This window comes from Sapajus apella, unplaced genomic scaffold (assembly GCF_009761245.1).
Source record: "Sapajus apella isolate SASKATOON/1434 unplaced genomic scaffold, GSC_monkey_1.0 scaffold4, whole genome shotgun sequence".
In the NCBI taxonomy this organism is placed as follows: Eukaryota; Metazoa; Chordata; class Mammalia; order Primates; family Cebidae; genus Sapajus; species Sapajus apella.
Window position 1 is genome coordinate 46,458,714 of NW_022436944.1, and position 72,089 is coordinate 46,530,802.

The window sequence follows — 72,089 nt, forward strand, 5'->3', positions numbered from 1 at the left end:
AAACCATGAAAAAAAATTTAAAAATAAGTCTGGGCATGGTGGCTCATGCCTGTAATCCCAGCACTTTGGGAGTCTGAGGCAGGTGGATCACGAAGTCAAGAGATGGCGACCATCTTGGCCAACATGGTGAAACCCCATCTTAACTAAAAATACAAAATTTAGCTGGGCATGGTGGCAGGCACCTGTAGTCACAGCTACTTGGGAGGCTGAGGCAGGGTAATCTCTTGAACACTGGAGGCAGAGGTTTCAATGAGCAGAGATTGTGCCACTGCCCTCCAGCCTGGGCTACAGAGTGAGACTCTGTCTCAAATAATAATAATAATAATAATTTAAAAATAATAAAGCAATCTTAAAATTGTGAGAATTACTCATGACATTTTTTATAGTTTGCCCTTGGCAAATTCTCCTTCATCTTCCCTCTTTTATAGATAAACTAACAGGTAGATTTGCCAATAGAGGCCAGACTCAGCCCTCAGGTAGAGGCTTTCGGCAACATTAGAATGGTGGGTAAATTGGAAAGTGTCAGCCAGGAATTTCATATTTAGAAACTCATTTAAGCAGAATGAATATGATGAACCTAAAATAAAGTATCATAAAATAAAGGACAAGAAAGCAATAGATTCCTTTGTTACTAAGATCAGTCAATCTGCACTGGATTTTTCAATTACTTCAATGTCAAGAGCATAATCTTGGAAAGTTACACCAATGTACCTTGACTGGAAGGTGTTAAAAGCTCTTTAGAAATGTTCCCAGGCAGTGTGTTTAAATATTTATGAATAATTTCTATAAATGACTGCTGGCCAGTTATAATAATTAAATGTATTCAGATGTTATAATAATCTTCCCATCGCCAGAAAAAGTGCTGACTGCATAATACCCTGAAACCACCTCTGCTTAGTATGCTGACCTGATTTTTTTCTTCCTGGAAAGATTGACTTTTATTTTTACTTACTTAAAAAAAAAAAAAAAAGCTTTTAATTAAGGTATAACTTCTATACAAGTAAAATGCACAAATCTGTGTGTGTAGGTCAGTAAATTTTTACATATTTATCCATACATATAACCGCCACTCAAATTAGACTATACAGCATTTATAACACCCCAGAAGGTCACATGTTCCCTTTTAAGGCAGTAACTTCATTCCTAAGCTATTATTCTCACTTCTATTACTGTTGAATACCTTTTTCATTTTTTAAACTGATATAAATGGAATCAAACAATAATTCTGTTTTTATGATTGGTTTCTTTCACTCACAATTAACTCTGTGAGAGTCATCTATTTGTTGTATTTGGCAGTGCTTTGTTCCTTTTCATTGCTGTGTAGTATTCCACTGAATGAATGTACCACATTCTCTTTTGACAGATATTTTGGTTGTTTGCAGTTCTTGACTCTTAGGAATTAAACTGCCATTCATGCATGGGTCTTTGTTGAATATAAGCATTCATTTCTTTTGGGTATCAACTCAGGAGTGGAATTGATGGGTCACAATTTTTGTGTCTATTTAGCTTTAGTAGGCACTCAGTTTGCCAAAAGGGGTTGCACCAGTTTAATTTCTCACCTCAAAAACTGGCTCTTTATTATTTTTATTTATTTATTTTGGCAAAGCTAGCTGAGGTTTTATTTTGGACCAAAAAAGCAATTGCATTGTTTCATAGCTGGAGGCATGGGCAAGGGAGGTCCCCAAGCAGTAAACTCCCCCTCGGCTGGACTGAGGGCTAGGGCTGAGCCTCAGGTGACTCTCCTGTTCCCTGTGCTTCCCTGCACAGGGGTCTCTCTCCCAGGTTCTGGGGCAGCCACAGGAGGGGCACGCTGGGAGGGGCTGCCGCAGCTGTCCACTTGGACAGAACGTCAGAGGACCCGGACACCAGCCTCCCATCGCGGGTCTGATCTGCACAACCAGGGCCCTGGTGGAGCTGGAGCGGCTGAAGGAGCTGGAGCTCGCGCCAGAGCCAAAGAGCCAAAGCTGCAGCCCAGACCGTAGCTGAGACGGGGGCTTGTGAGGCTCCCATAGGCCGAGCTCAGACCACCTGCATCGCCGCCGGGGGTCTTCGCATGGATACTCCTGTTCTGCTCTGCATCCAGTGATGCAGGCGGCTCTCCTCGCCTTCCGGCAGCTTCCTGTAGGTGGCGATCTCGATGCCCAGGGCCAGCTTGAGGTTCATCAGCTTCTGGTACTCACGCAGCTGCGCGCGCGTCCTGCTTGGCCCGCTGCAGGGCGGCCTCGGGTTCGGACAGCTTGGCGTTGCCATCCTTATCCGCCAGCTCCCCACACTGCTTGGCATCTGCCATGGCGACCTCCAGGGAAGCCCTCTGGCCTCTGAGGTCCTCAGTCTCAGCCTGGAGCCGCTGATGTTCCGGTTCATCTCGGAGATCTCAGCCTTTGTACTGCAGGTCATCCCTGTGCTTCCCAGACACTGTCTGTATGTCCTCATACTTCATCTGCTGCATGCTCTCCACCTCAGCCCGGCTGTGGCTGGCCATCTCCTCCCACTGCGCCTTGACCTCAGCGATGATGCCATCCATGTCCAGGGAGCGGCTGTTGTCCATGGACAGCACCACACACGTGTCCGAGATCTGGACTGCAGCTCCCGGATCTCCTCTTCATACAGCTGCCTGAGGAAGTCGATCTGTCAGTCAGCCCTTCCAGGCGAGACTCCAGCTCCCCTTTGTTCATGTAAGCTTCATCTGCATCTGTCTTCATGAGGACAAGTTCATTCTGCATTTCTGTAGGCTTGTTGATCTCATCCTCGTACTTACTCTTGAAGTCCTCTACCAGACTTTGCATACTGCCAAGCTCTGCCTCCAGCTTTAGCTTCTCCTGGCCCAGAGTCTCCAGCTGCCGCCTAAGGTTGTTGATGTAGCTCTTGAACACGTTGTCCATGTTGCTCCCAGCTGTCTTCTGCAGGAGGCTCCGCTTGGTCTCCAACATCTCATTCTGCTGCTCCAAGAACCATACCTTGTCTATGAAGGAGGCAAACTTGTTGTTGAGGCTCCTGAACTGCTCCTTCTCCTGGGTATGCACGGCCTGGATGTTGGGGTGCACCTCCAGGTTAAGGGGGCTCAGCAGGCTCTGGTTGACCATGACGGTGGTGATGCCTCCCATGCCGCTGGCCCCACCATAGCCTCCACCCAGGAAGCTGCTGCTGCCCACTCAGGAGAAGCTCAAGGAGCTGATGTAGCTCGTGTAGGAGCAGCTGCTGAAGGCCAGGGCCAAGACAGGCTTTTTAAAATGAGGGAGCATATGTTGTATGTTTTCAAGGTAGATCTTTCTCAACTCTGACTACCTAAGGATGGCTTGTTTAAAGTTATTTAGGCAAGGCATAAATGCTCTAGAAAGGACAGTTTTTCACTTATCTTTTTCATTTTCAAATTCAGCTGTGTGTGTGTGTCCGTCAAGGAATAATGGCCTGTATAGAAAGCAATTTTAATTGCTCCAGACCCAGCAAAACCATTATTAGGTATCCACGTCCTTGGGTAGATTTTCTCTACATTGAACAATATACCAGATCAACTCACTTCTCAGTTTCTCCAACCCAAAATGATACATTTTTTCTTAAATGTTCATTTTAATTTCAAATTGAAAAGTAGATATGTTCCTTGCAGAAATTTCAGAAAACACAAGAAATCACGTGGAAGAGGATTGCCCATAATCTGACGGTGGATATTCTGATTATATGCTTCCAGAATTTATTTACACATGAACAAGTTATAACTATAGTTATATAGTATAGTGACATCCTTATACATGCATCTTGTGAATGTATCCAAGTATTTTCTTAGAAGAAATTCCAAATTTTTAATGTCTAGGTCAAAGGATATGCATGTTCAACTTGAACACATATTACCAAAATGCCTCCACAAAAGCCTATGCTAATGTACAAACCCAGCAATAAATGAGAATACAAAATTCCCAAACTCTCCTGAAGCTGGTTTCAATATTCTTTTTTATTATCATCTAGTTATTGACCTCTGATAATGCCCATTTTAATTAGTACTTATTTAATTACAAGTAAGTTTAAAAGTCCATACCCATTTGCACTTACTACTTTGTAAATTGCTTGCTCACCTTTTTAGCCTATATTTCTTTTGCTATGTGAAATATTTTATATGTAGGAAATCAATTAACATTTTGTGCGCTTTGCTTGTTTTAAACAAATTATTTTTAGTTTTGACGAATTAGTATTTCCATTATTCATTCATCTTTATTTGTATTCTTCAGTAGAATGTTGCGGTTTTTGCTCTGATAGTCTTCATAATTCTTGTTAAATTTAGTCCCTACATATTTTGCATAGTTGTTGCTAATTTGAATTCAATTATTTTTATTATATTACATTACTGTTAGATGCTGATTATTAAAATATTGATGACTGACATATGTGAAATCTACTACTACTAATTTATTTATGTGGTCAGCATTTCGACCAATACTTATTAGTTTATACAGTTTTCAGTTGTCTTGACTTTTTCAGCTAGATAATCAAATTGTATGCAAATAATGACATTTTCTTTATTTTTAATATTTATACTTTCCATTTTTTAATCTTGCTTGACACAGGAAACACTTCTAGAATATGGTTAAACAATATTGGTGAAAAAGGACCGCTTTGTCTTTTTCCTAATTTAATTCATTTTACTATTTGTTTTAGTGCTGCTATTAGATTTGAGTTACAAAGTTTTTTTTAAAAAAACTCATATTAAGAAAATATCTTATTTTTCTATTTTTTAAAGATGTTTACTTTAGAAAATTATTTTTATCAAAACATATTAACATGTATTGATATAATGTTATGAGTCTTTGCAGAAATAGTAAGTTGATTTGTATAACTAGAGCTACTTATACTGAATTTTTCTTGCACTCAAAGCATAATCTCTACTTTGTCACGGAACATTTTTCCTTTCATATCCTCAGGAATTGATTTGTTGATGTTTGCCTGAAAATTTTAGACTTTATATTTATAAGTGAGATTGTTGGTCCATAGTTTTCTCTCTTGGTAATCCTCTTAGATTTTTCTGTCAGTTTTGCTAGGTTGGTAAAATAACTATGATCATCTCCATTATTTTCTGTATGCTGTGAATATTTTCTACAGTAAATGACATTTCTATTTTCTTCCAATAATACTTTTATTGAACAGTATTATATATTAGGTACTGGGGACACCGTCATGAATCATAAAGATACAGTGTATCTTTGAAAAGGACTTACAGGGGCGTCTGTTTCCTGAAAGTTTGAGAGAATTAGTCTGGCCCCCTTTTTGGAATATAGAGAAGGGCATTTTGACAACATTTCTAATTTCTTACATTTTAATGGATATAACTCAGTTTTCTACTTTTATCGTATTCTTCATATTATCTTGGAAAAATATTCACCTCTTGGAAAGTTTGATGCTGTTCTTTAATAGATTAATCTTCATCTGTGATTATGTTCCAGTTCCTAACTTAAGTGTTTCTAAATCCTTTTTTTTTCCTCTGATGTGATTGTTATATAGTATTTATTATTAAACCTGGAGCAAAGAACAAATTACCCTGCTATCACCACATAGTCTGTTTTTGTCACAAAATTGATAATGTGACAAGAGGAATTGTCAAATCTGAGAGGAACTCATGAATACATTGAAGATAATATTTTTCTTAAATAGTGGAAAATCACTATGTTGTGTGACCTTGGGCAAGTAACTTACTTGCCTGGGACTCAATTCTTGAATCTATTTCTTGAGAAGAATATTAATTTCTCAAGACCGGTAGGCATGTTTTCTGAATCTGACCCAGAGACTAGGACAGTGGCTCTGATGTAGCAGGCTTTCAATAACAATTTGTTGAACTGAATTCTCTGCCGGAGGACAAGGAGCTTGATTAGATGACTTGTTGAGGATCGTTCCAATTGTAAGAGCTATCATATTATAAGAACAATTATAATGATGAAAAGAAATTGTCAAAGAATTAACACCATCGCAGAAATATAGAGGCCAGCTAGGGTTTTCCTTTTTATAAACCATCCAGCAGCAATATCACTCATTCCTAATTTAATCATTTACCAGCTACATTCTTGGAACAATATTTAATTCTTTTATTCCGAGCTCAATAAAGCCTATTGTTTTAGTTATCATTTTATAAGGAAAAATGAAATAGTTTGTGTGACTGAAAACCAATAATTCATTTTCACATCACCACTGAGTTGGTGAATTTTCTCTTATCAGTATTTTTTGTTTGTTAATTGTTTTTTCCAAAGTTCAGCTCACAGTGTGTGTTCAAGCGGGTAATTCACATGGTTTTGAAAAGAGATGAAAGAAGAAAAAGATGTCACACTTCAATACATTCACAGTTCCCTACTTAATATAAATTTGAGACTGAACTTGACAAATTATGGAAGTTATTTCTGTGTTATTCTTTCCTAGTAGCACATTGATCCTTGACCATCTTTGTGTTTCTGTTTGTTTTCCCTCATGGAATCTTTTCCTTCACATAGAAGGCTGCATTGCCAAAAGCAATGCCTAGTAGCTCTAGTTTAGGATTTCTATTCATTTTAGCTATGCATGGTAAATATTTTCCCTTACAGTCATCCATAGTAAGTCACTGTATTATCAACACTAGATTTGGGGCAAGATATGGCATAGCAGAATCTCATGTAAATAATCACTCCCTGAAAATTCCAGGAAGGTATAATTATTTGGAAAAACTGTTAAGTACTATTATAATCTTGTAAAGGGCAATGGTCATATTAGATAATAATTCTTAAGCTTCTAAATTGTGGGGATCTTCCAGACTTGTTACATATATGGGAGTTTAAAAAAAAGGTCATCTAATTTAACTCTTATTGGATAATCATGCTTATTTTTAACTGTTGTCTTGATGAATGATCTTAATAGAGTCTCTAAAACTGAATGCACTCCTGCTTTGGATTCAAGACCACTTTACCTTACAATACAGTAGAATGGCTAGTAAGCAACCTGCTAATTGTTTTCATCCAGATTATCTCCCTCTTTAAAATTAAATGAGTTGTCTATTTAAAGTGAAATAAATGCATGTGATTGTTTATATGTCTTTATTGTGCTTAATCAATAAAGACATTCTATAAAACCATTTCTAGAGTATTTTTCTGAAAGCAGAGATAAATAAAAGCATACAATTTTTGGGCTATAGTTAATAAAATTTTATCATATTAGAGATTTTGTTAAATAAGTAGTTTTTAGCTGTTCCTGTCACAAAAAGTAACTATGTGAGATGATAAATATGTTGATCTGCTTTGCTACAGAAACCATTTCAGTATCTATATATATCTCATAACATCATGTTGTAAACCTCAAAAAAACACAATACAATTTATTTAAAAGCAATAATAATAAAAGATATACATTGCTTCATCCCAACTTCAGCTCTGAGCAAAAGTGGTCACAATATCCTGGGGATATGGTGTTAATGAATGAGGCTAAGGAACTCATCCAATGCCAACATGACTTCTAGTGGGATGGATTCACAAAAACATTGGGGTAAAAACTTACTTCAGCTATCAATACATCATTCTATAAAGAAAAGCAGAGGTATGTAACATCTGAGATTTTTTCAGGTTCAGATATTTAGGGATCCATGCATTTGTTTCTGTGAGTTCTCATAAGTGATGATCTTACTTAAGAGTGATTGTTAAGGATAATAAAAGTAAACTATGATCTGAATGACAAGAAGATTTGAGCAAAAGAGCAATAGTTGGATGGTGCATTGGAAATGTATTATCATTTTGTGAGGTTTTGGATTTTTTGGCATTTGTTCAAAATTGATGATGAGAATTATTTATGCATGGCAGTGAACTGAAGAGCCATAAGTCAAAGGAGTTGGTGGACCCCGAGCTTTCTCATTTTCATAATGTGAAGAAGCATGCAAAGTACTCTAAAGCTGAGTTCTTCCACTCACCTTCTTCGAATGTCAATTGATAGACTTCAATGATTTTACTGTGTACCATGGAAAGCAGAAATTTCACATGAAATACTGTCTTCAGAAAGCTCTTTTTGAAGCCCTGACACTCTTCTCTTTCCCCTGAGTAATCCACAATGTGATGACACTTCAGCATGAAAGTGAGTTTTCCATTCCATTGCTTCCTAAATTGAAGCTATTTGATAAATGGCATACATGCCCCACAATGATGTATACCAAGACTATGGTGTTCGACAGAAAGCAATTTTAAAGCTGTTACTTTTGCATTTCATATGCTTATTGTCCAGGTTACCTTGGAAATCGACTAGGATATCACATCATATACATTCTAATACAGGCTTGCATGTACATTTCAGATGGGAAGAAGGTAAGACATTGTGTTCCAGTTATACAAAACGAACAAGCAAACAAACAAAAACCACTTGTCTACCATATGACATCAAATTTCACTACGTCCTTTGGGTTTAGAAATACTTTTATTGGAAATTAATTTCATATATTTAAAAATAGGACAGAATTTAAGCATACACTGATATCTTTCATTAAATGATGATGTATATATGACAGTTTATAGTTTGATATTTGTAGGTGCAAAATTATGTTTTTGCATTACAAGAATGGCAAAAACTGCAATTAGTTTTGCACCAATCTAATATCACTTGGCTATTATCCTTCAAAAATCTAATTTGGAAGACTATCAACTCAAATAAATGATGAAAGGGTACATGAATTTCCGCTTTATAGTAGGACATACTTTTCTTATATTTTTGGGGTTCCACTTGTCAAATTTAACCTTTCCTAGTGCCTTAGAGAAAAACATCCACTCTTGAGAAAACTAATATTAGGTAAGTGATTGGTGATGAAATCTCATAAATGACAGCTAATTGTCATCTATTGACTTCAAAACAGTACATTTATGCTCAAGTAATCTTGTTTGCAAACTTAATATGACTATGTCATTTTCTCATTTCTATTACTTTTTCCAATTATACAATGTAATTATTGTAATAATTCCAAATATTGTAATTTAAATTATCCAATTAATTAAATTCCAATTATTACAAATACAAGACTATTTGTAAAGTGGTAAAGTCAACAGAAAATGCAACCACAGATGTACAATAATTTGTGAATTTGCGGGACTCCATGTCAAACTAAAATATCTTTTTCATTGGTGTTTAGATGCAAAATAAGGCAATTTTTTCTTTTTAAATTCTTTGTTCACTGTTTAACTGGTAGGAAATAGAAAACTCTTAGCTGTGATGGAGGGCATTAGAAAGGACTCTCTACATTCCTCACAGTTTCCTCTTACAATGTAGAAGAGATAACATAATTAAGTAAAAAGTGAATAGACACTGAGACAAAGCATATCTGTGTCCAGTTCTATTTCTGCCATTAGTGGCTGTCTCATCTCAATCAAACAACTTTGGCATCCCTGAGCTTCAGTTCCTGCCTGTATAAAATTGGCATGGACAAACCTTAATAGGTGGAGTTGTTAAGATTTAAAAGCGTGACTGGGAACATTGGCTCATGCCTGTAATCCCAGTACTCTGGAAGGCCAAGGTGGATGGATAGCCTGAGGTCAGGAGCTCAAGACTAGCCTGACCAACAGAATGAAACCCCATCTCTACTAAAAATACAAAAAAATTAGCTGGGTGTGGTGGCAGGGGCCTGTAATCCCAGCTACTCAGGAGGCTGAGGCAGGAGAATCACTTGAACCTGGTTGCAGAGGTTGCAGTGAGCTGAGATCGCACCATTGCACTCCAGTCTGAGCAATAAGAGCAAGACTCCGTCTCAAAAAAAAAAATGTTTTAAAAGTGATTAAATTTATATATTGTGCCTGACTTAGTGAGTGTTCAATAAATATTATTCTTTTTTTCATATTTTCCAATTATTAATACTAGAATTTTCAACAACAGAATTTTTTAAGCATTTTAAGATACCCAGAGTCTTCTAATAGCAAAAAGCTACTGGAAGGGGCAAGAATTTAACTCTAATCAGCTTAGAAATTATTCTTCCTATTTTGAAGCATAATAGCTGTTTACTTAAATGGGTGATTATATGACAGAGGTGAATAGATAAAGCTCTAGCATCATATAATTGACAATTTATTGATATCTTTTCATTATTAAAAAGATATATGTTAATTTTAGGAAAAGATACAGAAGTAGAAAGAATTTCATTTTTAAATTAATTTCAGTTCTGTCATCCACAACCCTTACTGGCACTCTGCTTTATCATGCCATTCTTTTGATTTTTCTTCATTTATATTTCCCTGAAAATTATTTCTCTTCTTTAGAAGTGAGCTTCGAATCAAAGTAAGATTATTTCCCCCTTGGCATACAAAACTTTGGCTAGAGTATAAATTCTGTGCTGAATAATAGTGTGTTAAATCATTGCTATCCTATCTGAGTTAGTGAGATATCGAAATGCTTTGGTTTTCATGCTTATAAGAAATGCAAAACTATTGAAGAGTTAGATGTGATCATTAACTTAATGATGGTCCTGCCAGCCATCCTGTGTTATCAATAACCATAATCCAACCAGTGGTGAATACAGCCAGCCTTGCCACCACTAAAGGACCTTGGAATCTTTACAAGATGGCCTCGGAGTACTTTTAAGAGAGTTTACAAGGTGATAATGATAATCTGTTAAATTACAAGCCAAATTTTGAAAGGAAGGTTTAAAATGTTTATACTGTCAAGGATTGAATAATCTTGAATTTGAATCAAAATTGTTTCTTTAGCCTAAAGAGGATTAAAAACATAACATTTAAACCTATGGGTCTTTCTGTGATAATTCTAGGAAAACTATAGTTTCTAGATATTAATTACTTCCTGTTCCCTGCCTATGGAAACATCAACACAAAAAGCAGGAATAATATCTTACTATTTGTGAATCCTTATTATAGAATAGATGATACACAACTGGGGGGCGGTCTTAGAAAAATTGTTCATTCTCAAATAGATGATAAGATTTTTACTTGTTTCTTCACTTGTTTTAGTAATAATATTTGAGTTTTATATAAACATGATTTTTATTAGCTTTTTACTTTCCCTGATAGTAAAGCAACCCATGCTCATTATAAAATATGTAGAAAATGCAGAAACTTTTAAGAAGGAAAATAAAAATAATTTCTTCATTTGACATAACAGCTACCTTTCTTTAATATGTTTCCTTTTCTACATTTTATGTTACTGACTGTTTTGGCTTATTTTTAAATGGCTGATTTTATATTAAACTTTATCATAGGATAGTGTTACTAAATTCTTTAACACGTGTATTTCATCATCTATTGAAATTGCCTTAAAACATTATGTTAGTTGGTATAATCATTGTATACATTTATTTAATCATTTATTTTTAAAAAGTATTAGACTGGGTCAAATGGAATTTCTATTTCTAGATCCTTGAGGAATGGCCACACTGTCTTCCACAATGGTTGAACTAATTTACACTCCCACCAACAGTGTAAAAGTGTACCTATTTCTCCACATCCTCTCCAGCATCTGTTGTCTCCAGATTTTTTAATGATTGCCATTCTAACTGGCATGAGATGGTATCTCAATGTGGTTTTGATTTGCATTTCTCTAATGACCAGTGATGATGAGCATCTTTTCATATGTTTGTTGGCCTCACAAATGCCCATTAATGATAGACTGGGTAAAGAAAATGTGGCACATATAAACCATGGAATACTGTGCAGCCATAAAAAAGGATGAGTTCATGTTGTTTGTAGGGATATGGATGAATCTGGAAACCATCATTCTCAGCAAACTGACACAAGAACAGAAAACCAAACACCACAAGTTCTCACTCATAGGCAGGTGTTGAACAATGAGAACACATGGACACAGGGAGGGAAACATCACAATCTGGGGTCTGTTGGGGGGTGGGGGACTAGGGGAGGGACGACAAGGTGTAGGGAGTTTGGGGAGGGATAACATTGGAAGAAATACCTGATGTAGGTGACGGGGGGATGGAGAGAGCAGACCACCATGGCATGTGTGAACCTATGCAACAATCCTGCAAATTCTGCACATGTACCCCAGAACGTAAAGTAAAATTAAAAAACAAAAGTATTAGACTGTTTACTTTTTTCTCTTCTTTTTTAAACATTATAAAAAATATGGTAAGAAACATCTATGTACATAAAGTCTTTCCTGTTTCTCAATTTCTTCTTTTTAACAAATTTCTGAAAATTATTGGGTCAATGAGCACAGATATTTTAAGGCAAATTGGATTCCCCAAGAGTTATAATGGTTTACTCTCCTGTGAGCACTTTGCAATTGTGTTTTTCCACTGCATGGCTGGCTTTGATATGTGTGGTGATTGTTTAATCCTTCCTAATCAGAAAGTCCTTGCATAGCTTTGATGACCTCACCATTAACTTTTCTTGGTTTTCAAAAAAGGTGTGGTGGAGCTCCAAAATGGAGGAAGGCACATTTGAATATGATCCAAAAACTGTATTTAGGAACTGAGTGTCAAGCATAGGTGAGAATAAGGATTACACAGATACAAAATGCATAGGTTGCTAGGAAGAGGTAAGATATGTAAAGAATGCTTTTATATTTCTGGGCCAAAACATCTAGGTGAGGCGGCAGCATTTATTGATATGGACAAAGAGTTCAATTGTCTAAGTTGAGTTTTAAAGAATTTACGTCTTCTAGATAAGAAAGTTCTTACAGCTCCACTAATAATTTGTAGAATTATGACCCCCATTATTACAAAAAATCCACATTACATTTTTTAATGATGGAAAATGATGAGCCCTAAATAAAATCAAGAGGGTTAAAGTGGACAAATTAAATACTATAACATTTATTCTTATTCATTTTCAAAAACAGCAGAAAACACAAATAATTATTTGCAAGTAGAAGCTACTTTATGAACTAGATAAGAATACAGTTAGTCTGATCTTTAACAAATGTTAATTTTCACACAAATATGAACATCAATTTCAGCACAGCCTTGGCTCATTTATTCTTTATTCATGAGTTGTGGCAGTGCAGCTCATTATCTCTTGGAGATATATAATTACAAATTAAAACATATCTGTTTCTTTTCATTTTGGTGGAACCCTAGGGAACTACCCTCCTAAAGTACCCTGCTACACACATCAAGGTCTACAGAGGATTTCACACTTATGCTTGAACCAAGGAGTATAACAATAATTCATTTCCCACTGATGTGCTTTGAGGTGAAAAGTACACTTGGAAATGGTTGGCTGAGAGTAATAATACTATTAATAATTGATATGTATCTGCAGTTCATTTAATCTTTAAACTCCATAGCTAAGTTGTCAGTATCAAATTATATAAATGGCAAACAAAAGAGCTTTGCACTGATTTGCACATCAAGGTAAAGATGCAACTCAGAAAACCGTGAGCTGATTTATTATTCAGTTTCATGGTCTACAGCAAAGCTTGCCAGGAAGCTGAGATTGGATTTCAGGAGAGTGACAAAGGGTTCTTTCAATCAACCCTTGAGACAACTAAGTGTAGCCCTCAAAATGATCATCTCAGTTCTTGAGCAACCTCCTCTGGGGCTTGAGCGGCATCTGAAGGCAGATCCTGTGGTTCTGCATCCCATGAGAATGAGTGACATTCAGCATCTGCTGCTTTGCCATCATATGCTGAATGTCTTCAAAGAATGATGCCAGCAGCAAAGCACTCCATGGTTTATGAAGAAAGAATCCATGGTACTGTTAAATGAGTTCTTATTTCAGGAGTTCAAGGATAGCAATTGGCATCCCAAAGCCAGGAGGTGGCAGGAAGATGATGAGCAAAAGAACCTGGACTTCTGATGGGTCCAGGTGCAGGCAGCAGCCCCGAACCTCCATCATTGATTTTTGTGTCAATTCAGTTGAATGGACCAACTCTTTTAGTGGAGTCCAAGCTAGCTGCAAGTGACTACTATAATGTGTATACTTGAAGCCTTATCATTTTCAGATACTTGTTATAAAACGCTTTGATGAGAGTCTACAACAATTTGCATTATTACAAAAAATCTACATTACATTTTTCAATGAAGGAAAAGGACTCGATTATTTCAATACATTTTCAATTATTGTCAACTTTGAATAGTTGTAAATGTTTTACTTTTCCTATCATCTGCTTATACAAACTGATTTTCAGTATAAACTCAATAATATAAAGAGATTATCACTAAAACATTTTGATCAAGAATGGCATGTTAGCCATTTTTACCATAAAATTTGATGTGAACAATTATGTTCATACACACACTGTTATGGGTTGAATTGTGTCTCTCAAGAAGAGATATTGAAGTCCTAACCCTCAGAATCTGCGAATGTAAACTTTTTTTGGAAATGGAATCTTTGCAGATATGATAAAGTTAGGAAGAGGTCATATTGGATTAGAGTGGGCCCTAAATCCAATGACTGGTGCCCTCATAAGGAGAAAGAGATTTGGAGACACATACAGGAAGAATCCCATGTGATAACTGAAGCAGAGAGTGGAGTGATGCATCTACAAGCCAAGGAATGCTGACAACCACCAGAAACCAGGAAGGGGCAAAGAGTGATTTCTCTCTAGAGCCTTTAGAAGGAACATGGCCCTCCTGACACTTAATTTTAGACTTCTAGTCTTTAGAACTGAATAAACTTATATTGTTTTAAGTCACCAAGTTTTTTCTTACAACTCTAGGACACTAATACAGACACGCTCTCCAGTTTTTCATTACAATAAAAAAACTTTATTTCAAAGTTTCATATACGTGTCCTATTTAATATCTTCCTTAATTTTTGTGTTTTATTTAAAAATGTTTATATGAGAAATATGTTTTTACCAAACTCAATACCATTGTCCCCAAATCCTCTCCAGTTTCTTAGTAGATGCTAGATAGTTATTATAATTCTCTGTAGGTGAAAGATGTAAAAACAATGAAGAAACATGGCTTTTGTACTCATAAAGAAGGTGCACACTGCCGGAATTCTGTATTCTGTGTTTACAGGTACATTTTAATTGATATTCCAAGTCTTTTCTTGCTGATTTTCTGTTTAGCAGTTTTATCAATTTGCTTCCTTATTTTATTATTTATATCCAGAAATATCTCGAATAATTATGTTTTTCTTATGAGATTATATATTAAACAAGCAACAAAGGCTTACTGAAATTATAATACTATCATCCACAGTACCATTAAAACAAGATGCATTAATCATTGCTTTAACTTTCTTAGCACTACACTGTTAGATTTTGTGCATTTGCAGCTGAAAGCCTCCAAGAGCTATAAATTGCAAGTGTGTAATATAAAATTTGATTTACATAATGGCTTATTATGAATAAATAAGGCTGAATTATTTTCACATCTCTTACCCTGAGAGATGATCGATTGCCTGTGAGGTGGAGAATACAAGACAGCTCTTATCGTGTTAGCTTGGGAGGCTGATTTTATGATGATGCCATTGACTGAAAAAGAGAGAAGATTACTGTTCTGTTGTTGTACATGTGCCGATTCTAGAAGGCGATGCCCACGAGTTTTAAAATAACTACATTTTTCTAACTTTGGAAGTATGTTGAGGATGGAAGCTTGCTGTAAGAATCAGCCCAAGTTTACTTCTTTACAAAACACCTTTCCTGTTGATGCCGTAACTCCTTACATACACAGTTTCATTGTCATTCCTATCTTAGCCATTTCTGGAGACTGGACCTGGCTTTAATATTCCTGGATGAGCCAAGGGTCTCTGAGTGCTCATGGCCCTTGATGCCAGTGTTCCTTTCCTATTACCCTGACCTTACATATACAACTCAATTCTTTGTACTTCTGTTTTATCATTTGCAGAATATTAGAGTTTAAGTAGATAAGTGTTGGGGTCCCTTACTCTTTCATGGTTCTGCATTGCTTTTGTTTCTTCTGTTCCTTATTTAGACTCTAATATGACTCTAACATTGAGGCATCCAAATTATGATGGCCATTTCTTGCGCTGAACTTTAACCCCCGTAATTGCAACTATTCATGACTTGTTTTTCAGTTGTTTTGGTCGATTTTGACTACAATGTTCTAAGCCATGGGCACCAACCTCATGTTTTCAAAGGTCAGGCAAGCAACATAAACTAAATTGAAAGTAATATAGAACTACTGGACTTGAGAACATACCCTGATGAAAGCTAAAGATAATGCGCTATGCGTACTAAGCAAAAAATTCTCAAGGATTGAATTATTTTTGTGAGCTGGAATTTTGCAACTTAAAAATAAAAAGTTGAGTTCTTTCCTAGAGCTGTTTTTCTTACACCTGTCACCTATACTATTTGTTTACACCATCCTGCCCCGCCTCTGAGGACAATGCTGTAGCTACTCTGGAAAGGACACCTAGAAATGTTGAGATTGAGAACTTGGAAGCTTACTGACTTCCCCAATTAAGTGCTACTGTCATGCGTCTTCCTTGCCATAACAGTAGGTTCTACTATAACAATCTTCCTTTTAGTTTCATCAACTATTATGTTACCTCCTGTGAAAGAAATGCTGTAAACACTAACTTTTTTATATCTTTCTCTGTTCTTATATTTACTCAGCACAACGGTTTAAGTCATAACCATCATTGAACTCTGGCTTTTATGCTATTTATGTAGTCATTGCCCATAAATGTGTCTTTAAGAATCACAGCCTGAAGTTACCAGGCAGCTTCCCTCTCAGAAGGAAATAATAGAAATATTTTCAGCTGATGCAAATAAATGGCAAGCAGGGACACTGTAGAAGACAGTTGAGAAATTCCTAAATTGAAAATCGTATACCAGAGGAGTGGTGTTGAGGAAGTGAGATACTCTCTGTGGCCACCTAGTAGCCAAGTTCACAATGACACTCCTTACTCTCATGGAGAAAGCCTGTTCCCAGAGTGTTACCCGGGAGCATCTCCAGTTTAAGAGCACTGAGTGAGTCATTCACAGTGTCAGTCCTTGTCATGATTAAATGTGAGCTAAGATAAGTTTGACTGTCTACTCCAACAGTCTTCTGAGACTTGACAAATATTGGTTTGTCTAGTCTTCAGTCATTCATGAAAAATGTCAATCTAAAAATCCCCCTGCGTGAAAACAGCCAAACATTGAGAATCAAATCTATGTAACTGGGGAGGGATTTCAACACTGGGAAGAAGGTCCCTTTTATAGCCTGCTTCTGATTTGACACAATCAGCAAATGGTCAGTTGCTGTGGGAACCAGAGGTAGGTGGGGCAATTCTTTGTACTCTGACCCTTTATCCTTTTTTTGGGTGGGGTGGAGGGTTGTTCATTCTTTTATTTTCTTTTTATATTTCCTAACCTATAAAATTCAAGAACTTATTCATTCACTAATTGAGTAATTAACTACCAAACAGTTAAGTTATGTTGTTATCAACTTCCAAGGGTTCCCTCTATTCTCTAATTTCTAAGATGAGTCTCCTTTTTGGTTACTTAGACTTCTTCTGGTGAGTCAGAACCATGGCTCACCTTCACTCACAGATTATTTCATTCCTGTCCCTAACTAAAGAAGGGATATGGAACAACTCAGATAGCAGCTACTAACAAGTCCATAACTGATCAGATGGATCCTATTGCATAACAATATTGTACAAATGGCACTGACCCCTGCGTTGCAGCCTCTTTGCTTCCCACTTTCTCCTTAGCTCCCTCCCACCAAAACTACCAAGACTGTCCTGAAGCCTAAGCTGCTAGATCTCTTTCCTCAGCCTTTAAACGCCGGGTGGCTGTTCCTAATGAAAGGCTTTTAATGCTGTTTCTGAGAATCTCAGTTTCTGAGACATGTTACTTATAGCGAGAAACCCTATTTCAAACAGGCAACAAAAACAGCCAGCGTATTTTTCCTCTTCATCCTACAGTGGTAGCTACAACTATCACTGTAGTTCTCCTCTAGGGCCCCAGAGGCTTAGGATAGGAGATTAACTCTTCCACTTGAGTAAATCTAGTCTCCCTGGCAATCTGGATTGTACCCCACTCTGCCTACTCGCAGGCCACAGACCAAGCTCCAAGTCTTAATCCCTTCTTTTCCAATAACTTCTCTCCTTGTGGTCCCTTCCCATTTACCTTCAATTATGTACACTTCTCTCCTACATAAGAAACACAAGAAACACATAAACTCTTTTTCTCCTCCAGCCCATCATTCAACCATTCAATTGTCCTCTTTATTTTAATGCAAACTCTGATTGTGTGTGTGTGTGCGTGTGTGTGTGTGTGTGTGTGTGTGTGTGTGTATAGACTATTGGCTTGTTGCTTTCCTGCATTGACAGTTTCCGTCTCACAGCCACGACTGAAGAAACTACTTTCTATAAAAATACTAGGATCACCTTTTCGTCAAATTCAACAATTACCTATTGTTTCTTCTTGTTTTTCATCCTCTGCAACCTATTGGACTTGACAGATTTTTGTTGGTATCATAGAAGGTGCAGCAGATGTAACAGTCCTTGGATAACTTGAGGAGAAAAATATGGATAAAGAAAGACGAGTGGCCTTCCATGGAGTGGATTCATACCTGTCCTGGCATGTGGGAAAGACTAAGCAGGCATCCATTCATTCTACTTTTTGCAGTAATGTGGATCTATACTCTTGTCCTTGGAGTTAGAACTTAAGACTTATTTGATCAAATTTGATGCCCTATTGCAGCATCTTGGTGCCATAAAAGAGTGAACTCAGTATTGACCATCTGCTTTCTAAAAGCTCTACTCCCTAGCTGTTGAGGCTCTAGGTCTCCAACTATCTTCCCGGCAGTTCTGTGTGTTTCATATCGCTATCCCTTTTTTAGTTTGTTCTTGAGTTTGGCCCTCTGGTTCTCATGTGTCGGACTGAGCTAACCATCAGACTGGGCCACACCAAAGTGAGGAACTCTAAGAAAATAAATCACGGGGATTGGGAGTGCCCAGGGAAGAAACACTGACATGGTATTCTCCTTTGATAGTTGCCTGCTGCAGGCTAAACCTGCTGGCCCACTTTGGCATTGCTATTGACTGCGAATCGAAGCGGCTTATACATCAAAATCATGAAGTACATGTTTTTGTTAACTACTCATCCTTCCCTTTGAAATAGTATAAGAAATACAAAAATATAAATAAGATATTAGTAGCACTAAAAAATTGGAAAGAGGCTATAAACAGATCAGAACCTTGAAAGATTTCTCAACGATGTAGAGCAGAAAAGATTGAAGAGAGATTGACCAATCAATTTACAGGCAAAAGATAATACAATCAAATCAATGCAAAAATAAAAAAGTTTCTGGTCAGAATCCAAAAGCTCAATGTCAAAAAACTGAGTGCTGCAGGTGGAAAGTGAGCTTAGACTTGTTATAAAGTGACTAATCAAAGGACAAAAATGAAAACAACAAAACAAACAAAAACCTCTGCGATACTCTTAGAGTTGTTTTATAAATTTCAGTTATATGAGATCACAGGAAGAACTAATATTAGTTAATATTAGAACTAATAAAAAGGGACATCTGCCTTTGAAAATAGCTAGAATGAGTTTGTGATCCAGAAGCCAGAGCTTTGCTTCAGGTAACTTCTAGCACGATAACAAAATAGACTCTCCACACCAGAAAGGGAGACCAGCCTCCTCTCACTTCCTCCACCGTTCCCAGTCCGTTCACCTTCCCCTGTGCTCTGGATGATTGCAAACACCTCCTTACTAGTGCCCCTGCTTCCATGCATGTTTTTCTAAATTCTGTTCTCCCCAGAGCACTCAGTGATTCTTTTAGAACATAAATAACGTCATGTTGTTCATTTGCTCAAAATCTGACACACATTCCAAAGTCTTAATAGTGACCTCTAAGACCCTATGCCATCAGCTGAAGCAAGCTAATAGACTGCCTGGTTTTCACTCAATCAGGACATGCTTCTGACAGTGAATAGTTGTACCCAACAAAGTTGGGGGTTGTCTAGGAGGATATGAAGAAAAAAAGGAGATCAGAGGATCGACAAGAGGGTGATTAAAGTAATTGACCCTAGAATATAAATTGTATTGGGGAAAAAACATGGAAAATAATGGACTGAAGTGACAGAGGAGTTACCTAAAGTGATAACATGAGTTAGTGCAAAGTATTGCAGGCTTGATTAAATGGAGAGTGAGGGTAAATGGCAGCCATGAGAAAAGGTAGAAGAGCCATGGTAATAGGGCGTGGGACTTAAAGGAGCTGGGGATTTTTCAAGGGCATGGGAGAGTAATGATCTGAAATCACCCTGTGAAACAAGGAGAGAGGCAACCCAGACTGCAGTGTGACTGATATATGAGATTGGAGAGAGATGTGATTTGAGAAGGCTGAAGAGGAAACAATATTGGCAAGGATTACTTTGGTTTTCTTTAAATTAAGAAATTGGAGAAGGTGTTTAGGAAAAAGATTAAAGAAATTGAGGAGATTTTGAGAAATACTAACTATGGAAAATTGGATAAAAGGACTTTGGAGAGAGAAAACATATTTTCAGTGAAAAACCAAGTTTCAGAAAAGTATGTATGATACTGAACATATACATTTATATAAATATTATATATGTGTATGTCAAATTTTTTATCTATATGTGGAAGGACACACCCCATACCAAAGTCCTAACAATCAGCACTGGGAAGCCTTTATCATCAATGACATATATTCTTGTATTGACTTTTTCTTCTTTGTTACCCAGGCTAGAGTGCAGTGGCACCATCTCAGCTCACTGCAACCTCCGCCTCCCAGGTTCAAGAAATTCTCCCGCCTCAGCCCCCCGAGTAGCTGGGATTACAGTGTGGGCCACCACAGCCAGCTAATTTTTTCTATTTTTCAGTAGAGCTGGGGTTTCACCATGTTAACCAGGATGGTCAGGATCTCCTGACCTCATGGTCTGCCCATCTTGGCCTCCCAAAGTGCTGGGATTACAGATTTTACTTTTTTATTTTTAGCAGCTATCATGTATTATCTTTGCGATCAAAGTAAATATAATAGAATGTTTTTAAAACTTACCTGAAGCAAAACAGAGTACATAATTATTGTGCCTTTCACAAAGGTAGAGAACGTCATGAAGCTGTCATAGAATTTTAAGAGCAGGTGCTAAGAGCATGTGCTTCTAGGGGCATGCTTACCATTGGACTGAATGATGAGAGTTTGGGGATACAATTATTTTGTGGGAGGCAGTAAAATTCAGTGCAATTACACTTTTAAAGAAGTTGTATTTTCCTTTTAAAAGAGCCAGGACATCACTCAACTTTCTGAAACATCAATTTAGCAGTTAAAGATACAGTTTTTGCTAATTATTAGGTTGGTGCAGAGCATAATAGAAAGTCTAGACTTAATTCTTAGCTCCACCCCTTTCTAACTTTGTGACCACGGGGAAATCACTTGATTTTTCTGAATTGTAGTCTCCTAATCTGTAAGATGGAGATAGTGATAGCTACCTATAGGATTGTTTCTAATAATTAAATAAGACTAAAACTTTGAAGCACAATGCCTGGCAAAGATCAGCCCTCAATAGTGGGAGGCTTTTGTTAGCTATTCTTACATGAATTAAGTTTGAAAATGTCTTCAACACTGTCAATTCCTTGTATAATCATATTAATTTGCAAAAATTTGACAAAAATAAAAGCAGAATCAAGCTGTTACATGCAAAAGTTCTGCAGTTTGTCAAGAAAATCATTGATCTCCTTCACTGATAAGCATTACTTGAATGTAAAGGGAACTGGAGGCTGCTTAAACATTTTAAAATTTGCTAAATGTTATCTTAAGTATTCATGTTGTTATTTTCCAGATTAAAATATATCCTCTTTATAACCTTTCTTTATCACATGCTAGGTGTTACAGTATTTCTTTCCAAAAAATTTTAAAAAAATGAAACCAGAGACGTTTTCATCACATGCTAGGTATTACAGTATTTCTTTCTAAAAAATTTAAAAATGAAACCAGAGACATTGTCAAAAGCCTCCTTTATGCTGAAAAAAGCCTTTCTTCAAAACTGAAAGCTATAATTCATTGTTTATCTGGGAGAAATGATGAATATTTCCAAACTTTCAGAGATGGAACAGTAAAATTATGCCTCTAAATCTTCAAATGTTTCAGAGGCAAAAACATAGTTTTCAGAGGAGAAGAAAAATCTGAAGAAAACATATCATGGCAATTCCAACAGTCTGTTTTTTCAACTTCACTATAAGAACAGCATAAAATTATTTGTAACTGTGCATTGGACCCTATATTGATGACTCCAAATATAGGTTTCCAGGGAATGTTCATGGCAAAATTAAATAAACCTTGGAATGACTGCTACAATGGAAGAAGCTGCTACATAAAAGGAATTTTTATAGGCAATACAAACGTAAACCCCAAACTGCAATTTTACATGAATGATGTCAAATTCAACTTCTGTGTGTGTGTGTGATCTACCCAGTACTTGCTGGTTCTTATTCAATGCAGCTTTTAAAAAAAATCTTTTATCTGTTTCTTGGTAATTGTGTATGTTTTGACTTGGCCAATCACCACAACAAGAATAGAATACTGATTTTTTTTTTTTATTATTTTATACTGCCGAAATATTTGTTATGCAATGATATCTGGGATGGCAGACATAGATTTAAAGCTCTTATCTATTGAGAATACATTGTTTAAAAAATATAGAAAATGAACATTTTGTCATATTAATAAAAAGAGGGAGATAAATATGAGACAAGAACAAGGCACACATTAATAATGTGTTTGAGGAGTTACTTGAATTCTGGAGTTACCTCACATAACGAATAGGCTTTCTCTGATTTTCAGCTAAAATGATATTGTTTGGCTGATGTACTGGCTCCACGGATCAGCAAGAGAAAGTCCAATAATTAATTAGTTATGCCTGTCGTGGATACATATGACAAAGTAGAAACAAATGTACCAAGAAAAGTTTACACTGTGATTCTCAAAGCGTGATCTCTGGAGCATCAGTTGCACCTGGACACCTTTCAGATGTACAAATTACCAGGACCGTCTTTGACATACTGAACCAAAACTGCTGGGGTCAGGGCCCAACAATCTGGTCAGTATGCCCTCTAGGTGATTCCAGTGCATGCTAACTTTGAGAACGTCTGGGTTAAAGTAATACCAATCATCAAACTACCTAAATTTATATAATTATCCAAAACAGTAATTTTTTTTGTTTGTTTCTTGGCAGAAATGTCTCACTGTATTTTTCATTAAAAGTCATTTGGTTGACTTTTAATTCTCCTGTGCTCTATTTTATTAATCCTTAAATTCAAATTGAAGACAATTTTTGAGTGACATGTTAAAATTTGACATTGGTGCCTTACAGCAAAGTGTGATATTTTAGGCTGATAGACATTTTATGCATTCACAACAAAAGGCAGTGTTGTAAGAAAACTATTGGAAATGACAGAGAGGAGTCAGAGAATGGAGTCAGAGAATCCTAAAAACAAGTGCAGTTCCTGAGATGAGGAGAAATGAATTAGTGGGAAAGGGTTTTGAAGCATACCCAGAGAGTGGTTCTGGCAATTCCATGGTTATCTGTCACTGCTAACAAACTACTTCCAAACTTTAGTGCCTTAACCTACAGCTATTCTGCATGCTCAAGTTTCAGTGGGGTAGAAACTGGGACAGAGCACAGCAGGAATGGCTTGTCTCTGCTCCATGCGATATATGCTGGGTCTAGAATATTCAAGATTATTTCTCCAGTCATATGCCTGGACTCAGCTAGGACAGCTTGAAAAGCTGGGAGATAGCCAGGCCTCAATCTCTCCAGCAGGGTGGACAGGGCTGCCAACTGGAAAGGGGCAAAACTACCACTTGAAGAATGGGCCTCAGACTAGTACAGCATCAATCTCCCCGTATTCAAAAGTTTAGAGAAATAAGCTCTACATTCTGATGGAGGTGTGAAAAATGATTTGGTGCTGTCTTTAAGTCACTACCTGAATGATTAAGTTCTGTCTGTTTGAGTATTTTACTAAGTATTTTGAGAAAACAAAATAGATTCATTTTGCAGAAATTCTTTTATGTCCATATTTAATACAATATAAACATGTTAAACACTTCAAGACCATAATTAGATCTTTCTTGTGTTTGAATTCCCGTTGCCTAGTACTGTGTCTGGCACACCATAAGCATTTTTTAAATGGATATTGAGACTATAAATACACTTGTAAATACGGATGTGTCAGTGTCAGCTAGATTGTGCAAAAAAAAATCTTCATGCTGTGATTTCTATTGTTATGATTTCTTCCTAGTTTGCTCTTGATATCTTGGCCATATGCCAATATAGCCACTCTCTCAGAGAGTCCTGATTTGCAGGGAAGGTGTCGGGTGAGGCACAGCAAGGAAGTGAAACCAAAAAGGCATGAAATAGAAAAAATGTATTACTCCCAGGTCCCAGGAAGGTAAGGGGTATCAACAGAAGGCTGACTGGAACCAGTAGGTGGGGAGCAAGAAAGCAAGAGGGACAGACAGCAAGCAAAAGAGAGTGAAAGGATCTGAGAGACTATTTATTCCGTAGGCTTTCCGTGGAAGCTGTGCCTTGTCTAGTCTAAAGAATGCCTGAAGGTGGAAACTTAATTACATGACTCTGATGTTGACCATTAGGTCTTAGCACTTAACCGTGAGATGTGTTAGATATTGAATCAGTGAGATGAAGGACAAGCAGGCTATATTGCCAACAGCCACACAGAGAACTTTTAACTAAGCCAAAGGTGACAGGGTACAACTGGGTTTCAAGCGCGTTATGCCAGGCCTAAAAATGAATGCGAAGGCAGCAGCTACGTGGAACAAATTTATGACACCCCAAATCTTACAACCTGTCTGACTTGGGTGAGTTAAAGCTCTGCTTTAAATTGCCATCACCCTAGGACCCAGAATGAAGGAGCAGGCACTCTTTGGGACATTGTGAGCTTTGTGGAAGATGGAAAAGAGAACAGCGCGGAAACCCAAAGGCTCTGAAGGCTTCTGATATAATTAATACACATCCCTTTCACTTACATCTCATTAGCCAAGGCAGGTTGATGACCAAGCCTGATATTAATCAGACCAGATGTCTATTCCTTCTACAGGGAGGAGGAATAAATATTTTAAATAATAACATTATCCACCATGAAAAAATATCTACAGTGATAACATAGATATTATTGCTGGTTTCGTTTATTCTGAACAATCACAAAGTTGCAGAAACATCATCTCTTATACAAATTCTTAGCATATGATTTTATATTTTTCCATAATATTGTTCCATATCTGCTTTAAAAAGAATTATCAAGATTAATTCCTGTCTTGAAAGAGAATGTTGACACATAGCATAATCACAATAGAATAAGTCTATTAAACTGAGACGCTCGTTGATCGTGAGAAGTTGTTAAGTTGATCCTACAGGCAATCTTTTTGTTAAAGTTAATAGAAAATAGAAAATAAATGTTAAGTCGAAGTCAATAATGTGGTCTGCTTTGACAGCTACTGTCTGAAGCTAAATTGGCTTGAAGGGATAGATAGGTCTGTAGCAAGGGTCAGGCCAGTTGGTGTAGACAAGTTGGTTTGACTTTTAAGTTGCCTTTATGCAATTCTGGTTTCTATGAATTTCAGCTTTGCTGTGAATGAAGCATTTCCCCAGAAGCCCTGGGGAAATATTCTGCATGACACTTGGTGGTTTCAGAAAGGGTGGGGACTTCTGAAGGACGTAATGTGAAATTGATCTGAGCTTTGCTGAGGCATAGTTTGCTCTGTTTTTAAATACATGCAGCGGGTTATTATTTGGGCAATGTAGCTACCTGTGATATCTTTCCCATGGGTTTGAAAAAGGATCTGATTAGCTTCAGAAAATATTTTCAAAGGATTAGACCGAAAGCTACATGTAACCTAGAAGCATAGCAGATCATTAATAAATTTCATTTCTTGCCAGATAAATTTACATTCCTTTTCACATCTACCTTTGGTCCAACGACCACAGTGCCTGGAAAGGAAATAGTCTGTCTAATTGCAGATGCTCATGCCTGCCCAATCACTGCCCCGCCTGTGTTGCTTTCAAAAAGGAAAATGCAGTTCTGTCAGCCAGAGAACGTATTACTTCTCTGAAGTTGGTTGGCAGGTTAGTTTACAGATTAAAATTTCACAGATGCATATTTATGGCCTAGAATCCCAAGTACTCACTTTATAATAGAACATGTGAGAGGGTGATGATGAAGTGGCACAACCGGCACATCATCCCCATGGCAACTGTATCACAATGAAAAGTTGCTGCGGGTATAAAGGTAAAATACTTTTTTCTGTGGTGCAAAATATTACCTTCGAAATCTGCAAACTGGGAAGGGACTCAGAAGAGCTATTTCTTTTTTCATTTCTCTTTTTCCTTCTCAATAGTTTTTTAGTTTCGTTTTGTTGTTTCTCACCTTTTCACCAACCTCTCCTCTCTTTTATGTAGCTATGAATAGCCAAGGAAAATGGACATGTTTTTTTCTAAACTTTTTTGTCATCCTTAAGCTTGACAGTCACAAACACGGTTTAAATAATGCAATTATCAGATAATGAGGAGGCCACGTCAGAATCATGTGGCCACCCTGAATGTTTGGGGCTTTTAATTTCTTCCACACTGCTTTGATCCTCCAAATAATGTGTTCTGATTACAGAACACAGGGGAGTGTTTGCCTAAAAATTGCTCTGAACGTCTATCACTTGTCTAGGTAAATTGTTCTGAGCCACAAAAGGGGAAATCTTTTATTCATATTGAAAAAAAAATCTCTATAATGGGTCACGTGTATCCAGAGCGCAGGTGAAAGAAACCGATACTCTGCATCGAGTGTTATTTCCCCTTCACTAGTAAAAAAACACAGGTTTCTTTTCCAACATTGCAAACTATAAGTGGAGAGATTGCCAGTTTCCCTAAGTCAAAAACCAGAAGTCTCCCTTAAACTCGATCTAACTCTTCCATTAAGTACAAAATGGCTATTTATCTTCTAAGTGTGTGGTTATTTTCCTAATTTTGGTATGTTGGGAGTTCAAACTGTCCTTTTTGAATCTATTAACTTTTTTATGTTGGAGAAAGGGGAAAGAAAAGTCCCTTTATTGTGTCAACTATATAAATGTAACTATATATGCAACTACATATATATGCACTTATGTCAATATTTTTTGGTAATGTCTACCAAAGGCCTCATGTATTCAATTTGCTAAATGCATACTAAAAATTAGATAATAACACATCAATTAACAGCATTGCCAAAAACTAAATAGTTGGCCAGAAATTAATGGTATGTTTACTTCCATGTTTCCAAATTCATCATGAAGCTTGCTAATCACTTTATGATCTTCTTTCATTGAGCACAGATACAACCCCAGATTTCTTTTTCACTTAGTTCTCAAAGCAGCCACTATCAATTAATTGGAACTGACTTACAACATAAAACCTATTTTCTATTCCCTAACAAAATCACTCATTGATTTATGAAAGGCAGTACAGCAATAGTTTAAATCCCTGTCAAAAGCATAACTCAATTAATACAATTTCAGCTACATGAAGAAAACTCAAGCCTTACATGTTAGATACAAATCCAAAGGAGTCATGGAACTCAGCAAGGAATAGAAGTTGCTCCTACCATAGGTGGTAGGCTCCTCAAGGGTAAAGGCAGGGTACCTGAATCATTTATCTTCAGATTCCCAGCTCCCTCTCCAGTAATTTGAAATGGTTGGCATGAATCAATGCATGTTTAGTTGAACTGAAATTTCAGAGAGGCAGACAAAGATAACATGGTATGTATATAGTCATTCATGAAAATAGGTGAACACTAAGATACACATGAATCAAGTGACTCTTCATTAAAACCATTTCCCCGGTTGCATCATCTATCTATTTCTTTTTTCTCTTCTACCAATTCCACCTCTTTCTTTGACATAAGGATGCACACCACTTGTGCCCAGGAGTTCAAGGCTGCAGTGAGTTATGATCATGCTACTACACTCCAACCTGAGTGACAGAGCAACCCCTTGGTCCCCTATAAAATGGATGCACATATGACCTATTTAGCCTGATCTTAGAATGTCAATCCCATGGTTATAGGGATAACGCATACCATCTAAACAAGATCAATTGGGTCTCTTACTGGGATTTTTTAAACTGGAATATACAAAAAGAACCCTTCTTTCTCCTCTGGTTGTTAGGCTATAAAGACAGTAAGTCTTCGAGTTGACACACCCTTACTTAAGAGAGGAAAAAAAAAAAAAAAAAAACCTAGTATAAGATGATGAAGCAAATACAAAGAAACAAGGGTCGAAGAGAGCTATGAGGGATTTGTGAACCTGATTTTACTTTTCTGAGCCCAGAAACATCCATGTCCTTTCCATGGTTTGATCCTGCTGGCTGACATTTCCTTTGTTTTATAAGCTAGTTTTGGTTGGATTTCTATTTCTGGAATCCAGAAGTGTTCTAATTAATGTAGTCAACATTGTGCTGGTTTATCAAGGGGAGCCCAGCAAGTGTGTGAAGCATTTAATCAAGGAAGTCCAGAAGTTAACAGTATCTGAAGAGCTTTTTAGGCAGGCCAGTGGCCAGACTAGAGAGGTGGGAGAAAGAAAGCAGGACCCAAGGTATGAAAATGAGGATTGAGGAGAGAGCACTAGTATTTGAGAGGACCGGCATGAACAAAGCAGAACTTGAACAGACTATTCTATCAGGCAAATTATCAAGAGAGGCATTTAGATACCAAGCAGTTAAGTTAGAAACTTAGGCATATCTCAGAACAAAGAGAACCCTATCTTAAGACCTGAACAATGAGGACAGAGCAGGACCAGACAAATAATTTCTTGATGCTTTTCTGCTCAATTGTTGACTTCGTTGTTTTATTCACTGTAGGGCCCAGTAACAGGGCTTCACTCAGCCTAGAGAGGTGTCAAGTCTGACAGAGGACCAAGTGGAATTGGTTTTCAGAAATCCCATCCCTGCAGCTGCAAAGGCTCTTCCATTAAAGTGAGGGCATTAATTAGGAAGAAATGGGATCCTAAAAAGTGAAATGAAAACATATGAAAAGATTTTGATGAATCTGAGGACCTTCAACCCTGAGATTCTGTGGATCTCCTTCAGTAGCAGAAGAAAACTTTATCCTGTCTGAAGAGCTCAGCCCTCATTAGCCTAAAGATCTGTAATGGCCTCCCTTTGCAAGGCTCTGCTGGTCCTTCCCAGGAACTACTCTCATGACCCTCTTTGCTTCCAGACTTACAGTTAGACTCAAATCCCAGCAGAAACTAAAACATGAGGTAGAGTTACCCATAAGGAGGCAATGCACACAAAGGACAATGTGAGTTTTTCTGATTACATAGGAAGAAATTTGAGTGATATTTGTAGGAACGGACATTTAGGATATGGAATTGCAGAGGAAATATATAAAATTGAGTCAGGCTGAATGTATGGATATGGGCCCACTAAGTAAAGATTCTGGATTAAATATTTTACTTCTAGGGGGCAGGGATGACTCTAACATTTGATAGGAGAAATATACTAAAACATGGAGCCAGTAATGTTCTGCATTAATAAGGTCAAAATGCAAGAACTGTCTTAGTATATAACAGAGGGAAATATTCAAAGACTTAGAGTAATTGGACTGTTAGAATGGAAATATCAGGTAAGACCTATGCATTCATCCTTAGAGGACATAAAGGACAGAATTTTTCTCATGACTCTGAAAAATAAATTTGTGATTCATCCTTGAAAAATGTTGTGTTGGGCCATAAATTATAGTGGGAACCACTACCTTGAACTGGTATCTCTAAAGCCAGTGGAGATAAAAGGGTTTTGGGTGTCAGTGGTCAAGAACAAGCTGGGTCTGGTTACCACAGTGGATGGTGTAGCCAAAGTAGTAATCCTAGCAGTTTGACCCACAGAAATCCATAACATTAGTCAGCAGATCATGATGTTTCCAGAGAAGAAATAGATGGTATCCCAAAACGATAGTGGTGAAGGCAACTCTTTCCATGCACAGAACTTGGTACAGTATACCTGGTTGTTTATTTTACCTGGAAGGAGGAATAGCCAGAGATATGAGTCTATATCAATGTATGGGCTATGTCCAATAGTTGGACTGAATGATCAAGAACTTGGAGGGAACGTAATTAGTAAATTGGTAGCAAGGAGGTTTGGTTAGATATATGTGGACAGATGTTTCCAAGTTGGCATAGAATCATCAAATGTTAAGATATTTGTGTTCCATGTAAATGGTCACTGAAGAGTGACCTCAGTAAAGGAGAATTAGGAGAATTTTATAAATTAAGTGGATAAGACGACCCATTCTGTGGATACCAGTTAGTGTTTTCTCCTGGAAACTCTTGTCATTACCCAATGGGCTCATGAGCAAAGTGGTCATGGTAACAGAAGTGGAGGTTATATTTGGGCTCAGACACATGGACTTTTGCTGACCAAAGCCAGTGTGATTATGGTCAGTGTTGATTTCTTTAAAAAGTGCTGCTTCTTCCATGATGAAAGTTGTCCAGTGTAATCAACCTACCATGCGGTAGCTGGCTGATCATCCCAAAGAAAGGAGCTGTATCAGCTGCGCAATATTGGCTTTGCCAAAATTTATACGTTATAAAACTCTAACGCTAATGTGATTATACAAAAAGGTGGGAATTTGGGGAGGTAATTAAGTCATGAGAGTGGAGCTCTCATGAATGGCATTAGTGCCTTTATAAGAAGAGACTAGAGAACTAGCTAGCTGTCTTTCTGCCATGTGAGGATAAAATGTTAAATTGGTTGTCTACAATCCAAAATAGAACCCTCAACAGAACCTGATCATGCTGGCACTTTATTCTTGGACTTTCAGCCTGTAGAACTGTGGGAAATAAATTTCTGTTGTTTACAAGCCACTCAATCTGTGGTACTTTGTCACAGCAGCCCCAACTCCAACAGTGTATATATGTGTTAAAGGGTACATATGAATACATTTTTGTGTATATACATTTTAAAATATGTTTTCTTTCCTGTTTCATTACTTTATCATCTAACATAGATAATAATCATAAGCTTTACATCTCAGTTTTTAAGTTACAGGATATTGAAGGACAATAAATAGACTGAGCATCTCACAATAACTTTGCATCCTCTTTTGGAGAAATGACTAGCATGATTTTGGTGTTTGCAGGATATTTGTATCATATAAGGAAGTAATTTCACCGTGTTTATTATCTTTATTTGGAGATTAGATATGGCTTAAGAAGATGGTTTAGGTGTCAAGTTGATAAGTGGTAGAGTGTGATGGCTTTTTTGATGTGTTGATTTGGCGAGGCTATAGTTCCCAGCTATTCATTAAACACTAATTTAGGTGTCACTGTGAAGAAATTTTACAAATGTCATTAGAGTGCCTAATTAGTTGACTTTAAATAAACGAGGGGATTCTGGATGATCTTGGTTGACCTTAAATTTGGGCTGAGGCTTCTCCAGGAGAGAGAGAAGGAGAAAGAGAGAGAAGGAAAGAGAGAAATTCCATCTGTAGACATTTGGCTCATTGGCGTACACCTGTAGATTCCAGTCTTTCTGTGATCTTCCTTTCCTGGATGCCTATCCTACAGAGCACAGAGTGTAAACTTTTGGACTAGCTTAACCAGTCCCAAAAAGATATAAGCCAATTTCATGTAATAAATATATTTTAAAATATATACACAGATATACACATATGTATGTGTATGTTGTAGGGCGTGTGTGTGTGTGTGTATCTCCTACAAGTTTTGCCTTTCTGGTTAAATCCTGACGTGTAGTTGGCAGAGTTCCGACCTTGGCGTCACGGAACAATGTTTAGAAGACCGGGTTTGAAGCTAAGAAACAATATAGTAACCAGCATATGGAGCTTTTACATGAAATGTAGATTAGTGATTCCCTAACTGCATAAACAGGTGGGCTTGGGGAGCGCAGGAAGCTTCCTCTTTTCAAAGGTCTGGAAGATAAAGGCCCATGTAGGTGACTGTAATGGATGTCCCTTCATCCTAGCCGTTTAGAAGCAAAATACGTGACTAGATGAGGGTGTTGTGTGGTTTGTGTGGCCTGGGAGAGAGACCTTACTATCCAAAGGACTGTGGAGTGGGCAACTGGACCTGTGGTAGTCCCGAACTTCTAAGGAAAGGACCAGCATAGCATAGGAAAAGAGAAGAGATTTCTTGCTCCATCCTTGCTCAGAGAGCCATGGGAAGGCAGCCCTGTGATAGAGGGGATTGGCTCCCAGGCCTTCAGGAGTCCTCCATGGCAAGTAGTGCCCCAGGGTCTCTAACTTCTTTCTATTTCCTGCCGTGTTGCTGACAGCAATGGGGTTCACAAGATCAGCAACTATATCAGGACTCATGGCAAAAGCTCTTTATAAAAGTAGTTCATCAGAGCCCCAGCCTTACCAGCAACATTGCAAAAGGGACTAGCCTAAAGTAGCATGGGAAACCTGGATACAAAGAAAGAACCGGAGAGCAATTCTGGGAGTTGCATGGTATCTCCAGCACATTCTAAGACTCTCTGAAGTATTGTACCCCTATTCCAGTTATCTTAGTAATTTATAAAAACAAAACAAGAAATAAAAGTCACAACTTCAGTACCTGCAAGGCAGGCAGGGAACATCAATGAATGAAGTGGATCAGGTGTCAAACCAGAGAAAACGTGCTCCATCTAAAAGAAGAAACATGATATAGCTCTGACCTACTGATGCCAGGTGACAAACCAGAGAAAACGTGCTCCATCTAAAAGAAGAAACATGATATAGCTCTGACCTACTGATGCCAGGAGGGTGCTTAGCCTTCTGCTGCCAGATCTGATTTTAAAGAGAAGCTAGAGAAAATCCAGATTTTGATACGTCTTCCAATTTCTTAGTGTGCTTCGTTTTTTTTCAAGTACTACGTGATTCAAATAAAGTACATCTATAGGCACCTGTTTGCAATCTCAGCTCTAATCGTTAGTGAAATTGGAGTAAAGCAGGATTAGCTCAATCTCATTTCCTTCCCTTTCCTTTTCCTCTTTCCTGTCGTTGTGCTCTCCAAGTCTGTCTGCTATGTAATCCTTTAGTACTTTGATTTCTCCAACTAAGAGACTCATTGACTGGAAATCATCTTACAAAGAAAGTAAAAGAGGAAATATCCCTTCTCATTTTAACAGCTATGAAACCTGAGGCAAGAAACCACATAGGTAAACACTGAGACTTACTCAACACATTAAGTTTAAAAGGACTTAGTGATAAATTTAAATGTAGCTTGAAGTTTTAAGAGTATAATTTTTTTTTTTACTTTTTGTGTGTATATTTTTTTTTTCTGTTTTATGGCCTCCCAACAGCACCCGGTATCATACAAATTTAAATCGGCTTTCAAGGGAAGCACTTAGAAAGCAATTATCTGAAAGTCTGTGTTTTGATATGGCGTTATTGAACACTAATTAACAACTGGCTTACTGAAGAAGCTGTTAGTCCTCTCTTTTATCTGTGAAATATGCTACCTAAGTTCTGCAAACCTGATCCTAGCCTGCAGTGAGCACCTTCCTAGATTCTTCCCAAAATGTCATTTTGAACCTGTATCATAAATCCATCTGTGGGTTGCATTGATTTCAAAGAAAATAACAAAGGAATTTGAAGTAAGGCCCTAACAGAGATGATTATCAGTGAAGTTACCTCCTTTTAAAATATTCTTTCCCAACATGAATTTGAATATTGGCGGATGTTTAGAAGGATGAGCTATTTAAGACTAAGAAGCACAGAAAGTAAATTTACCTCTGTGACTGCTGGCAATAGAGAATAGGAGTTCAAACTGATTTTCTAAAATGTGCAAGGAATAAAAATTTCTTGTTTTTTGTTTTGTGTCTGCATGTTTTCCATGAAACTAAAATCGAACACAGAGCTGCTTAAAAAGAAATCTGAACATTTCCCTATAGAGGATTTTTGAAATGGATTACTGCTTTTGCTAAGGAATAAGAAAAAGCAAAGTGTAGAGCTAAAGGTGGGAATTTTACAAGGTGATGAAATTCGAATCCGAGAAGACTAAGTCATGAAAATTATATCTTCATTCACATTTAATAATGCATGAATCCTTTGATCAAGAATATTGATGAATATGTTTCGTTAATTATTTTCAGATTATGGTGTTACTAAAGATACATATATATATATACACTAATTTATTAAATATAGCAAACACTATGCTTGTCACAAAGGCAAAATAAAACAGAGAAAGTGGCTTTTTAATCTAGCTAATTGAGACAGAAACCATCCCATTCAAGGAAGGAGAGATTTGCATTCCCCAAAACCGATTTCAGTAGTTCCCATTGATTATATGCACTGGATAATAGCTAATTTCTTCATTTTTATTTGCCTATTTGTTTCAAATTACATTGAGTGGCGTCAGAACAGGGTATTGCTTGGGCAAACACAGAAGCCAGTTCATCTGCTGATCTCTGTGAGTTTCTTGCCCTGCTGTTTTTGCTTGTGGAGATCAGTGTCCCTTTATCTATACACATCATGGCTGGTTGCTGATGAGGTCTTCAGTATTCCAGTGGTTCCTGCTGTGGTTCTCAGGTAAGCTAAGGGCACCTAAGACACAGGTAAATAAAGAGCAGCATGAATTTTCTTAGTGGGGATGGGAAAATCAGAAAACGAAGTTTGGCCTTTTCTTGTCCACTTTCTGAGTGTGGCACTTTTACTTTTAAATATCTGTTTATCTACCTGTGAAAGAGTTACAGTGAAACAAAGTTGGTATTCTATATTAAAAAGAACTTTGGCTTCAAATAAGCAGGCAATCCTGACTCAGCTATTTATTGGTTGCATGAAGCTCAGTGATACATTTGATCATTCTAGAGTCAGTTTTCTTAACCCAAGAGATTTGGGGTGAGCACTGTAAAATAATTGAGATATTCTGAGTTTGGCTTTGCTGGCTACTGAGGCATATGTATCACAGATGGCCAACTGGGCATTCTGTGGTGCCACAGTGGGCACTTCCTTTTGGAAACAGGCTCAGGGCACCTTGGCCTTGGCCTCCTCAAGGCGACAACCAGAGCCCATAGCAGTGTAGAGAAAACATAAAGGCCCAGCTATTTTAACTATAGAAAATTATATTTTCTCTTCTCCCAAGTAAATCCTGGTTAAGTAGTTACAATGTACAGACTCTTACAGCAGTCATAATTAATTTAGTTACATGTGGACAAAGGAGGTGCTGTTGCTTCCTTGGCTCCTAGTCCCCAGCTAGGACATTCACATAGTGCCCCCTATGAATGAATGTGACCGAAGATGGGTAGGATAGTCAGGGGCCCTCTCACAAGGAGCCTGGGCTGCTGTTGTACCTCTACCAAGTGGTTTAGATAAGAAAGCATCAGGATGTAGGGTTATAACCCGGGACTTCATCCAATGAGCAAGAAAGCTCAACTGACCACTGCCACCCAACATGTAACAGGTGCCAATTGGATCATCCTTTTTCCCTGATTTCTATTTCCCAAACTACAGATTGGCGTCTCAGTCATCTATCAGTTTCAAATTTACTCCATTGAAAGCTGAGAATGACTTCTCTCCAAATTAATTACTTGTCAGATTGCTGAATTAAATAAGGAGTATGCTTCCTGGCTCAACTGCTTTACTTTTCCTTTTGAAATTCTTTTTTTATTTAATTATTAATTTCGTTGTACTAATGACTAAAGCATTCCTCTACTCAAAATTTGTCTACAAATATAGACAGCACCTTTTAATGTTTAATGCTTAAAGCACTATTTAAAAATCTTGAATATTTTCAGCTATTCATAATTCTCACTTTCCATTTTTGTTCATGGTCAACAACTTTCTAACATTCCTTATGGAACCTCCTATGTACACTCCAAATCAACTGCCCCCAAGGAAGTCAGGCTCTGAGGCCAGGGCCAGACCTATGTCCCAATGACAAGGCTCAGACTTCAGGAAAGGGCATCAACAGATACAGGTTGTCATGTAATAAACTCAAGGGGTAGCCCAGAAGACAGTGTCTCAGAGAAGAAACAAATGTCCTCATAAATGTGAAAAAAAGCTCATCATCACTGGTCTTTAGAAAAATGCAAATCAAAACCACATTGGGATACCACCTCATGCCAGTTAGAATGGTGATCATTAAAAAATCAGAAGACAGCAGATACTGGAGAGGATGTGGAGAAATAGGAACACTTTTACACTGTTGGTGGGAGTGTAAATTAATTCAACCATTGTGGGAGACAATGTGGTGATTCATCGAGGATCTAGAACTAGAAATATCATTTGACCCAGCAATCCCATTACTGGGTATATACCCAAGGGATTATGAAACATTCAGTTATAAAGAGACATGCACATGTATGTTTATTGTAGCACTGTTTACAATAGCAAAGACTTGGAACCAGCCCAAATGCCCATCAAAGATAGACTGGATAAAGAAAATGTGGCACATATACACCATGGAATGCTATGCAGCCATAAAAAAGGATGAGTTCATGTCCTTTGCAGGGACATGGATTAAGGTGAAAACCATCATTCTCAACAAACTGACACAAGAACAGAAAACCAAACACCACATGTTCTCACTCATAAGGGGAGTTGAACAATGAGAACACATGGACACAGGGTAGGGAACATCACTCACAGGGGCTTGTCAGGGGGTGGGGAGCCTAGGGAAGGGATAGCAGGGAGTTGGGTGATTGGGGAGGGCTAACATTAGGAGAAATATCTAATGTAGGTGACGTGGGGATGGATGCAGCAAACCACCATGGCACCTGTATACTATGTAACAAACCTGAATGTTTTGAACATGTACCCTAGAACTTAAAGTATTATTTTAAAAAAGACAAAAAAAGCTCCTTTTTAATTGAGAATGTTCTATTTTACAGGCACTCTGCTGCACATATTACATACACAATCTCAGTGAATCCTTACAACAACATGTGAATATGGTGCTATGCTGATTTAACAGATGAGTAAACTGAGGCTTACTGTGTCTAAGTAACTCTTGCTCCTTAAAAGAGCTGGCAAGTAGAGGAACTCAGATTTGAGTCCAGTTTTGTCTGACTCCAAAGTATTAAACTGCATCCTAAAAATAACATACAAAACAAATACAGGTAGTTTGGGCAGCCCTTCCAAACCTGTGTTAAAAGAACTGAGCACAAATGGAGCATTTGGTGTCAGCTGTGAGCAAAAGTTTGAAGTAGAAGACGGCAGGAATAACCTGAATAATTCCCTGGCAAAATTCTTGTAGTAGTTTTGAAAGGGTTTCCACAGCTTGTCCTGGAATGGGAGGGCTTAAGAGCACAATTCCGAATTAACAGAACCCTCAAGAGAATTCTGTAGTGCAAAGCACTACTGACAGAAAAAGCCCAGTAGACTATACTGGGGATGTGTAGATGTCTTTCTCTAATAAATTCTGAATACTTTCCATCTTCTTTTGGGCCTAGCCACAATTAATTTTTGTATTATAACTCTAATACTTGTTAATCTGTGAAAGGAATTACTTGCATATATTCTTTTTTACAATTTTTATTTTATTTTTATTGACAAATAATGTATATATTTATGGGGTATAATGTGATGTATAGGTTTTAAAAATTTGTATAGATTTAGGGGTACAAGTGCAGTCCTGTTGCATGGGTATATTGCATAGTGGTGAAATCTGGACTTTTAGGTTCGTCATCACCAAACTAGCATACATTGTACCCACTAAGTACTTTCTCATTCCTCACTCCCCAACCCTCCCTCCCTTCTGAGTTTCCGGTTTCCATTATTCTATACTCTATGTCCATATATATATATATATATATACACACACATATATATATATATATGTACACATATATATATACACACACATTATTTAGCTCACAATTATAAGTAAGAACATATAGTGTTTTACTTTCTGTTTCTGAATTACTTCATTTAAGATAATGGCCTCCAGTTTCATCTGAGTTGCTGCAAAGGACGTGATCTTATTCTTTTTATGGCTGAGTAGTACTCCATGGTGTGTATGTGTGTGTGTGTGTGTGTATACACACACAATTATATATATACACATATATATGTGGATGTATATATGTGTGTATATATATATCCACATATATATGTGGATATATATATATGTGTGTGTATATATATATCACATTTTCTTCATCCAATTATCTGTTTATGGACACTTAAGATGATTCTCTATCTTTGCTATTGTGAATAGTGCTGTGATAAATATTTAAGTATAGTTATCTTTTGGTATAATTATTTCTTTTCCTTTGGGTACATACCCAGAAGTAGAATTGCTGGAATGAATAGTAGTTCTATTTTGAGTTTTTTGAGAAATCTCTTTACTGTTTTCCATAGTACATGTATACATTTTTAAATTATAACATTCTACTTTAGCAACAACCACAAAGATAAAAAGAGCACATTCTTACAACATAATACACTTTTATTTTATGTAAATAAAAGTTTATAAAATGATAAAAGAATTATGAAAGCAGAAATCAGTGTTTTATTTTTGGAGAAAAGATATTTTACACAATAATAATTATGATAAATAATATGTATCAAGCACTTATCATGTAGCAGATTTTGTGCTGACTGCTTTACATCATGTCACTTTTTCTTTAAAAGAAATTCATGTGGGTACAGAGTAAGTATACATTTATGGGATACATGAGATGTTTTGATACGGGCATGTAATATGAAATAAGCACATCACTGAGAATGGAGTATCCACCCCTCAAGCATTTATTATTAATGTTACAAGCAATCCAACTACACTCTAAGATATTTTAAAATGTAAAATTAAGTTATTATTGACTATAATCATGCTATTATGCTATCAAATAATAGGTCCTTTTTTCTTTTTAAGATGGAGTCTAACTCTGTCACCCAGGCTGGAGTGCAATGGTACAATCTTAGCTCACTGCAAACTCTGCCTCCCAGGTTCAAGGGCAAATAGTAGGTCTTATTCATTCTTTCTATTTTTTGTACCCATTAACCATGCCAACCTTCCCCCCAGCCCCTACTACACTTCCTAACCTCAGGTAACCATTCTTCTACTCTCTATGTCCATGATTTCGGTTCTTTTTATTTTTAGATCTCACAAATCAGTGAGAACAGGAAATGTTTGTCTTTTCTATGCCTGACTTACTTCACTTAACGTAATGATCTTCAGTTCCATCCATGCTGTTGTGAATGATTGGACCTCCTTCTTTATTAATGACTGAATAGTACTCCATTGTGTATATGTACCACACTTTCTTCATCCATTCATCTGTTGATGAACACTTAGATTGCTTCCAAATCTTAGCTATTGCAAATAGTGCTGCAACAAACATAGTAGTGCAGGTAACTCTTTCATGTACTGCTTTCCTTTCTTTGGCGTATGTATCCAGCAGGGGGATTGCTGGATCATATAATAACTCAATTTATAGTTTTTTGAGGAACCTCCAAACTGTTCTCCATAGTGATTGTACTAATTTACATTTCCACCAAGTATACATCCTCACCAGTGTTTGTTTCGGATGCAAATAATTTTAACTGAAGTGAGTTGATATCTCATTATAGTCTTGATTTGCCTTTCTCAGATAATCAATGACATTGAACACTTTTTAGTAGGCCATTTGTCATTTGTCTGTCTTCTTTTGAGAAATATCTATTCAAATATTTTGCCCATTTTTTGTCAGATTATTAAATTTTTTTCTTATAGTATTGTTTGAGCTCCTTATACATCCTGATTATTAATTTCTTGTCAGATGGGTAGTTTGCAAATATTTTCTCAGATTTTGTGGGTTGTTTCTTCACTTTATTGATTGTTTCTCTTGCTGTGAAGAAGCTTTTTAATTTAATGTGACTCCCTCTGTCCATTTTTGCTTTGGTTGCCTATACTTGTGGGGTATTGCTCAAGAAATTTTTGCCTAGACCAATGTCCTGGAGATTTTTACCAATGTTTTCTTGTAGTAGTTTTATATTTTGAGGCCTTAGATTTAAGTCTTTAGCCCATTTTGATTTTATTTTGTATTTGGTGAGAGACATGGTCTAATTTTATTCTTCTGCATATGAATATCCAGTTTTCCCAGCATCATTTATTGAAGATACTGTCTTCCCAGTGCATGTTTTTGGCACTTTTGTCAAAAATGAGTTCACTGTAGGTGTGTGGATTTGTTTCTGGGATCTCTATTCTGTTCCATTATTCTATGTGATTGTGTTTATACCAGTACCATGCTGTTTTGGTTACTATACCTCCATAGTATTAATATAATTTGAAATCAGGTTATGTGATTCCTCTAGTTTTGTTATTTTTCCTTAAGTGATATGGTTTGTGTCCCCACCCAAAACTCACCTTGAATTGTAACTCCCACAATTCCCACCTGATGATAGCTAATTTTATTATGGGGATGGGTCTTCCCTGTGCTGTTCTCATGGTGGTGAATGACTCTCATGAGATCTGATGGTTAAAAATGAAAATTTCCCTGTAAAAGCTCTCTCTTTGCCTGCCACCATCCATGCAAGATGTGACTTGCTCCTCCTTGTCTTTCACCTTCCACAATGATTGTGAGCCCTCCCCAGCCATGTGGAACCATAAGTCCAGTAAACCTCTTTTTCTTCCAGGTCTCAGGAATGTCTTTATCAGCAGTGTGACAATGGACTAAACAGTAAATAGGTACCAGTAGAGTGGGACATTACTAAAAAGATACCTGAAAAGGTGGAAGCAACTTTGGAATTGGGTAGCAGGCAGAGGTGGAACAGTTTGGAGGGCTCAGAAGAAGACAGGAAAATGTGGGAGAGTTTGAAATTTCCTAGAGGCTTGATGAATGACTTTGGCAAAAATACTAATAGTGATATGAACAATAAGGTCCAGGCTGAGGGGGTCTCAGGTGGAGTTGAAGAACTTGTTGAGAACTGAACCAAAGGTAACTCTTGTTACATTTTAGCAAAGATACTGGTGACATTTTGCCCCTGCCTTAGAGATTTGTGGAACTTTGAATTTGAGAGAAACAATTTAGGGTATCTTGCGAAAGAAAATTCTAAGCAGCAAAGCATTCAAGATATGACTTAGGTGCTATTAAAGGCATTCAGTTTTATAAGGGAAGGAGAGTATAAAAGTTCAGAAAATTTGCAGCCTGGAAATGCAATAGAAAAGACAATTCCATTTTCCGAGGAAAAATTCAAGCTGGATGCAGAAATTTGCATAGGTAAGAAGGAACCAAATGTTAATTCCAAGGATAACTGGCAAGTAGTCTCCAGGGCATGTCAGGGGTCTTCACGGCAGCCCCTCTCACCAAAGGCCTGGAGGCCTAGGTGGAGAAAATGGTTTTCTGGGCCAGGTCCAGGGTCCCTGTGCTGTGTGCAGTCTAGGGACTTGGTGCCCTGCATTCCAGTCACTCCAGCCATGGTGAAAAAGGGCCAAGGTACAGCTTGGCCAGGGCTTCAGAGGGTGCAAGTCCCTAGCCTTGGCAGCTTCCACATAGTGTTGAGTCTGGGGGTGCACCGAAGTCAAGAATTGAGATCTAGGAATCTCTGCCTAGATTTCAGAGGATGTATGGAAATGTCTGGATGTCCAGGCAGAAGCTTGCTGCAGGAATGAGGCTCTTATGGAGAACCTCTGATAGGGGAATGCAGAAGGGAAATGTGGGATTGAAACCCCTACACAGAGCCTTTGTGGGGTACTTAGAGAAGCTGTGAGAAGATGGCCACTGTCCTCCAGACCCCAGAATGGTGGATTCACCAACAGCTTGCACCATGTGCCTGGAAAAGCCACAGACACTCAACACAAGCCCATGAAAATATCTGGGAGGGAGGCTGTACTCTGCAGAGCCACAGGGGTGGAACTTCCCAAGACCATGGAAATACTACCTTTTGCATCAGCATGACCCAGATTTGAGATATGGAGTCAAAGGAGATAATTTTGGTGCTTTAAGATTTGACTTCCCTGCTGGATTTTGGACTTGCATGGGTTCTGTAGCCTCTTTGTTTTGACCAGTGTCTCCAATTCGAAATGGCTGTGTTTACCCAATGCTTGTACTCCTGCTGTATCTGGGAAGTAGTTTGCTTGCTTTTGATTTTACAGGCTCATAAGCAGAAGGAACTTGCCTCATCTCAGATGAGACATTGGGCTGTGGACTTTTGAGTTGATGCTGAAATAAGTTAAGACTGGAGAACTGTTGGGAAGGCATGATTGATTTTGAAATGTGAGGACATGATATTTGGGAAGGGCCAGGGGCAGAATGATATGGTTTGGCTGTGTCCCCAACCAAATCTCATCTTGAATTGTAATTTCCACAATTCCCACATGTCATGGGAGGAACCTGGTGGAAGGTGATTTAATTATGAGGGCAGGTCTTTCTTGCACTGTTCTTGAGATAGTGAATGAGTCTCATGAAATCTGAAGGTTTTAAAAATGGAAGTTTCCCTGCACAAGTTCTGCCATTGCTTGCTGCCATGTGACTTGCTTCTTCTTGCCTTTAACCTTCTGCCATGATTGTGAGGCTTCCCCAGCCACATGAAGCTATAAGTTAATAAATCTCTTTTTCTTCCCAGTCTCAGGTATGTCTTTATTGGTAGCATGAAAATGGACTAGTAAAATAGCCTTGGCTATTCTGCATATTTCATAGTTTCATATAAATTTTAGGATTGTTTTCTCTATTTCTATGAAGAATGCCATTGGTATTTTAAAATGATTGCAATAAATCTGTATATTGATTTGAGTAGTATGGACATTTTGACAATGTTGATTCTTCCAATTCATAAACATGAAAATTTTTTTTCATTTCTTGCTGTCCTCTTCAATTTTTGCATCTGTGTTTTGTACTTTTCATTATAGAGAACTTTTGCTTCTTTGGTCAAGTCAATTCCTAAGTATTTAATTTTATGTGTGGCTATTGCAAATGGGATTACTTTTTAAATTTCTGTTTCAGATGGCTTACTGTTGAGATGTAGAAATGCTAGAGTTTTCTGTGTTGATTTCGTATTCTGAAACTTTATTAATTTTTTTTATCATTTCTAATGGTTTTCTTGTAAAGTCTTTAGATATTCCCAAATATAAGATCATATCATCTGCAAACAAGGATAATTTGACTTCTTCCTTTCCAATTTGGATGCACTTTATATTTTTCTCTTTTATGACTGCTCTAGGTAGGAGCTCCAGTACTATCATGAATAACAGTGGTGAAAGTCAACATCCTTGTCAGGTTCTAGATCTACAGGAAAGACTCTTGAGTTTTTCTCCATTCAGTATGATATTAGCTGTGGGTCTGTTATATATGGTTTTTATCCTTTTGTTTGTTCCTTCTATATCCAGTTTTTTGAGGGTTTTTATAATGAAGCGATGTTGAATTTTATCAAATGCTTTGTTGGTATTTGAGAAAATTTGTATAGAAGTTTGTTTCTTCTATACCCAGTTTTTTGAGGGCTTTTATCATGAAGGGGTGTTGAATTCTGTCAAATGCTTTGTTGACATCCATTGAAATGATCATATGTTTGTTGTCCATTCTGTTGATATTATGTATCACATTGATTGATTTGCATATCTTTGCATTCCTGGAATAAATCCCACTTGATCATGAAGAATAATTATTTTAATGTGTTTTTCAATTTGATTTGCTGGTTGTTGAGGATTTTTCATCAATATTTACTAATGATATTGGCCTGTAGTTTTCTTTTTTTGATGTGTCTTGTCTGGATTTTGTATTAGGGTAATACCGGTCTCATAGAATGAATTTGAAAGTATTTTCTCCTCCTCTATTTTTCAATATAGTTTGAGTAGAATTGTTATTAGCTCTTTAAACATTTGATAGAACTCAGCAATAAAGCCATCAGGTCCCAAGCTTTTCTTTCCTGGAGACTTTTTTTATGGCTTTAACCTTATTACTTGTTTTTGCTCTGTTCAGGTTTTGGATTTCTTTCTGGTTCAATCTTGGTTGGTTGTATGTATTTAGGAATTTGTCAATTTCTTCCAGATTTTCCAATTTATTGGCATATCGTTGCTTATTGTAGTCACTAATGATCCTTTGAATTTCTATGGTATCAGTTGTAACATCTCACTTTGTATTTCTAATTTTATTTACTTGTATCTTCTCTCTATTTTCCTTGGGTGGTATGATTAATGGTTTGCCAATTTTTTAAAACTGTTTCAAAGACCAATCTTTTGTTTCATTGATTTTTTTGTATTTTTTATTTCAAATTTATTTATTTCTACTCTGTTATTTATTATTTATTTTCTTCTAATTTTTCATTTGGGTTGCACTTACTTTTCTAGTTCTTAAAGATGCATCACTAGATTATTTACTTGAAATGTTTTCCTTTTTTTTGGTATAGGCATTTATAGCTGTAAATGTCCCTTTTAGTATTATTTTTGCTGTATTCCATAGGTTTTGGTATGTTGTATTTCCACTATCATTCGTCTCAAGGAAATTTTCAATTTCCTTCTTAATTTCTTCATTGATGCACTGGTCATTCAGGAGAATATTGTTTAATTTTTATTACACAATATTAAACATTTTGCAAATTATGTTAATATTTACAAATATTGTTTAATGAAAATATCTGTAAATATTTATATAATTTACAAAATTCTTCTTGTTTTAAATTTCTAGTTCTATTTCACTATGGTCAGAGAAGATGCTTGACATTATTTCAATTGTTGTGAATTTTCTTTTTTGTTAACACAGAGTTTTACTCTTGTTGCCCAGGCTGGAGTACAATGGTGCAATCTTGGCTCACCACAACCTCCGGCTCCCGGGTTCAAGTGATTCTCCTTCCTCAGCCTCCCAAGTAGCTGGGATTACAGGCATGTGCCACCCTGCCCAGCTAATTTCGTATTGGTAGAGACAGTGTTTCTCCATGTTGGTCAGGCTGGTCTTGAATTTCCGCCCTCAGGTGATTCACCCACCTCAGCCTCCCAAAGTGCTGGGATTACGGCATGAGCCACTGTGCCTGGCCTGTTTTGAATGTTTTAAGACTTGTTTTTTAACCCAGCATTTGATCCATTTAATCTACAGTGCAGATTAAGCCTGATGTTTCTTTGTGGATTTTCTATCAGGAAGATCTCTTCAATGCTGAAAGTGGAGTGTTCAAGTTTCCAGCTAGGATAGTATCAGACACTATCTTTCTCTTTATCTCTGGTAATGTTTGCTTTATATATCTGGGTGCTCCAGTTGGGTTCATATACATTTAAAATTATATTTCATATTGCTGAATTGACCTCTTTATTATTATATGGTTACCTTTTTTGTCTTTTCTTATGGATTTTGTTCTGAAATCTGTTTTTTCTGATGTAACTATAGCAACTCCTGTTCTTTTTTGGTTTCCATTGCCATGAAATGTCTTTTTCTATATCTTTATTTTAAGCCTATGTATGTCTTTATATGTTTATTGTATTTCTTTTAGGCAAAAGATCAATGGGTTTTGTTTTTTCATCCATTCAGCCAGTCTATGTCTTTTGATTAAACAGTTTACTCCATTTATATTTAATGTTATTAGTGATAAATAGGGACATATTCCAGCCATTTTGTTATTGTTTTTTGGTTGTTTTCTGGTCTTATCTTCCTACTTTCTTTCCTTCCTGTTTTCCTTTAGTGAAGGTTATTTTCTCTGGTAATATGAATTAGTTTCTTGCTTTTAATTTTTTGTGTCTCCATTGTATGAATTTTGGTTTGAGGTTACAATGAAGCTTGTAAACACAATCATATAACTTATTACTTTATCCTGATAACAACTTAACCCTGTTTGCATAGACAAACAAGCAAAAGCAAAATGAATAATACTCTACACCTTAACCTTGTCTCCCAACTTTTAAACTTTTTGTTGACTGACTTTTGTTAAGACTGAGAATGTCTTGAAAGTTGATGTAGTTATAATTTTTGGTTGGTTTATAATTCAGTCTTTCTACTTAGGATAGGAGAAGTTTACACACCACAGTTAAGTATTATAATATTCTGTTTTTCTATATGCTTATTTTTAATGTGAATTTTATACCTTCAGGTGATTACTTGTTGCTCATTAGTGCCCTTTTCTTTCTGATTGAAATACTCCCTTTTAGTATTTCTCATAGGACAGATAATATGTTGATGAAATCCCACACATTTTATTTGCCTGGGAAAGTCTTTATTTCTCCTTCATGGATAAATAAAGGATATTTTCAAGGATATTTCACTGGAAATACTATTCTAAGGTAAAACATTTTTTCCTTCAGTATTTTAAATATGTCCTGCCACTCTCTCCTGGCCTATAAGGCTTCCACTGAAACTTTTGCTGCAAGATGTATTCAAGCTTCATTGTATGTTATTTGTTTCTTTCTCTTGCTGCTTTTGTGTTCTTTTCTTTACCTTTAATCTTTTGGAGTTTGATTATTAAATGCCATAAGATAGCCTTCTTTGCTTATATTTACTTGGTGTTCTCTAAGTTTCTTGTACTTGGATATTGATATCTTGCTGTAGGTTTGGAAAGTTCTCTGTTATTATCCCTTTGCATAAACTTTCTACCAATACCTCTTTCTCTACTTTCTTTTTAAGACCAATAACTCTTAGATTTTCCCTTTTGAGGCTATTTTCTAGATTATGTAGGGGTGCTTCCTTGTTTTTTTATCCTTTTGTTGTTGCTATTGTCTCTTCTGACTATGATTTTTAAAATATCTTGTATTCGAGCTCACTAATTCTTTCTTCTGCTTAATCTGTTCCACTATTAAAGAACCCTGTTGCATTCTTCAATATGCCAATGGCATTTCTGAGCTCCCATATTTTTGTTTGATTTTTTAAAATTATTTCAATCTATTTGTTAAGTTTATCTTATAGAATTCAGAATTCCTTCTCTCTATTATCTAAATTTCTTTGAATTTCCTTAACACAGTTATTTTCAGTTCTCTGCCTGAAAGGTCATGCATCTGTTTCTGCAGGATTGATCCTTTGTGCCTTATTCAGTTTATTTGGTGAGGTACTTTCAGTTCTCTGACTGAAAGGTCACGTATCTCTGTTTCTGCAGGATTTGTCCTTTGTGCCTTATTTAGTGTATTTGGCAAGGTAATGTTTTTCTAGATAGTGTTAATGCTAGTAGATGTTCTTCAGTGTCTGGTCATTTAAGAGTTAGATATTTATTTTAGTCTTTACTGTCTGAGCTTATTTGTGCCCTTCCTTCTTGGGAAGGCTTTCTAGACATTTAAAAGAACATGGGTGTTGTGATTCAACCTGTGTCTGCTTTAGGGGGCATCCCAAGCCCAGTAATACTATGGTTCCTGCAGACTCAGACCCATAGAGGTCCCTCCTCTGTGTCTTCAACAAATTCTGGGATAATTCTCTGGATTACCAGGGAGAAACTTGTTCTCTTCCTTTCCTTTCTCCCAACCAAACAGAGTCTGTCTCTCTGTTCTGAGCCACCTAACATGAAGAATAGATGACACAAGCATCTCTATAGTCACCACCACTATGACTCTGCTGGGTCAGGCCTGAAGTTAGCATAGCACTGGGTCTTGCCCAGGGCATGTTCTAATCACACCCTAGCTACTATTTTCATTCAAGTCCCTGGGGCTCCCCTCTGGCCCAGAGCAGGACCAGAAATGCTGTCTAAGAGTGAATTCCTGGAATCAGGAATCCTAAGAGCCCATTTGGTGCTCTACCTACCTGTGGCCATGCTAGTACTTTTAGCCAGCAAGTCTTATAGGATTACCCAAGGCCCTTGACATAGAACTTGGTTATCACTGCTGGTTATTCAGGGCCCAAGGGCTCTTCAGTTAGCATCTTCATAATGCTGTCAGAACTGGGTCTTTTCCTTCAATGCAATGGATTCCCTTCTGGCCCGGGGTGTAAGTAGAAATGTCATCTGAGATCTATGGCCTGGAAAGGGAGCCTCATGACTCTGACCAGTGCCCTATTCTGCTGTGAGTGATCTGGTACCCAAAATGCAAGACAACATCCCCTTTACTCTTCCCTCTTTTCTGTTTAAGCAGATAGGAGGAGTCTTTTTTGGAGTCATGAGCTGTGCAGCCAGAGGTTAGGGAAAGCCAGCACTTCCTTGGCTTCCCTAGCTGGTCTCAGTTTGTCTTGTTTCCCCCACCTCCCACCCCTCTTCCCACCCCAGGCCATTGTCTCTGGGAATACTTCAGTATAAGGACTTGCCTAAGTGTTGCAGTGCTTATGGCCTAGGCTGCATTTCAAGGTTATTTAGAGACACAGAGCACTATAGCCCTCTGTGATGAGGTTTGTGGGAACTCAAGTTCTGACCATTGGGTTCAGGGATCCCCTCTAGCTAAGGCTCGTTTAAATACTCCCTCTTCTGGCAGCAGTCAGCTGAGTTTGGTTTAGTTTTTCTTTCTGCTCTAAGAGGACAGCACTGTGTTCAATGCCTTACAATTTCTGAGCTATCCCTCCCCCAGTGCCCAGAGAAGCTTGCCACAACATACCGCCACTGATGGCAGGCAGAGGAGTGGTGATAATTATTAGAGACTTTTTTTAAAAAGTCTCTTCAGTGATTTCAGCAATATGAGGTTAAAACTGGATACTATGACTATTCGCCTAATTTTTGGTTTTTATGAAGGTGTTTTTCTTCTGTGTTGCTTGTTGTTAAATTGGTGTCTTGTGGAAGAGACATTTGGTGGACTTTTCTATTCTACCATCTTGGTTTGCCTTTTTTTAATGTCATTTATTCTTTTGTACAATCGAATGAGGTAATTGCTAGCCTCATTTTATAAATGAAGAAACGAAAATCTAGTAGTGGGGCTAAATCTTTGGATTCCAATAGGCATTATCCTGATAGAAATTAAATTGCATTCCATTAACAATACATTTATTTCCCTTAGTCCTGGAAGTGGTTCTCCTTACATCTCTCTATATTAATGGCTCTTAGATAGAAGGCTCATAGTGTAGAAATTTAAATAACCTGTCATCAAAAACCTGCCTGAATGCTTGTTTTCTTTTATTTTCTTCCATAGCAGTGCTTTGCAAACTTCATATGCATACAGATCTTGTGCATATTTTGTAAAAATGCAGATTCTGATTCAACATATCTAGGTTGTGGCCTGAGATTCTGCATTTATGACAAGCTTTCAAGTAGCTGGTATGTTGCAATCACTTCAAGTAGCAAAGATTAGGGCTTTGCTCCTGTCTTAATCTGTTCAGGCTGCTAAAACAAAGTATGATAGACTGAGTAATGTATAAGCAGCTGAAATTTATTGCTGACAGTTCTAGAGGCTGAGAAGTCCAAGTTCAAAGCACTATAAGATTCTGATGAGGCCCTGTTCCTTTTAAATGGCACCTTCTAGCTGTGTCCTCACACAGTGGAAGGAGCAAACAGTGCTACTGAACCTCTTTTTTTAGAGCACTTCTATGGTTTGAGTGTGTCTCCCAAAGTGCATTTGTTGACAGCTGAATCTCAGGTGTTGGTTAGTTATTGCAGGAGTGGGTTCCTGATGAATGGATGAGTCAGGCCTCTCTCCTCTCCCTCTCTCAAGCTCTGTTGTCCTTTCACCTTCCATCATGGATGACACAACAAGGAGGCCCTCACAAGATTCAGACCTCTTGACCTTGGACTTTACAGTCTCTGGGACTGTGAGAAATAAATTTATTTTCTTTCTAACTTACCCAGTTTGTGGTATTCTATTATAGGAAGACAAAACAGACTAAGACAGGCATTAATCCCATTCATGGGAGTAGAGCTCTCATGACCTAGTCACCTCCCCAAAATCCCACCTCTTAATACCACCACATTTTAGATTATGTTTCAACCGAAGATGCAAACATTCAGACACAAGTAGCTTCATGCTAACAATGTTGAATTAATTCTGGGTGTCACTGATGGCAGCCCCAGCATAGGTTGTTGGGTGGGTCCCTGGGTGTTACATACAAGCCTTGTTAAGACATGGGAGTTGGGATAAGAGATCAGCATTTTCTGAAGATATCTACTGGCAGATGAGGAAGGGGAATATTTTACTGTTCCTGCTCTCCAGTAGCAGCTACAGGTTTGAATTACTGTGTTGCTACAAGCATACTTTAGAATGTTTATATCAATACCTGGCCCCAGGCTTATTTATGTTCTATTGGGCTGGTGATTAAGTGCCATGGTAAGCTGCATGGCTGGTACTGGCAAATAAAATATTTCTGATTATTACTTTTAGCTTTTCCTGAAGGCCAAATAGAAACCAGGTGCTTTATATTAATGTAAGTGGCAGCACAATTCTGCACAGTGAATACATAGAAAGAAATAAGAGCAACTAATGGCTCGTTTCATTTTACACAACTGGTATACTTTACAAAGTTAGCTTTGACTTGAATTTGTGAATGTAAGTATAATTTTTCCAATGACTTACACCATGATTTCACATTGATCTTATATTATTTTTTATTGCCGTATAATAGGCAATGAGCCTTAGCTTATTTTTCTCTTTTTTTTGTATAATGAATTATGTAACCTTAAACACAGTGTAACCTTGCTTGAGATACAATGTACCCAAGAAGATCAGCAACACAGTATTGCACACACACAATCACACACAGCACACAAAACTCTAGGAGATGGTTTCTTTTTTTTAAATTAAGATCTATTTATAAACTGTTGCTTATCATTAAATTACACTTAAAATTCTTCCTAAAGATCAGATTTTGGCAACAAACTTAAAGTAAAAAAGAATAAGATGTAGTAAAAAAAAATAGATTTTTTAAAATATATACTTTAAGTTCTGGGATACATGTGCGGAACATGCAGGTTTATTACATACATGTATCATGTGGTTTGCTGCACCCATCAACCCATCATCTACATTAGATATTTCTCATGATTTGGCTCTCTTTTTGTCTATTATAGCATTAGAAGAAATACTATCCCTCCCCCAGCCCCCACCCCCAACAGGCCACAGTGTGTGAGGTTTCCCTCCCTGTATTCATGTGTTCTTGTTGTTCAACTCCCATTTATGAGTGAGAACATGTGGTGTTTTGTTTTCTGTTCCTGTGTTAGTTTCATGAGAATGATGGTTTCCAGCTTCATCCATGTCCCTGCAAAGTACATGAACTCATCCTTTTTATGGCTGCATAGTATTCCGTGATGTATATGTGCATATTCTCTTTATCCAGTCTATTATTGATGGGCATTCGGTTTGGTTCCAAGTCTTTGCTATTGTGAATAGTGCTGTAATAAACATATGTGTGCATGTGTCTTTATAGTAGAATTATATATAATCCTTTGGGTATATACCCATTAATGGGATTGCTGGGTCAAATGATATTTCTGGCTCTAGATCCTTGAGGGATTGCCACACTGTCTTCCACAATGGTTGAACTGATTTACACTCCCACCAACAGTGTAAAAGCATTCCTATTTCTCCACATTCTTTTCAGCATCTGTTGTTTCCTGACTTTTTAATGATCACCTTTCTAACTGGTGTGAGATGGTATCTCATTGTGGTTTTTATTTGCGTTTCTCTAATGACCAGTAATGATGAGCTTTTTTTCATAGGTTCGTTGCCCTCATAAATGTCTTCTTTTGAGAAGTGACTTTTCACATCCTTCACCTACTTTTTGATGGTTTTTTTTCTTGTAAATTTGTTTAAGTTCCTTGTAGATTACGGATAATAACCCTTTGTCAGATGGATAGATTGGAAAACTTTTCTCCCATTTTGTAGGTTGCCTGTTTACTCCAGTGATAATTTCTTTTGCTTTGCAGAAGCATTTTAGGCTAATTAGATCCCATTTGTCAAGTTTGGCTTTTGTTGCCATTGCTTTGGTGTTTTAGTCATGAAGTCCTTGCCCATGCCTATGTCCTGAATGGTGTTGCCTAGGTTTTTTTCTAGGGTTTTTATGGTGTTAGGTCTTATGTTTAAATCTTTAATCCAACCAGAGTTAATTTTTGTATAAGGTGTAAGGAAGAGGTCCAGTTTCAGTTTCTGCTTGGGGCTAGCTCCTTTTCTCAACACCATTTATTAAATAGGTAATCCTTGTCCCATTACTTGTTTTTTTTTTTTTTTTTTTTCATGTTTCTCAAAGATCAGATTGTTGTAGATGTGTGGTGTTATTTCTGAGGCCTCCTCTCTGTTCAATTGATTTATATATTTGTTTTGGGACCAGTACCATGCTATTTTGGTTACTGTAGCCTTGTAGTGTAGTTTGAAGTCAGGTAGCATGATGCCTACAGGTTTGTTCTTTTTGCTTAGGATTGTCTTGGCTACATGGGCTCTTTTTGGTTCCATATGAAATTTAAAGTATTTTTTTTCTAATTCTGTGAAGAAAGTCAATAGTATCTTGATGGGGATAGCATTGAATCTAGCAATTACTTTGGGCAGTATGACCATTTTCACGATATTGATTCTTCCTATCATGAGCATGGAATGTTTTTGCATTTCTTTGTGTCCTCTCTTATTTCCTTGAGCAGTGGTTTGCAGTTCTACTTGAAGAGGTCCTTCACATCCCTTGTAAGTTGTATTCCTAGGTATTTTATTCTCTTTATAGCAATTGTGAATGAGAGTTCACTCATGATTTGGCTGGCTGTCTATTGGTGTATAGGAATATTTGTGATTTTTGCACATTGTTTTTGTATCCTGAATCATTGCTGAAGTTGCTTATCAGCTTAAGGAGATTTTGGGCTGGGACAGTGCAGTTTTCTAAATATACAGTCATGTTATTTCCAGAGACAATTTGACTTCCTCTTTTCCTAATCGAATACCTTTTATTCCTTTCTCTTACCTGATTGCCCTGGCCCGAATTTCAATACTGTGTTCCATAGGAGTGGTGAGAGAGGGCATCCTTGTCTTGTGCTGGCTTTCAAAGGGAATGCTTCCAGCTTTTGCCCATTCAGTATGATATTGGCTATGGGTTTGTCATAAATGGTTCTTATTATTTTGAGATACATTACATCAATACCTAGTTTATTGAGAGTTTTTAGCATGAAGAGGTATTGAATTTTATCAAAGGCCTTTTCTGCATCTATTGAGATGATCATGTGGTTTTTGTCATTGGTTCTGTTTATGTGATGGATTATGTTTGTTGATTTGCATGTGTTGAACCAGCCTTGCATCCTAGGGATGAAGCTGACTTGATCATGGTGGATAAGCTTTTTGATGTGCTGCTGGAATTGGTTTGCCAGTATTTTGCTGAAAATTTTTGCATCAATGTTCATGAGGGATATTAGCCTGAAATTTTCTTTTTCTGTTATGTGTTTCCCAGGTTTTAGTTTCAGGATGATGCTGGCCTCATAAAATGAGTTAGGGAGGAGTCCCTGTCTTTCTATTTTTTGACATGGTTTCAGAAGGAATGGTACCAGCTCCTCTTTGTACCTCTGGTAAAATTTGGCTGTGAATCTGTCTGGTCCTGGACTTTTTTAGTTGGTAGGCTATTAATTACTACCTTAATTTCAGGCCTTGTTATTGGTCTATTTAGGGATTCAATTTCTTCCTGGTTTAGTCTTGGGAGGGTGTATGTGTCAATGAATTTATCCATTTCTTCTAGATTATCTAGTTTATTTGTGTAGGCGTGTTTATAGTATTCTCTGATAGTAGTTTGCATTTCTGTGAGATCAGTAGTGAAATCCCCTTTATCATTTTTTATTGTGCCTATTTGATTATTCTATCTTTTTTCTTTATTTGTCTGGCTAATGGCCTATTTTGTTAATCTTTTCAAAATATCGGCTCCTGGATTCATTGATTTTTTTTGAAGGGTTTTCATGTCTCTATCTCTCCTTCAGTTCTGCTCTAATCTTAGTTATTTCTTGTCTTATGCTAACTTTTGAGTTTGTTTGCTTTTGTTTCTCTAGTTCTTTTAATTGTGATGTTAGAGTATCAGTTTTAGATCCTTCCTGCTTTCTCTTGTGGGCATTTAGTGCTATAAATTTCCCTTTAAACATTGCTTTCACTGTGCCCCAGAGATTCTGGTATGTTGTGACTTTGTTTTCTTCGGTTTCAAAGAACTTATTTATTTCTGCCTTAATTTCATTATTTACTCTGTAGTCATTCAGGAGCAGGTTGTTCAGTTTCCATGTAGTTGTGCAGTTTTGAGTGAGTTTATTAATCCTGAGTTCTAATTGGATTGCACTGTGATCTAAGAGACTGTTTGTTATAAATTCCATTCTTTTGGATTTGCTGAGGAATGTTTTACTTCCAATTATGTGGTCAATTTTAGAATAAGTGCAGTGTGGTGCTGAGAAGAATGTATATTCTGTTGATTTGGAGTAGAGAGTCCTGTAGATATCTATTAGGTCCAGTTGGTCTAGAGCTGAGCTCAAGTCCTGAATATCCTTAACAATTTACTATCTCATTGATCTGTCTAATATGACAGAGGGGTGTTAAAAATCTCCCAGTATTATTGTGTGGGAGTGTAAATCTCTTTGTAGATCTCTAAGAACTTGCTTTATGAATCTAGGTGCTCCTGTACTGGGTGCATATATATTTAGGAGAGTTAGCTCTTCTTGTTGCATTGATCCCTTTACCATTATGTAATACCCTTCTTTGTCTTTTTTTTTTTTTTTATCTTTGTTGGTTTAAAGTCTTTTTTATCAGAGATGAGGGTTGCTACTCCTGCTTACTTTTGTTTTCTTTTGCTTGGCAAATCTTCCTCCATCCCTTTATTTTGAGCCAATGTGTGTCTTTGCACATGAGATGGGTCTCCTGAATAGGCCTTGATTCTTTATCCAATTTGCCAGTCTGTGTCTTTTAATTGGGGCATTTAGCCCATTTACATTTAAGGTTAATATGGTTATGTGTAAATTTGATCCTGTCATTATGGTTCTAACTTGTTATTTTGCCTGTTAATTGCACTTTCTTCATAGTGTCGATTGTCTTTACAGTTTGGTATGTTTTTGCAGTGGCTGGGACCGAGTTTTCCTTTCCATATTTAGTGCTTCCTTCAGGAGCTCTTATAAGGCAGCCCTGGTGGTGACAAAATCTCTCAGCATTTGGTTGTGCGTAAAGGATTTTATTTCTCCTTCGCTTATGAAGCTTAATTTGGCTGGATATGAAATTCTGGATTGAAGATTCTTTTCTTTAAGAATGTTGAATATTGTCCCCTACTCTCTTCTGGCTTGTAGAGTGTCTGCTGAGAGAGCTGCTGTTAGTCTGATGGGCTTCCCTTTTAAGTAACCCGACCTTTCTCTCTGACTGCCTTTAACATTTTTTTCCTTCATTTCAACCTTGGTTAATCTGACAATTATGTGTCTTGGGGTTGCTCTTCTTGAAGAGTATCTTTGTGGTGTTCTCTTTATTTCCTGAATTTGAATATTGGCCTGTCTTGTTAGGTTAGGGAAGTTCTCCTGGATAATATCCTGAAGAGTGTTTTCCAACTTAATTCCATTCTCCCCAACAGTTTTGGGTACAACAAACGTACGTTTGGTCTTTTCACATAGTCTCATATTCATTAGAGCCTTTGTTTGTTTCTTTTCATTCTTTTTTCTCTAATCTCATCTTCATGCTTTTTTTCATTAAATTGATCTTCCATCTCTGATATCCTTTCTTCTGCTTGATCGATTTGGCTATTAATACTTGTGTATGACTCAAAGTTCTCATGCTGTGTTTTTCAGCTCCATAAGATCATTTATGTTCTTCTCTAAGCTACTTATTCTAGTTAGCAATTCCTTTAACCTTTTTTCAAGGTTCTTAGTTTCCTTGCATTGGGTTAGTACATGCTACTTTAGCTCAGAGGAGTTTGTTATTTCCCACCTTCTGAAGCCAACTTCTCTCAATTCATCAATTTCATTCCCCGTCCAGTTTTGTTTCCTAGCTAGCCAGGAGTTATGATTCTTTGGAGGAGAAGAGGCAATCTAGTTTTTGAATTTTCAGCCTTTTTGCACTGTTTTTTTCTCTTCTTCATGGATTTATCTATCTTTGATCTTTAATGATGGTGACCTACAGATAAGATTTTGTGTGTATATCCTTTTTGTTGATGTCAATGCTATTTCTTTCTGTTTGTTAGTTTTCCTTCTAGCAATCAGGGACCTCTGCTGCAGGTCTGCTGGAGTTTGCTGGGGGTCCACTTCAGACCCTGTTTGTCAGGGTATCACCAAGCAGAGGCTGCAGAAAAACAAAGGTTGCTGCCTATTTCTTCCTCATGAAGCTTTGTTCCAGGGGTCAGCCACCAGATGCCAGCTGGAGCTCTCCTGTATGAGGTGTTTGTCAACCCCTGCTAGGAGGTGTCTCCTAGTTAGGAGGCATAGGGGTCAAGGATCCACTTGAGGATACAGTCTGTCCTCGAGCGGAACTCAAGTACTGTGCTGGTAGATCCACTGTTGTCTTCAGAGGCAGCAGGCAAGAACATGAAGTCTGCTGAAGATAAGCCTGCAGCTGCCCCTTTCCCCAGGTGCTCTGTCCCAGGGAGATGGGAGTTTTATCTATAAGCCCCTGAATGGGACTGTCGCTTTTCCTTCAGTGATGCCCTGGCTAGAGAGGAGAACTCTAGAGAGGCAGTCTGACTACAGCAACTTTGCCGAGGTGCCGTAGGCTCTGCCCAGTTTGAAATTCCAGCTTTGTCCACACTATGAGGGGAAAACCACTTACTCAAGCCTCAGTAATGGTGGATGCTCCTTCCCCACCAAGCTCAAGTGTCCCAGGTTGACTTCAGACTGCTGTGCTGGCAGTGAGAATTTCAAGCCAGTGGATCTTAGCTTGCTGGGCTCTATAAAGGTGGGATCCACTGAGCTAGACCACTCGGCTCCCTGGCTTCAGCCCCCTTTCCAGGGGAGTGAACTGAGTAAAAAGTTCTGTCTCACTGATGTTCCAGGTGCCTCTGGGGAATGAAAAAAAAAAAAAAAAGAAAGAAAACTCCTGCAGCTAGCTTGGTGTCTGCCCAAATGGCCGCCCAGTGTTGTGCTTGAAACCCACAGCTTTAGTGGTGTAGGCACCCAAGGGAATCTCCTGGCCTGCCGGTTAAAAGACCATGGGAGAAGCAGAGTATCTGGGCCAGAGTGCACCATTCCTCATGGCACAGCCCCTCATCGCTTCCCTTGGCCATGGGAGGGAGTTCACCAACCACTTGCACTTCTCAGGTGAGGCAACGCTCCACTCTGCTTCAGCTCACCCTCCATGGGCTGCAGGCACTGTCTGACTAATCCTAATGAGATGAGCTGGGTATCTCAGTTGGAAATGCAGAAATCACCTGCCTTCTGCATTGATCCTGCTGGGAGCTGCAGGCCAAAGCTGTTCCTATTTGGCCATCTTTCCAGCCATGAGAGATGGTTTCTTTATCTCCCAAAGAGCAGAGTCCCTTCCACTCTTATGAATCTGTAATACGATTCTATAACAATGTACATTAAAATTTTTTGGGGGGGTTGGGGGGAGACAGAGTCTTACTCTGTCACCCAGGTTGGAGTGCAGAGGCACAATCTCGGCTCACTGGAACCCTCGCCTCCTGGGTTCGAGTAATTCTCCTGCCTCAGCCTTCTGAGTAGCTGGGATTACAGGTGCCCACCAGCATGCCTAGCTAATTTTTATATTTTAATTGAGACAGGGCTTCACCATATTGTCCAGGCTGGCCTCAAACCCCTGATCTCAGGTGATCTGCCTGCCTCGGCCTCCCAAAATTCTGGGATTACAGGCTGAGCCACCATGCCCAGCCTATATTAAACTTTAATGTTCGTAATTCACTCAGGTATCTTGTTACAGTGTCAATTAGTAGATCTGGTTTAAACCCAAGATTCTGCATTTCTAACAAGCTCCCAGGTGATGCCAGTGATACTGGTGCATGGGCCAATGGTCTATTAAACAATTTTGATTCTTCTTTCTCCATCAAGAAATTAAGAATTTCTTTATAGAAACAGGGCCATATACACTTAGAAGAGTTTTTGTTTAAATAAACTCAGCTGAGTCCTTATAGATCATGTAAAAAATATATCATAAGGCATATATCAGCCTTAAAATATATTATTTTTACTACTACATATTGATTAGAATGGCTACTTTTTAAATTAAAAATTGATAACTCAAATTGAAGGGAAAGATACGGAGGAATAGAAACTCTCATTCATTGCTGGCAGAAATGCAAGATGATGCAACTACTCTGGAATATCATTTGGAAGTTTCTTACAATGCTAAAAACAATCTTATTGGATGACTCAGAAATCATACTCCTAAGTATTTGCTGACTTAAAAACCTATGTGTACACAAAGTCTGCATGCAATGTTTATAGTATCTTTTATTAATAACCATCTAAAACTGGAAGCAACCAAGATGTCCTTCAACATGTGACTTGATGAACAGTCTTACCCTTAAAATTGGAAATTAATTATCAATAAAAAGAAATGATCAAGGCCATGCAAAGACATAAAGATAAATGCATATTGCTAAACTAATATATACCAGACTGAAAAGGCTACATATATGTTTCCATTTACATGACATTCTGAAAAGGCAAAACTTAAACAGAGCCAACAGATCGGTGATTGTCAGTGGTTCTGGGAGAGGGATTCAATGAGTAAAGCACAGGAAATGTTTTATGGAGGTAAAGCTATTCTTTTTCATACTATAGTGGTAGATAGATGACAGTTTGAATTTGTTAGTATCCATAGAAACTTATGGCATAAAAAATAAATGTTAGTTTATAAAATTAAAAATTATAATATGTGAGGTTGGTATATCCAAGTATGGAAGGCAAAATTTTTACAGAAGAGTCTCTAAAACTGTATGAAAAATGTATGTGGCAACTTACTAAAGAGGTTAAGGAAGAGGGTACTGAACTAAGAAACTCAGGTAATGAGTGAAGTCTGTACAACTAAGGGAAAAAGGGACTATGTATAAACACTGTGCTCTAGTGATAAAGTTATTTCCCGTGACTCTATGGGTTAAGAATTATGAAACTGCTAAGTAAACTAAGTAAACTTACCAACTAAGTAAACTAATGGCAGATTACAGTAGCCAGGTTTTTTATTATGGGAGCAGGAGTTTACAGTTAAGCAAGGGAAGGAGGTTATAGTGATTCATATAGTTATGGATTAGAATTGGAGACATCAACTTTCTATATTAAGCTAAACATGAGTTTAGCTTATTTTTATCTTAATATCAATACAGTTGGCTACATATAAAAATATTTATAAATATATGTATATACACAGATTAGTACACATACATATTTCTGTGTTCTATCAGCTGAGAGGGCCTAGGAGCGACAAGTTCCCAGTAGCGATGAACAAACCTGGCACCAAGATCTTAGTTTCTCCAATAAAAGGACCAGGGCTTTTGGAAACATGGCTGATTCTAGGACTGGGACAGGAAATATGAAACATGGCATTGAGAATCTGTGGTCCTAGCAAGTTAGGAAGTACCCAAAACAAACAAACCAGAATAGCAGCAGCAACAATCCCATGCCCCAAAATGATAGTGTTAAAGGAACACAGGAGTCCATTGAAAGACCTCCCATTGGTTAAACCTGGAATTATTTGAGCAAATTAATTAATTAAAAAGTATTGGGTTATGATGTAAAATGTAAAACAAATATCCATGAGTCCATGTGACATAAGTAAATTACTGAATGGGGAGAATAGAAAAATACCCTAGATAGAATAAATTAAAATAACATATATAGATACTCTGCTACCGATGGAATGGAGCATAATTCCCCACTCCTTACCTGTGAGTTGTACATAGTGTTTCTTTCCAAAGAGTATAGTTTGGAAAGGTAAAAAGAGAGAGTAACTTAACAGCAGCAGAGAACCCCAATAAACTACTTTAGCCAGATGATCAAGGTTGACATCAATAGTAATAAGTCATAGTAATTGCACTTCAATATAGTGTGATAAAAATGACACTTTACTACCATGGTCTTCTTCCCCAAAACTCATATCTAACCATGAGGAAAACATCGGATAAATTCTAATTGAGGCATATTCTATAAAATAAATACCTCACCAATATCTTAAAAACTGTCAAGGTCATCAAAGTTATGACAGCCAACAGGAGCCCAAGAAGACATGACAACTAAATGTAATGTGTGATAATGGAGCAACAAAAATAAGCTCATTAGGTAAAACTAAAGAAATTGACATCAAGTATAGATTTCCATTAATAACAGTATACCAATATTAGTTCGTTGATTCTGATAAATGTAGCATATTAATGGGAAGACTGTGTATGTGGTAGATGGGAGCTCTCTATGCTATCTTCCAAATTTTAATACATTTAATTTTAATATACTTTATCTGACCAAGTCTTATAAAATTTTTCCCCAAATGAAGAACATGGTTTGTACCCTGTGCTCCCTCCAGTATCTTCCTGGTTATGCTGACCCACATATGTGTTATAAAGGTATGTGATAAACAAATTAGATTTCAAGTAATTCTCTTAGTAATTTGAATAAAAACCACAGAGTGAGTTTGGCAATGAGCAGCAAAAATGAAAGGAAAAAGAGGTGTAGCCAAATTCATTTGAAAGAATAAGTTAGTAGGGAGTCAAGAGGATCTGCAACAGAAAATGAAAACATCAATAGGACAGGAGAGAACCAAGTTCACAACAATTAAAAGCAGACATATGCTAGAAAAAGACCAGGTGGTCCACGAAAGAGCGAGAGGCCAATCTTTGGATCTGCCTCAATTTCCAACTATTTTCTTGTCAAACTCTGCCTATACTTTTACCACCAAACCTTCTTTAGGCTTGGAATGGTGGCTCACATCTGTAATCCCAACAGTTTAGGAGTCTGAGTCAGGCAGACTGACCGCAGGAGTTTGAGACCAGCCTGGGCAAGATGACGTCCTATCTCCACAAAAAAATACAGAAATTAGCCAGCAGTGCACCCCTGTAGTCTTAGCTACTTGGGAGGCTGAAGTGGGAAGATCACTTGAGCCCAGACTGAGGGCTACAATAATCCATGATTGTGCACTGCACTCCAGCCTGGGTGACAGAGCCAGACCCTGTCAAGAAAGAAAGGCAGAACAGAGAGAGAGAGAAAGAGAGAGTGAGAGAGAGGAAGAGAGGAAGGAAGGGAGGGAGGGAGGGAAAAGGGAAGGGGAAGGGGAAGGAAAAAAGGAAGGGGAAGGGGAAGGGGAAGAAATAAACTATCTTTGTCTAGTGATCTGGGGTCTGATGTTTGCATTATGCTTGCCAAACCCAAAGAAGGTCAGTTTGGGGCTGAATTTTATAGATGTTTTTCCTTTATATTGAACTCTTATTTCTACTCTGCATTGAGTAGAGATAATATCTCCCAACGTCTGCTGCCCTTTAATCATAAACAAACTCTGATAATCTATTAGCCAATAACTCTAGAAATTGGATAAGACAAAGAAACTAAACTCCTTATTCAATCCCCTGGGACAGAGCTTCTTGGGCAGAGAAGAGGCTTGCAGAGTATTTGGATTTGTGGGATAATTATATAATAGTATTCAGGTGCAATGGATTCTTGCTGGTAAATGTTAAATTACCAGTCTTGGGCAAGTATTCTCACAGAAGCATAGACTTACAGTATATCATGGCTCATTTTTATGTGAGAACAAGTAAATGATTTTGAAAAACTAACGAATATGCATGATTGTCCCCCAGTTCCCTATAACCCTTCCCTGCTTTTGGCTGGAAGTGTTCATTCATAAATGAGAAATTACAACCAAACCAATGAAACTCTTTGAGAGAGCCATCCTTCTTCTTTATTGTGGTATGCTGAAATCTTCTTTACGGAATAGCTCAAGGAAATGAAAGTAGCAAATCAGACACTTTTACCACCCCTGAGATTTTTTTTTAAGCTCCCCATGAATCTCAAGCTAATCTACAAGTTTTGATTGTTCTCAACCTGAAATGAAGCTCGGGTAGGCTAGGCAAACAGTCTCACTGGTCCAATTTCCTTCCTTTACACACGGGCAACATCCTCTCTATTTGGTGAGTATGTTGATGATGTTTTGTCACTAATGATTCTGGCCTGCTGAGAGTCCCTGAAGACAACAATGGTTTTTAAAGGGAGTTATAATTGTTAGGCTTTGCTAATGCTCCTTGAGATCCTTGTTGTGCACAGCAGTTACCTAATATTCCCCAATATCCCCATAGAGAATTAAGCCAAAGCCTTCTGGTGCCAACTGGTATAATAACTGGGAAACTGAACAAAATCTTTAGTGTGAAGTGGCAATGCAATTATAGTCTATCCTAAGGAAGGAAAAAACAGGAACAATAATTTAATCAAGAACAAACATATTTTTTTTAAAAAAGTCTTTGTATCCAAAACTTTGTTAGTGAGAAGAACATAAGGCTCAGGAAAATCATAGTCTCTGACCTCAGTGAACTCACAGCCTAGTGGAAAAAGCAGAAGCATAAAGAACAAACTAAGCACAATCAGAAAAACTGCTCAATTGTGTTCAGGTGAAGGGGGCGGGGATAAAACTAATAAGAATGGACTGATACTGTAGGCATAAAGAATAGGACAGGGAAAGCATTCCAGAGAAGATAACACTAAATTTGTGACCAACAGATGAGCAGAAGTCTTCCAAGAGAAAAGACAAAAGAATGATATTCTAGGAAGAGGAAATAAAAAAATCAAAGATGTGGAAGCATACAAATGCTTATATGTCAGGGGAAAGTTGGACAATATCATAGGGCTACATTATGCTACTTGAAGTATGATCCATGAATCAGCATGGTCGTCATGTGGGAGCGTATTAGAAATGCCAGTTATCAGAACACAATTCATATTGCCTAAATGAGACTCTCTGGAAGAGGGATTTAGCAGTCTGAGTTTAATTCAGCCTTTTGGGTGTTTCTGACACAGGTTTGAGCTCTGGACTGAAACACTGATTATGAAGATGGACAACAGGGAAGGGGAGCAGGGTAGATGGGAGGTAGGGCCACGTCTTAATGAATCATTGTCATAAATTAAGCATAAGTAAGCTGACTGAAAATACAATGAATGAAATAAACGATTGGTTTTCGATGAAAAACACCATGTCACCCCAAAATAAACATAATCTCATGTTATGAATGTCACAGTGGTGATCCAAGGGCCACAACTAACTAGATGTGTCCACTTTACAAAGACAGAGCAGAGCCAGCTGAAATTAAATGTTGAGAGAGAGGGAAATGGTAAAAGGGGCTGAAAAACCCATTATAAAATATATTACAAAAAAGATGTGAATTGAAATAAAACCAGCGTTAATCTTTCCTTTGCCAGTTTTTCTCAAGTATTCCTTTTATTCAACATGTGTTAAATACCTACTATGTGCTAGGTGCTTTGCCACATACTGAGGACATAACCCAAATATGATAGTCTTTGGCTTCAAGGATATTAGCATCTATTGCATAGTGACTATTACAATTTATGGTGTGCTTACAAAGACAATGAATACGTTGTCTAACATTGGAAACAATCTTATTTCCTGAGCAACATCCCTGAGTAACTTACTCCAGTCTGTCTGATTATAGAGCTTATATTCTTTCTCTAATACTATGTTGTCTCTTTACATAAGGCCAAAGGAACTTCATTATTAGCAATGTTACTAAATACTTCTCTAGTCTAAATGGATCGAAGTTGCTGTGCTATTGATAGGCCAAGACTTTTGATGATGGATATGCCATGCATTCCTGCAGGACTGTGGAATTCATCTTTGCCTTTTCTGGATTTGATAATCTTGTCTCCCCATTTGAGCAGGTTGATGTATTTTCTTCACCATTTTTGTCTTTGCTGATTCTTGGGTCTCTCCAATAGTCATGAGTAGAGTGTTCTGCTTCACTCTAAAACCCTATTTTGATACCTTGGTTTCCCCTATTCCCCCACCTACTTAACCTCCCCTAGGATAATATAGATTTTAGAAATAGATAGGCAAGCTTTAAAAATTAGACTAGAAGTCATGGGTAAGCAAACAAAATAAAGGTGTCCAGGTAGTCAGTACCCCATGTTGAAGAAACACTGGTGAGTATGCTGCACCCTACTATTTTCAGGGTTTAACAGTTTTGATTAGATTTGCTGCAACATAGTGGAAAACATCAGGCAGAAGCTTGTATCTATATCCATCCACTGGCATATGACAGGTACCAGGGAGAAGAATTCACCTAGATTGTAGAAGGCAGCGTCACTCAATGGCACAATAGACTAACAGGGAAAATAGGAACACACAGCATGTGGTGGTTGAAGCAGCTAGTTGGTGTTAGGGAGTTCAACATGCAGTAGTTGAATGTCCCAAAAAGAAAATTAGAATTCCAGGTATTCACTCTGCATCAAGGTATGTATAGTGGATCAAAATTAAAGATTGATTCTGATCCTATAAGATAACATGAGAAGTAAAAACTAGTAATGATGGCAGTGCTCAATTCAACATTGGAAAATTCTAGGAGGAACATAAAAGCAGAACACATGTACAGAGGTAAGTGTTGGAGGCAGAAAAAGCCAGGAACTAAGGCACAGACATATTTTGAACACTTGATGAAATTATTTTGCAGAGGGAGTTGGAGGTATCTCAGCAGTCTGAAAGGTCTCAAAGATTCCTGGCATCTTCACCTTGTGTAATCATGTCCAATCTGGCTGGACTCATGAGAATGGATAAGATCTCTTAGGGAGATAGTATTTATAGAGAAGAGGGAGGTACTAGACCAAGCCCTGGGACTCAGTGATCCAAACTGAGTGACTAAGAAGAACCTGCATGGGACAGCTGAAAGGAATAGGTTGTGAGGAAGAGGAAAATAAAGAATCTAAAAAAAGAGTGTCTCAAGATAAAAAGAAAGAATAAATTGTTGGCTGCTGCTAAGAGTAAGATAACATGTTAGAAAAGACATTTACTTGTTGTTGCAACCTGAAGAATGTTGATAGCATTGTGAAGAACAGTTTCCTGTATTGAAGAGTATAGAACTACACAGAACAGCAAGTATAGACAAATCCTTCAGGAAACTTTGGTAATAAAGGAGAGAGAGGTTAACAGTTTCAGAAAAAGATGGAGATCAAGGGAAAATGTTATGGTTGTTTCTTGGCATAAATTTATTTATCAAAATAGTGTATACTATTATTTTGAAGTATTAAATAATATTAACAAACCTAACCTTAAAAAAATCCAGCAGTTCTCTGACCCTAACCAAGAAGCAATCTTTTTTTTTAACTCTGTAATCTATTTCTTCTTGTCCTTGCCATTATATTTCTAAACCGTTAATTTAAATAAGCAGCAGATCATTGGCCTGAGGCTGTCTCCATACTTTCTGTAACAAGCCATAACCTACTTAGTACAAATAAACTGAAAACCTAATTCGTAGCGAAAACAAACAGTTGAGCCTCATCCAATTATAAGCAGCCAAGCTTCAGCCAATCACAGGCAGCCAACTGCTTAGACCATGGTCAATAAGGCAAATGCCTAGCTTATCTCTATGATTGGGATGTGACTTGTTTCCTCCCAAATTCCTGTTGAAATTTAATTACTATTGTATCAGTATTAAGAGGTGAGACTTTTAATAAGTGATTAGGCCATAAGAGCTCTGCTCTCATTAATGTGTTAATGCCATAATCACAGGATTGGGACTGTTATCTTGAGAGGGAGTTTCTTACAGAAGGACAAGTTCGGCCTCCTTCTTGCTCTTCTCTTTTGTCCTCTCTTGTTCTTCTACCTCCCACTAGGGGATGATGCAACAAGAATGCCTTCACCAGATGCCAGCCCCTTAACATTGGACTTGCCAGCTTCCAGACATATGAACCAAATAAATTTCTGTTTATTATAAATTACCCAATCTCCAGTATGCTGTTATAGCAGTATCAAAACAGACTAAGACACCAATCAAGCTATTTCTGTACTTCATTTCCATGTTTTGTTTATGAATAGTTACTGCCCATGTTGCAGAACAGAGCTCTCCAAACATCCTTTGGCTCTGAGTGCTGTCTGATACATAAATTGTGCTTTAACCAAATAGACTCTGTTAAATTTAATTTGCCTAAATTTTTCTTTTAACAAAACAATACACTTAGACTACCATTTCTTAACCTATTAAAACATTTAATCTTACTGCCATAAAGAATTAAAAGTTTTTCATTTTTCATTTTCCTGGATAGGAGCAGTAGCTTATGCCTGTAATCCCAGCACTTTGGGTGTCTGAGGCAGGTAGATCACCTGAGATTGGGAGTTTAAGATTTGCCTGGCCAACATCCTGAAACTCCATTTCTACTACAAATACAAAAATTAGCCAGGTGTGGTGGCACACACCTGTAATTCTAGCTACTCTGTAGGCTGAAGCACGAGTATTGCTTGCACCCGGGAGGCGGAGGTTGCAGTGAACAGAGATGGCACTGCTGCACTCCAGACTGGGCAACGGAGCGAGACTCTGTCTCAAAGAAAAGGAAAGGGTTTTTTCCTATTCTTTTAATGATACAAACTAGAGCAGAGATTAGTAATTTTTTTTCCGTAAACGGCCAGACTTTTTAGGCTTTTTAGGTCATTTTTTCTTGGTTTGTTCTTGTAGAAAACACAATTATTTAATTCTGCTATTGTAGGGTGAAAGCAAATACAGAAAATACATATATGAATGAATTTTAATAAAACCCATATTATACATGAGGAAAAACTCAAAGCAATTAACTAACTTGCCCAATGTCAAACAGTTCCTGGGTTGTAAAGACAGAATTTAAATCCATGTTTTGTTGACCTCACCATCCATGACCTTAGCACAAAGTCTTCCTCCTAAAAGCACTCTCTAAGCTTTTCACATTACTTACAATTTCCAAACATTACATTGATTTTGAATAGTCATGCCTTTGATAATGGGCCTTCTCTCAAATGCACTTTCTCTTGTACCTATGTGTTCATGTTCCTCTCCTTCATCATAGTCCACTTCCATCCACTATCAAGTGTGCTCTGATTACACTTCAGACAGTTTTGTACTTCTCATTTTGTACGTCTGCTTGTACTTTTGTACTTATGTCACCCCAATGTGCACAGCATTTTCACCCTGTGTTGGAATTACATAGACGTATGTTTTCTCTAACATTAGACTGTAAGATCTTTGAGGTCAGGGACCATGCCTTGGATATTATTGTACCACTGACAATGAATAAGCACCTGGTATGTGGTAGGTAGTTAACAAGTGTCAAATTAAATGAGTCTATGTACAGTAGGGAAGATCTGTGCCCTTCCAAATGTGTTGTAGTCAAGGGTCAAACAACAAGTGTTAGATTTACAGATGAGAGAAAATTTATTCCTATTCAGGGATATTAAGAGTTTGATGTTTCATGATGATTTTGATGGTGAGAGATGGGTTTGAGGTGCCATTGACACAGTGAGTAAATTTAAAGTCTAGGAAATGCAGATGATATTTGGGAAACAGAAAACTTCTATATGTCTGAAATATAGAATATGTAGGAGCAGGCTAGGAAAGTGAATATATTCTAGTTTATAGGGAGATTTAAATAATCTAGGTGGGATTTTTTTTTATTTTGTAGGCAATCAAGAGACATTGAAGGATCTTATTGTATAAATGAATGAATATACATGAAGTTATTAGAATAGTGCTTAATGCATTCAAGTCCACAATAAAGATTAACTAATATTATGATGATTTTGAGCAGGAATATATGAGTACTCGTGACTAGACAAAAGACATGGGGTGGATAGGCATTATTGAGTAGGCATTATTGACCAGCTGGAATGTCTAGATCAATAGCTACAGCCTAACATGTGTTGTCTGGACTATAGGAACAGGCAGCAGTAGGGGCTGCTGCTGGCTCCCCACAGAAGATAAAATATCCACCACAATCCAGAATTGAAAAATGAACAGGGAAAACTAAAAATGAAGCAAGAGAGCGTGGTCAGCCAGGACACCCCATGTGTTAGAGTCCTCCAGCTTAGAAACAGAATTATGTGCATGATGCACTGTGCATTTATCCCTCAGCTAGTGCTTAGCTCATCCATGTGTACCTGACTTGGGCTTGAGGATGGATTTCATTGATTGTAACTGGGCTGAATTTGGAATAATCCTTTCAGAATCCAGGAAAGTGAGATCAAATGTCTAGCAAATACCTTTCTTATCCTATTCTTCACTTATTAACATGAGCAGGAATTCCAACAATACCAGCTCCTACTCTCAGCTTCCTCAAGTTCAGCCTCCATCCCCTTCATTCTCAAGCCCAACCTCTCTCTGTCCTCCCCAAGTCAAGTCTCAATCTAATAAACCAAAGTAGACGACAGGAAAAGAAAGCCTATGAGACCTACGACTTGCTCTTTCCCTAAGAACACACTTCCCTTGATATTTCTCTATAAGCTTCCTCAGCGTCTCTCTTTCTCCTTTAGTAGCAGGATTTGCATTTCCGAAGCCCTGAGGTTTGGAAGAGGCTTTTTTTTGTTTTGTTTTTGTTTTTGTTTTTGTTTTTTGAGACAGGATCTTTCTATGTTACTCAGGCTGGTCTCAAACTACAGAGTTCAAGGGTTCAAGAGATCCTCTTGTCTTGCCTTTCCAAAGTGCTGGGATTACAGGCATGAGCCACCACACTTAGCCTGGAAGGAAATTACTTCCCCCCATTCTCCAGACATGAATCCTAATTGACTTAAGGTAGTCCTCCTATTCTGTCCCCTCCTATAGTTATTGGTTCAGGGATGATCAAATGATCTGGGTTAGGTCAATTAGGAACAAGTCTTTCTCTTTCCAGAAACATGAAAGACTAGCCCCTAAATGCCCAGTCATTGTATAACCACAGAAGGAAAGAAACCTGTAATGAGAAGACAGAACCTGGGTCCTTGCTTCAGTGTTGGATTTAAAGCCATTTCTGCCAACGACTTACCAATTATAGCAGATAAAATCAAAGCAAAATGAACAAGGTAACCATCTTATAACAGTTTAAATACTGCTTTCTATTACTTGTAACCAAAAAGTTCTGATTGATATATCCTGGGATCTCCCATTGCCTCAGTCACTCGCTTGGATAACCCAAAGTATACTATTGTCTACCCTCTCTCCCTTCCAGAATAAGCACATGCAGTTGTGACAAAGAAGACATGTTTACAGGCAGCTTGGAAATATGAAGTTATGGGTAGGTTATAAATATCATAACAACAACATTATCCCACACAGTGGGGGATAGTGGCAGCCCTGAGTCATCATCTGCTTTACAGTTAAAGAACTGACAATTTTTTCTTCATTGAATAAAACCCAAATATTTTCTTAACTACAGATAACATTTGAAGTTATATGTTAAAGTTCTTCAACTAAAATAATGCAGTTTGAATGATTCAAATCTTCAGCATCAATTCAAACAACATGTAACCATTAGTAAACAATTAGTAATGGTAAACAATTAGTGTAAACAATTAGTGTACCCACAGGCTTTGCTGATCTGACTACCTAATTGTACAACAAGCTTACCTTGGGTAGGCAAATACAACTGCTGCCACGGGGCTTTACCAAACCTTGTATTCACCTAAACTTTAATTTGGAAGATGTGATGTTACTACCAAAAATTTCTCCCTACTTCCTTAAAAAACAAACTAATAGATAAAGAGATCAACCTTAAACCTGTGGGGACATAATTTACAAAAAAGCACAGAAACCCTGTAATGGGAAAATTTATCCAGCACTCAATACTGATGAGAGTCTAATTTGACAAGATTTCTCATCACTTCATTATATTCTAAATCTACGAGATTCTCTTCTTGAAGAATATTTCTGGATGAACTTTGAATATAAATTTAAACCCTATCCTGATGCAGGAATACTAAACGTCACACAAGGGAATGCTCACTAGGATTGAACCCACCAAATAAATGACATATTGTGGGAGTTTGCTTCTGATTTGGTGACAGAGATTTACTAGATAAATAATTATTTAACATTATCTGTATAGAACCCCCATGACAATAAAAATGTATCTCCACAGTAAATTAGCAAAAAATTTTGTAACAGGAAGTCTAGCAGAAGAGTTAGTGTAGTAGCCAAGAAATGTGTTTTTTCTAACCTTTGTTGACACCTTTGGACTCCTTCAGTCATCTGGTAAAGCCAGTGGATTTCTTTTTGGAATAATGTTTTTGAATCCATAAAATAAAAACACACAGTATCACAAAGGAAACTCATTGTATTAAAGTACAGTCATCAAAATATTTCACAATTGTGATTATTAGTTTCTTTTATTAAGGAATTAAATAATAAGATCTAGCAGCATATCTGATAATTACTGTAATTTCAAAGTGGTGACAAGTATAAACAATATCTCATGATGTTTGTAAAAACTAATGTGATGGGAAAATAGGTATTTCAATTGTGACAAAGTTACAGATACTACTAATGTTGTGGGTTTTTATCTATACTCATGGTGAAAGGAAATACTAAAATTCACTTAGAAGTGAGTAAGAATGAAGATGCAATAACTTTTTCCGTGCAATTCTGTGGACTTCCTGAATTCCAGGTTAAAAATTATCATTCTAAGAGCCTGGGTTCTGGGATTAATTCGCTGCCCTTCTAACTTTGTGGATTTTAAATCCTTGCGAAGGGGGATTACTGATCCCTCTAATAATTGAATTAAATCGATGGACACTGTAAACATTAAAATGCATATACCCAAACACAGAGATATTTTGCATATCATCTGGTGATGCGGGGGGAGGGGAGGTATGGAATCCAGGTTAACAATCTTTGTGCTACAAGATAGGCATCATCCTTGCTAGTTTGTTTATTCAACTGGCTAGTCATAGAAACAAGTGTTTTCAGATGAAGATGATGACAGTGGTGAGGAAGAGGATGGAAAATATAAAGGTAGTGATTGGCCTTATTGGCACATTGTAGGGACAGTAGCAGGCAACTATAACTGATTTGAGTAATCAGAAATTAAGTAGAATTTTCTAGAGGAATTTTGTCTGTGACCCATGCAGATATAGTAGATAATATGTAGGTTGCCTATGTAAGACATTTACTGCTTTTCCCTGCTGGGTGCTTATTTACCTTTCATCTGATAGTCACACCTCAGTTTTCCTTTGGAGAACAAACCCCCTGATCCCCATTTTTAATCAATGTTATTTGAATAGAGTTATATTTACCCTCACCCTCAAAGTTAGGCTTATGTTTTGCCAGTCAGAGAATTCATTCATTCTTTTTGGTCATAGCGATTGGTCAGACATTGGCTTACAACCTAAGTCAGACAGATGAACCTTAATTCTAAGAATTGTGATGAAACTTATAGACAAGAGAAATGCTTTTTCAAGTGGGATGAATAGAAAGAAAAACAACTGACAACCATTTTGCCACCATGAAGAAATAAACTGCCTGACAATGAAGAGTAGATGAAGAAGAGATTAGAGATCAGAATATCAAGAATAAGTCCTGATGAAATTATCTGAACTCCTAAATCCAAATTTGCCTAAAGTCAAACATATCAATTAATTCATGTTACATGATACAATACTTTCCCTTTGAGCCATTTTGAGTTTAATGTCTATTCTTCAGCAGTTGTTCTGGCTAGCACATTACCCCAACTGACTAATAAAACTAGTGTTCAAAGTGGGTACAGTCAGCAGAGATGTCTTTTCTTGGTAGCTAATTCTTAAATATTTGACAGAGTATTTTGCATTTCACAGATTAACTCTGCTAGCCTGAAGATTTCCCTTGCATCCCTATTTACAATTTTCCTACCTGCCCTCATTTCACAGGATTCAGAATGCTGAAATAAGTAGAACAGGGAGAGTTATGGTGTCACAAAAAATTTCAGTGCTTGAGTGCATAAATGAGTTCATGTGTGTGCATTTCAGAGCCAGATAAAATTACTTTTACTATTAATTCATTGTTTCTTCCTGTTTATATAGTTTTAATACAGTTGAATATGTCACCTAATATCTATAAGTGATTAGCATAATAGATTAACTTCAATATTTTTGGAATCTTTTATTTTTAGAGTATCAAAAGGCATCAAATTTTGACCCAACAATGTAACTTTTAGAGGAAAATAAAAGCATATCTGAGATAAACTGAAAATTTTGTAAAGCTTAGCCAAAGCTATTGTGACATTTTAAGGCCCCTAAATAGACCAGCAACAATAGTTGAATAATTAAACCAATAAGTACATTTAGTCATTTCACAGATGTTAATTAAGCACCTACTATTTGACATCAACTATTCTAGGTTTAAGGGAAATGGTAGCTAACAACTGTCAATTGTTGAGTATTCTAATTCCAAAACAGCACCACAGACGCGAGCTAGCTTAACTCTCCACAATACCCAGGAAACCAAAAACAAATATAAAGTGCTGAGGTTATCACCAGCAATATCCCAGAACTCAAATATGAGAGTAAAACAGTTCTCAGAGCCACAGAAAAGTGACAAAACTGAGCAGATAGTAAGAGAATCAAATTTCCATATCCGCAATGCCTCTCCCACCAATCTGCTGGGCCCCAAATACTCAGAAAATTTCCCCCTAACTCATGATTTCTACAATTGAAAAAGTGAGATCAAGGTGGACAACCAGCTTCCTCACCATCTTGGGTGCTCTGGCAGGATACCTGTCCC

At 37.4% G+C, this 72,089-nt stretch overlaps 1 pseudogene; it reads right to left on the bottom strand.

Moving 5' to 3' along the window:
- Positions 1-1,711: 1,711 nt before the first annotated feature.
- Positions 1,712-32,166, bottom strand: LOC116538174 (annotated as a pseudogene).
- Between the last annotated feature and the right edge of the window lie 39,923 nt (positions 32,167-72,089).